We start from the raw sequence: 72,089 nt of genomic DNA, 5'->3' as shown, positions 1-72,089 counted from the left end.
TAGGTTACGATTTACTTGAGTTAGACTTTAGTTAGTTGATTGTATATGTAATAAAGTTGACCGGAGAAAGTATAATTTGGTTGGTATGAATTCTGATTATGTGGGCTTGTTGCCATTTCTTCATATACCGAAACTTGAGATGGAAATGTTGTATTTTAAGAAGGTAGGAGTCAATATGTACTCTTTCGTTGATTGAGATGGTTACAAATTCATGTTGTGTTGAGTGAATTTATCTGAGTCTTCTAATGACTTGTGGCATGGTGCCTCATATTTAGTGACATTGATGTTATTGACTAATCATGTTTCATATTGACTGTTGGACTGGAAATGCATTGAGATTCAAGTTGTGATTAGATAAAGCAATATATATATATATATATATATATATATATATATATATATATATATATATATATATATATATATAAAGGCACATTGTGAGGAGGTGAGGATGTGGCCTAGTCATGGGCTCGTGATCCGAGGTTAGTTTCGGAGCAAGTGATACATGAACACCATGGGGTCCCCTGCAGGTCATGACTATTTGGGAAAAACAATGGCATTTAGCATGTGTGTACACGGTCGAGATACTTTCATTATTTTATTACATTGCATCGGACTCATGTTATTTCTGTTATTGGTTGATGACTGAACTTATATCAACTCGGTGATTGATTGATAGTTGGACTTATCTTATTCCTGTGTTGGTTGATTTCTGTTGATGTCATTATTTGGTTATGTGTTGTTGTGCCTATCTGCCTATCTTATTGATTTTTTGATGTATGCATACTAATCTTAGTCGTCTTATGATATCTACGGATACATAGTGTTTGTACTAATACTACCTTTCTGCACTTTTTATTTGACTGTAGATTGTGTTCCGGAGACATCTTCCAGACTTCATATCTAGTGTGAGGCCAGTTCCCTATTAGATCCAAGGGTGAGCTCCTATCCATGCCACGCCGCCTGGAGATCTTTCCTTATTTGGATGTCTACTTTCATTCTAGGCATTTATGGTTGTTTCATTCATTAGACAGCTTTATATTTTAGATTCCTTGTACGATGACTTTCAGCTATAGTGTTATAGTTAGGACTTCCGTTGTTATTTTATTCAAGGTAATGATTTAGACTTATTCATGAATTATTTCTGATTATTGATTTATAATTATTTAAATTTTTATGAAAAGGGTTAAGGGGATGGTTCGCCCACTAAGAGAATTAGTGTGGGTGCCACTCACGGCTACTTGGATCATGACAAAGTTGGTATAAGTGCCTTAGGTTTGTCCATCTTGTTGTACAAGGATATGTCTTGTAGAGTCTTGCGAATCAGTACTGAAACGTCTGTACTTTTCTTCGAGAGGTTATGAGAAACTAGGAAAATTCAAATTCTTTCTTTCTTTCGTGATACTTGATTCCAATTTGTATCTGGATGATTCAAATTGGTATCTGAATTTTCTTTATATCCTCTCAAAGATGGTGAGGACTCGTGCGGCAGCAGCAGTAAATGAGGCACCCGTGCGGGCCGCTGGGGCTGCATCTCGCGGTAGAAAGCAGGCCGCCGGGGCCGCAGTTCGTGGTGGAAGCTAGGCCAGGGGCTGTGGCCGTGGCCGTGGCAGAGGCAGGGGAGCAAGAGCACCAGTTAGGTGTGGGGCTCCTGCGGCTGGTCAAGCTCGCGCTGAGTCCCCTGAGCCTCAGGTAGTTCCAGAGTTCTTTGGCATTGAGGTTGAGGATGCTTATGAGTTCATTACGGACTGTTATGAGAGGCTCCATAAGATGGGGAAAGCGGAGAAGTATGGTGTTGAGTTTGTGACCTTCCAGCTCTTGGATGATGCCAAGTTATGGTGGAGGGCTTTTGTGGAGTGCAGGCCAGCGGGATCGGCCCATTGACATGGACTCAGTTTTATCAGGTGTTCTTAAACAAGTATGTTCCTCGTGCCTTGAGGGATCGGAGGCGTGATGAGTTCAGTAATATTAAGTAGGGTAATCTGTTCGTGGCTTCTTATGAGGCTCAGTTGCATTCGTTGTCTCGCTATGCCCTCCAGCTTATGCCTACTGAGGAGGAGAGAGTTAGGAGATTTATGAAAGGGTTGAAAGCTGCTCTTCAGTTGTCAGCTCTTCAGCTTGCGGCCTCAGCTGCTTCCTTTCAGAAAGTGGTGGATCATGTTAGGACCGTCGAGGGTGTTAGGCAGGATGATTATAATAAGTACGAGGAGAAGAAGGCCCGAAAAAGTGGCAGTTTCAGTGACTTTTTTCTCTAAGGCTGGATTTCCGGAGTCTATTCAGATGCTCGTTCGAGTCGGCCATATGCGAAGGCTTTAGTTGGAGGCCCGTCGGGGGCCGGTTATTACTACTTTAGTCGGCCCGGTGGTTTTGCGGTCGAGCTCGTGATTACGATGGTATTCGACCCCCGTCGGCTCGTTCAACGTCCGACGCTAGACCGCAGATGCTTTGAGTGTGGTGAGATGGGCATTTCAAAAGAAATTATCCCAGACTTAAGTAAGGTGGCCAGGATGCTTAATTTCAGGCTCCCAGAGCTCCAACATTAGGTAGAAGGGGAGGATCTTATGGTGGAAACCGTGCTCAGATTGGGCGTGGTAGTCACACGCCCTGGAAGAGGTGGCACCCAGCTTAACAGAGGCGGATTTTAGTCAGGTAATGGTGGACATCAGCCCAGCTGGGGCGGAGCTCAGGCAAGGCAGGTTGATCGTAGTGGTTCGCAGGCTACTAGTGGACGAGTCCACTGTTATGCTTTTCTTGGCAGGTCGGAGGCAGAGGGCTCCGATGCCGTCATCATAGGTAGCATCCCAGTCTATCACCGGATGGCTTTTGTATTGTTTAACCCGGTTTCTACATTTTCTTATGTGTCTACATATTTTTCTATGGGTCTTGATATGGTCTGTGATTTGCTTGACTCCCCTATATATGTATCTACTCCAGTTGGAGACTCTGTGGTTGTAGATATAGTTTTTCGATCTTATACTGTCACACTTATGGCCTATGGCACCTGGGTTGATTTAGTGATTCTAGACATGGTAGATTTTGATGTTACCCTAGGTATGAGCTGGTTGGCTCCTTATTATGCAATTTTGGACTGTCATGCCAAGACTGTCACCTTAGCTATGCCCGGTGTGCCTAGATTTGAGTAGAAGGGTAACCTTAGTCCTTTTCCAAAGAAAATTATTTCCTTCATTCGTGCCAAAAAAGCTGTTTGATAGGGGATGATTGGCTTATTTGGCACATTTATTCATGATACTAGTGTTGACGGCCCATCTCTTGAGTTAGTTCCTGTGGTACGTGAGTTTGCGGAGGTGTTTCCCGCAGACTTTGCAGGCATGCCACCGGATCATGATATTGATTTCTGCATTGATTTAGAGCTAGCGACCCACCCTATTTCTATTCCACCATATTGGATGGCGCCCGCTGTGTTGAGAAAATTAAAAGAGCAGTTTCAGGATCTTCTTAGTAAGGGTTTTATTCTTCCGAGTGTCTCCCCATAGGGCACTCCTGTGCATTTCGTGAAAAAGAGAGATGGGACTATGTGGATATGCATTGATTACCTCCAGTTGAATAAAGTCACTATCCGAAATAAACACCCCATCCCTCGTATTGATGATTTGTTTGATCAGCTTCAAGGGGCTTCTGTATTTTCGAAAATCGATTTGAGATCAGGTTATCATCAGTTGAAAATTCGGGCAGAGGATATTCCTAAGATATCTTACTGGACTAGATATGGGCATTATGAATTCCTTGTTATGTCTTTCGGGCATACTAATGCCCCAGCTATTTTTATGGATTTGATGAATAGCATTTTTAAGCCATACTTAGACTCTTTTGTGATGGTGTTTATTGATGATATTCTGGTTTATTTGAAGAGTAAAGAAGATCATAAAAAACACTTGAGGGTTGTTCTTGGGTTGCGGAGAGACAAGGAGTTGTATGCCAAGTTCTCTAAGTGTGAGTTTTGGCTTGAGTATGTGTCCTTCCTGGGGCATGTGGTTTCCAAGGAAGGGATTATGTTTGATCCTAAGAATATTGAGGTAGTGAGATATTGGTTTAGGCTTACATTAGTGATAAAGATTCGCAGCTTTGTGCGGTTGGCCAGTTACTACCGTCAGTTCATGAAAGGGTTTGCTTCTATTACTTTGCATTTGACCCGTTTAACTCAGAAAGAGGTACCTTTTTAGTGGTCCGACGAGTGTGAGAAGAGCTTCCAAAAGCTCAAGACTTTATTAACTACAACTCTTATTATATCTTTGCCCGTGGAGGGCAAGGACTTTGTGGTTTATTCTGATGCTTCTCGTTCTGGTTTGTGTGCTGTTTTGATGTAGGAAAAGAAGGTGATTGCTTATGCTTCCAGAAAGCTGAAGATTCATGAGAAGAACTATCCTACTCATGACTTACAGTTGGCAGCTGTGTTTTTGCATTGAAGATTTGGAGGCACTATCTCTATGGTATCCGTTATGAGGTATTTACCAATCATCGCAGTCTTCAGCATGTGTTTACTCAGAGGGATCTTAATTCTAGGTAGCAGAGATGGATGGAGTTGCTTAAGGATTATGATATTACTATTTTGTATTATCCTGGCAAGGCAAATGTGGTAGTAGATGCCTTGAGCAGGAGATCAGCTAGTATGGGTAGCTTGGCTCGTTTGATTGCGCCAGAGCGTCTATTGGCCAGGGAGGTTCAGACTCTTGCTAACAATTTCATGAGGCTTGATATGTCTGATTCGGGTAGAGTGTTGGCTTGTCTTTGAGGCGAGATCATCGTTTTTGGAACAGATTAAGGCAAGGAAGTTCGAGACGTGAGCTTATGCAAGATTCGTGACAAGGTTTTGAGTGGTGAGGCCAAGGAGGCCATGATTAATGATGAGCGCGTTCTAAGGATCAAAGGGCGTGTCTGTGTCCCTCGCGTTGATGACTTGATTAGGACGGTTTTAGAGGAGGCTCACAGTTCTAGATATTCTATTTATCCTGGTGCTACCAAGATGTATCGGGAATTGAGGCAACATTAATAGTGGGCTAGGATAAAGCGGGATATTTTTGAGTTTGTTTCACAGTGCTTAAATTGTCAGCAGGTTAAATACGAGCACCAGAGACCAGGGGGTACGCTTCAGAGGATGCCCATTCTAGAGTAGAAGTGGGAGAAGACATCAATGGATTTTGTTGTTGGTCTTCCAAAGACCTTGGGTAAGTTTGATTCGATTTGGGTTATTGTTGATAGATTGACCAAGTCTGCCCATTTCATACCGGTTCAGATCACACATACTACTCAGAAGTTGGCCCAGATTTATATCGGTGAGATTGTTCACCTATATGGGGTTCCTATTTCCATCATATCCGATAGAGTCACAACATTTACATCCCGATTTTGGAAGACTTTGCAGTCCGAATTGGGCATTAGATTAGACCTTAGTAACGCTTTCCACCCTCAGACAGATGGTTAATCTGAGCGGATGATTCAGGTTCTCGAGGATATGCTCCAAGCTAGTGTGATTGACTTCGCTGGCCATTAGGATTAGTTTTTACCATTGGTAGAGTTTGTGTATAATAATATTTACCACTCGAGCATTTATATGGCCCCGTTTGAGGCTCTTTATAGGAGGAGATATAGGTCTCCTATCAAGTGGTTTGATGCAATTAAGGTAAGGTCACGGGGTACTGCTCTTTTGAGAGAGTCATTAGATAAGGTTGAGGTGATTTAGGAAAAGCTCTTGGCGGCTCAGAGTAGATAGAAGGAATATGCGAATCGAAAGGTCCGAGATCTCGAGTTCATGGTTAGAGAACAAGTTTTGTTGAAAGGCTTACCTATGAAGGGTGTGATGAGGTTTGGGAAGAAAGGTAAGCTTAATCCTAGATTCATTGTCCGTTTGAGATTCTTAGTCGTGTGGGGGACATAGCCTATGAGTTGGATTTGCCTCCAGGTTTGTCAGGCATTCACCCGGTACTTTATGTCTTTATGTTGAAGAGATATCATGGTGATGGTTCATTTATCATTCGTTGGGATTCGGTCTTGTTGGATGAGAAATTTTCTTATGAGGAAGAGCCTATTGCTAATTTAGATAGAGAGGTTCGTAATTTGAGAACCAAGGAGATTGCGTCAGTGAAGGTTCAGTAGAAGAACAACCCTATTGAGGAAGCTGCTGGGGAGACTGTATCAGATATGTGTAATAATTATCCCCAGTTTTTTGCTGAGTCAAGTACCTATTCCCTTGCTTTCCTTCCTTGTTCGTTCGGGAACGAACAATTGTTTAATTGGTATCTGATGTAATGACCCGCTAGGTCGTTATGGGGGCTTTGACCATTTTACACTTGCTAGTAGCTTCCCGAGAATAGAAATGAGCTTAATGGGATCTCAAAGAGTTAGAAGTCTAAAAATTGAAACTTGTGTTGGTTGTTGTTGTGCATCGTCTGAAACTTTTCTTCATTTTCGTTGGGGGTGACTTGGTAAATTAGACCTCTGTTGGGAATTCCAAGGCTACAAGTGAGTACGTAGCATGTTTTTACGTATATGTGCATGTTTGGTTTGCGTATCTAGGGCCTCGGATTGGTGTTGGGATTTTGGGTGAAAAATTGGTGAAAAATCATAGCTCACTGGTCAATATGGACCGCTGCAGCAGTGGTATTACCGCTGTAGCGAGTCCGCCACCGTGGGGGTTCGAGAATTAATGAGGTCCGCCATAGCGGGACCATTCCCGCTATATCGTGACCTCCGTAGCGAACGTTAGGCAGAAATAGTGTTTTATATTCCATATATTGAACCCATTCCCCACATAACACAAAAAACAGTTCCAAAGAACACTAAGACGATTTTTCTAAGGCTGGGGCACCACTTTTCGTCAAGGCAAGTCTCCACCTTAACTTCATTTATTCCATAACCATCTTAAGTCCCTACATCATCTAAGGTTCATTAATGGTTAATTGAAAGGCTAGAGCCCTAGAATTTATGAAAACCCTTGAACAATGAATGGGTATTGATTTTATTGTTGTTTAATCATCTAGGAGTATAGATTATCACTTCCTAGGATGAGAATTTGATTATTAATGGCGGGAAAACTCAGGGTTCCAATAAAAATGGAATCTTTAGCCTAAAGAAGTGATTGAAAGGGGTTGAATTGATTAGAAAACCCATGAAGTGATATAGCATGATTGCTCGGATTGATTTTAGTATAAATTCATACCTAATGATAGTTCACCCATTAAAAAAGGGTAGAAGTAGTGGGGGTTTTCTTCCCCAAATTGTTGTTGTTGAGTAGATGATTCCTTACTCACTTAGCGTTATGATTTCTAGACTTTGAACGTTCTGAAGTATTGCGAAAGGGGAAAGCTGTTGCAAAATAATTGCATTGTTCTAGTTCGGCTTTGAGGTAGGTTACGGTTTACTTGAGTTAGACTTTGGGTAGTTGATTCTATATGTAATAAAGTTGATAGGAGAACGTATGATTTTGTTGGTATGAATTCTAATTATGTGGGCTTATTGCCATTTCTTCATATACCGAAACTTGAGATGGAAATGTTGTGTTTTGAGAAGGAAGGAGTCAATATATACTCTTCTTATTGATTGAGATGGTTACAAATGCATCTTTGTGTTGAGTGAGTTTATCTGAGTCTTGTTATGACTTGTGGTATGGTGCCTTCTATTTGTTGACATTGATATTATTTATTTCCATATTGACTGTTGGACTGGAAATGCATTGTGATTCATATATATATATATATATAAAGGCACATTTGACAGGGGGTGAGGATGTGGCCTAGTTATGGGCTTGTGATCTGAGGTCAGTTCCAGAATGAATGGTACATGGACACCATGGGTCCCTTGCAGGTCATGACTATTTGTGGAAAACAATTTAGCATGTGTGTACACGGTTGGGATACTTTCATTATTTTATTGCATTGCATCGGGCTCATGTTATTTTTGTTGTTGGTTGATGACTGAACTTATATCAACTCGGTGATTAATTGATAGCTGGACTTATCTTATTCCTGTGTTGGTTGATTTCTGTTGATGACATTATTTGGTTATGTGTTGTTGTGCCTATCTGCATATCTTATTGATTTTATGATGTACGCATGATAAGAATCTTAGTCGGCCTATGATATCTATCGGCACATAGTGTTTGTACTGGTACTACCTTGCTGCGCTTTTTATTTGAGTGCAGATTGTGTTCTGGAGACATCTTCCAGGCCTTATATCTAGTGTGAGGCCAGTTCCCGATCAGATCCAAGGGTGAGCTCCTATCCATGCCACGCCGCCTGAAGATCTTTCCTTATTTGGATGTCTACTTTCATTCTAGACTTTTATGATTATTTCATTCATTAGACAACTTTATGTTTTAGAATCCTTGTACGGTGACTTTCGGATCTTTGGGGTTGTAATAGTTAGGACTTCCATAGTTATTTATTCATGGCAATGCTTTAGAATTATTCATGAATTATTTCTGATTACTGATTTATAATTGTTTAAATGTTTAAGAAAAAGGGTTAAGGGGATGGTTCGCCCACTAGGAGAATTAGTGTGGGTGTCACTCACGGCCAGAGGTGGATCCAGGATTTGAAGCTTGTGGGTTCCCAGCTAGCAGTGTCTGTTGTTACTGGGTTCTCAGCTCAAACTTCTTACATATTTGAAGGGTTTCACATTATAAATACAAAGTTCGGATAAAAGTTGTGGGTTCCCGTGAACCCATACCCAATGGTGTGGATCCGCCCGTGCTCACGGCTACTTGGGTCATGCTAGTTTTGCGTTAGTTTTGTTGTTTTTTGGTACTTTTTCTTAGTTTGCGTCAACCTTAAATTAAATTCTTCGCAGCCAACAAAGTATTTTATGTACTTGGGCATCCACCTTCAATGGAACCTGTCAAGATCGGTGGAGTATCTCAATTTCCATAAGTTTTGGATAGGAACTCTATTCGGGAATCTGGGTGCTGCTAAATGTAATTGGTATTGAAGATTCGACTTGTCAGCCACATTCATATGGAGTCATTGTGTCATGTGTTACAACTTGCAAGGGAGACGAGTTCTATGTGATCTGAGGACAAAATTTGTTGGGAAACAATTTTTTTAATACTCCCTCTATCCATAATAAGTGTCAGTTTAGCCAAAAAACTTTGTCGAATAATAAGTGTCACCTTAGGAAATCAAGATATAAATTGGCTAATTTTTCCAACTCTGCCTTTAGACAAAAACTACAAGTTAAAGTAACATCTAAATGATGATTGGAAAAGCTACATAGTAACTCGGTATTGTTGGATTTCCAATGTCAAAAGGTTTACTACTTATGCATGCTCTAATCAAGAAGAAAAAATAGTTTATTTTTATTACGGAAAAGGCTCAAATATGCCATTGAACTATTGGAAATGACTCATTTATGTCACTCGTCAATAGTTTGGCTCATTTATGCCATCGTCGTTACCAAAATAGCTCATTCATGCCATTTTCATTAACACCTGTTTTACAATTCCAGATATGACACGTGGACTCCAATTAGAAGTCCACGTTGTTTAATTAAACCAGCCCAATTTTAAATCTCAAATTAATAAAAAACACGACCCAAATTAATGAAAAATGACATGAATGAGCCATTTTGGTAACGGCAACGACATAAATGAGCCAATCTATTGATGAGTGGCATAAATGAGCCATTTCCAATAGTTCGATGGAATATTTAAGCCTTTTATGTTTTTATTATATAGGGGTAATTTAGTAAATTTCACATTACATTATTGATTTTTTAATATGCGTTTTTTTAGCTAAGGTGATACCTACTATGAGATGGAGGGATTAGTTACTAACATTTATCGAGTTAAGTTAGGTTGGAACATAATTTTGCCTACTAGTAATAATTTCCTCAATTACTCACATGTTAACACACCTAGTGATGCTATGCGTCAGTGTTTTAAAAGGCATTTTCAGGACTCGTTCCAAGGCGGGACATTGGCAAAACCCCTCGGGACTCACGTGCGGGACTTAGTTCCTATGAGGCTTACGTCCTAAGTGCCCGGCTGTACGCCCTAAACATGCCTAACGCCCAACGCTCAGGGCTCGCCTAATAGTTCTTACACAAATTATATGTTAAATTCCTTAAATAAAATAGTTGACCCTCATAATTCTTTAACAAATGAATGATACTTAATAGTTTTTCATATATAGAAATAATAAGATTGGGTGTAAGTCAAATAACAAGTCGTAGTATTGCATATTTACTATTTGAGAACATAGTGAGGTGAATATCACTTAATATTTCTTTTTAAAATACATAGCTGAATTGTACATTTTCACTTGTCATTGGTCTTTCGTCATATGTATCAAAATTATCATATTTTATTATTTTGCTATTTGAAAGTAATTTTATTTTTATTCATGAAGGAGTCACGTTTTAATTATAATACTGATATTACTTATTTACTTATAGTGAGATAAAATGAATAGTATGATAGTAATATTATTTAAGAAATTGTGATTTTTTCATTGTTTGAATGTTTAGACAATAACGTTGATTTGCATTTCATAATAATTTTTATTTCATTGTATTTTTTATAGTTGTAGTTATGTGATATATAATTACAAGTTGTATGTGGCTTATATGTATGTATGCATGTGTGTGTGAAAATATTTCATTTATATACAGTTTTTATTTTATTTTATGTAATTTTACTTATTTAAAAATATTTATTGTAATTATATTATTTTATAAAATACGAAAAATTAAACACCCATGGGACTTATGCTTCGCCGAGGCATATGTAAACCCCCTTACCCCGGCCTTCTAAAACTCTACTAGTCAGTATTTGGTAATTTGTTGATAGTTATGAACTTTTACTATAGTTTAATGAAAGCTTTTGGTGTAATAAGTTACAAAATCCCCAAAAAAGAAAGTTTTTTTTTTCATGACAAGGGTACTCAACTTTTAATGGAGGGTAAATTTGATTCAGATAATTCATCGTCAAATATGTATATTTTCCCTTTAATATATATGAATTTCTCAGTTCTTAAATGATAATTCTTCCATTATATAAAGGGTTTAAGTTAGGTATTTGATTTTAAAAATAAAGATAACATCATTTTATATATGAGTAGAACTTTCATTCATAATAATGGACTAGTAAGCATTTGATTACAAAAATGCTAAGGGATATGTGCATTTGAGTCAAATTAAAAGAGGAAACTCTTAACGGGTGATATCTGATTGATGCGGGTCGGATGATCGGTTCTTGTAATTGGCCAAAACAATTAGGGCTATTTATGTCAATCAGCGCCGTTCGAACATTTGTCCAAGTCATCTCTGTCTTCCAGGTACAATCGCCCACTGCCCTGTATTGCTATGGCCTTGATTTTGTATCATAATAATTTTTCTTGCCAATTTTTGTATTGTATATTGAATTCCTTGATAATCAAACTTTGTGTGGGAGGAAATAGATTTTATGATTTAGAGCTCGTTTGGATTGGCTTATAAGTTGCTGAAAATAGGTTATAAGTTGTTTTCAGCTTTTGTGAGTGTTTGGCTGGCCAGCTTATAAGCCATTTTGTGCTTAAAATACGCCCAAAAAAATAATTAGGCCCGTTTGGCTTAGCTTATCCAAAGCTGCTTTTTTTAAGCCCAAACAGGCTCTTAGCACTATAACCAATTACCAGGTGGCTTTCCCCTTAATCGAACCCAAAATTGAATTACTGGACGATCCTTAATCTGTAATTTCTCCAAGTCTAGGGAGTCTTTAATGGCTTCTAGCTCTCATAGAGGCGGTGATTTCTACGGTGCTGCTGCTTCCTACAGATCTAGGTATGAGAATTAAAGCCATCAATCGCTTCGAATTAAAGCTCCATTTGAATCTTTAATTGTGTGTTTTGATTGATCAGAGATGGATTGAGAACGAGGCAAGTAGGTGGTTCAGATGAAATACAGCTGCGGATTGGTCCGATGCATGGAGACCTAGATGACGACATCACAGGTCTTCGCAACCAAGTAAAACAGCTCAGAAATGTATGTTTCCCTACTTTGTTTTCGAAATAGCTTTTGCGCAACCGGTGTCTATCTTTAAGATTTATGTAAATGTCAAGTTTGGTGATATGTGTTATGTGATGGATCCATTTTAGACAAGGTGATTATTATGTGTTGGAACACTGATAATATTATTTGTTTAGAAAACCAATATGAAACTTGCTAGACTTAGAGGCACGTGTTTAAGAGGAGTGGTTGAAGTCTCTCCTACGAGTACTCGGAAATATAGTGGCAACACTATATCCGGGATTCAACCATCCGACTTCCGACTTTCAAAAATGGTGCTCTTCTATTCTGGAATCTAGGATTTCATAGTTTGATCAATGTCTCGCTTCTATGCTTTTCATTTATTAAAAAAAATTTGTTTAGGATTTCCAAAGAAACCAGCCCTATTTACATGCTAAGAATTCCTGAAAATCCTAAAACATCATTAGGTAAAGTTCATGAATATGAGATATCAAAATGAATTTAGGATACCAAAATGAATCTAGGACATCAAGAATGAATCCTCTATGGCTTTCCATGGCCTACGCTTATTCAACGTATCGCAGCAAGAGAATGTGGCCCCCACAAAGCTTTGCATTACATTTACTTCGATTAATATTCTGGCATATGGAATCCTGGTATTTTGGTGGTGCATTCATCCACGAAGAGAGGACAACCTATGTCACTTGCCATCCTGCTCAGTCAATCAAAACCCCAGCAATTCATGGGCAACTTTGGGAGTTTGACCCACCAAGGTATTTCAGTCAGAAATTCAGCTGTGAGATCAAAATATGTTGTCCGTTGTTTCAATATCATTGGTCTTGTATACGGTAAAAATCGGATTAATGCTTGGCCGGTGGGACCGGGGACCAAGAAAAGGAAGAAAACAAACACGAGCGCTCAGACCGAGGATATTGTATCGATGATTGATCAGAAGAAGTCGGAGGGGAACCGTAAGGTCCGATTTATCCGGGGCATACTACTTATCAGTTAGTCCGGTTTCTACATGGCCGAGTTGATCGTGGCTGTTAGTCCGGTTTCTTCATGGCCGAGTTGATCGTGGCCTTTAGTCAGGTTTCTTCATGGTCGAGTTGATCGTGGCCGTTAGTCCGGTCAATCAGTTATTCAATTGCCACGTGTGAAGATCGTTTTGCCACCTATTACTATCAGTCGTACGAGTGTCAGACCGTACGACCCAACCTTATCCATATTAGGGTTTCCTTTATTCTAAAAGGGCTTTATGATGTATGAAAGGCCCACAGAGAAAAATTATAAATAGGGGGCACTTTCCTACTTTTAGGGGTTATCTTTTCAGATCAAAAACATTTGTAATAGAATTTATATTGAAGTTTTTTTTCTCTCTCTCTCACTCTCTCTTTCTAATTTTGGTCCGGGTTGTAGTGTTAACTTCATTTAACCATATTATTCGATATAGCACTGATATATACATATATATATATCCAGCTCAAATCCATAATATTAACGTGTTCATCCAAGTTATTAGCACGTAGATTTATAAGTCATTATAAACGAATCTGCTAATACATTCCTCATTAATCCAAATAGATTAAAGTATCCACATATCCTACACCTCATTTACAAATTCATCTTATTACCTAATTTCGGGGTAAACAGATTGGCGCCCAACGTGGGGCTAGGATAATAGTGGTCTTTGATCTCGATTTCTATTGCTCACCCATTAAGATTTTTCAATTTTTTGTTCGTCTCTGTGAAAACGGACCAAATGGTGAGCAGTGGACAATCTGGTCACGTCAATAACAACGAGATTGTGGCCAAAAATGAGAACAGTGGGCTACGGGGATTACCAGCGGACCCCGTCGACCCAAATACCATCGATTCGAGGGAGGGCCTCAACCGACAAAATACCGTGAACCAGGACAATGCCGCTCAGCCGGTTACCGATCCCTTAAATACTCTCAATTCAGTTACTTTGTCCCCGGTACAAGGCCAGAAAGTGCCAAATACCCCGGATGATATTAACTTACGTCTTATCTTTGAAATATTGTAGGAATAGAGAGCAGCTATTGCCGAACAAGGAGTCGCAATAGCCCAGTTGCAAAGCAAAAATGATGAAACGGCTCCGGAGAAGACTAAGGGTGTTGCCGAACCCAAAATGGATGAAGCGCGGATGGTCGAGAGCAATAGGTCCGGAGCTGGTTCGTCCATCGAAGTGCTGAGAATGCTCGAAACATTGGCGAAGCGGGTAGACTTAACCGAGAAGAGGGTGGAAACATATAACTCTCGGGTGGACCAGATCCCGGGGGCTCCTCCCATTCTGAAAGGACCCAGATTCGAAGAGTACATTGAGGCCTTTTCCTCCGAGTGCGGCTCCGAAGTTGATCCCGAAGAGGTTCAAAATGTCGAATATCCAAAAATATGACGGTACAACGGATCCTCAGGAACACGTGACTTCATACACCTGTGCCATAAAAGGCAACGATGTCGAAGAAGATGAAATTGAATCCGTATTGTTGAAAAAATTCGGGGAAACTCTGTCAAAAGGGGCATTGACTTGGTATGAACATCTGCCCGAGCATTCAATCACTTCTTTCAAAATGCTCGCGGATGCATTCATAAAAGCTCATGCCGGTGCCAAAAAGGTGCAGGCTCGTAAGGCGGATATTTTTCGGATAGCCCAAAGGGATGATGAGTTATTGCGTGAATTTGTCAACCGTTTCCAAAGGGAACGGATGGAACTCCCTCCGGTGCCGGAGGAATGGGCTGCACAAGCTTTTACTAAAGGACTCAATCCTCGAAGTTCGACGGCCTCGTTCAAACTAAAGGAAAATTTGCTGGAATACGAGGTCATGTGACTCGGCGGACGTCCGCAACGGTATACGAATCAAAGATTCGGGTAGAGGATGACCAGCTGGAACTTCCCCCGGGTCCGGTAAACATGAACAAAAGCTCTGAGAGATCGAGGAAGAATTACGATCCGGAGTCTAGGCCCTCGAGGGAGAGATACCGGCCATACTCTCATTCAGAAAAACCAAGCTTCAGGTCAGAAAAATCGAGGATTGGTCCCGGTCAATTTTCTAGTCGGGGAGATAAACAAACTGAGCAGCCATCGAGTAGCCGAGGGTTGTCATTTAGGAGTGACGCCAGAAGCTCGGCTACCAACAGAGACCCGCCAAGGATATCGGAATACAACTTTAATGTCAATACCTCGGGTCTCGTCTCGGCCATAAGTCGCATCGCAGAAGCAAGGTGGCCGAGACCATTGAGATTAGATCCCGGTCAGCGAGATCCGAGCATGATATGAGAATACCATGGAACCCATGGTCACAGAACTGAAGACTGTCGCCAATTGAGAGAAGAGGTGGCCCGTTTGCTGAAAAAGGGTCACCTTCGTGAATTCCTGAGTGAGCGGGCTAAGGGCCACTACAAGGAGAGGGAGTCAAACAAACGGGTTGAACTGGTAGAGCCTCAGCATATAATCAACATGATAACCGGGGGTACAGATGCTCCTAGAGGTCCGGTGATGAAACAGACAAAGGTTTCCATTGTTCGTGAAAAGCGTAGCCGGGATTATGTACCCGAGGGTTCCATCACCTTCAGCAACGAGGATGCGGAAGGCATCATTCAACCGCACAATGATGCGTTGGTAATTTCTATTCTTATTTTTAAATCACAAGTTAAACGTATTTTGATTGACCCAGGTAGCTCGGCCAACATCATCCGGTGGAGAGTGGTTGAACGACTAAGGCTACTCGACGGATAGTACCGGTAGCACGAGTGCTCAGCGGGTTCAATATGGCGAGTGAAACCACGAAGGGTGAGATTTCTTTACCGATCAACATTGATGGCACTATCCAGCAAACGGTGTTCTATGTATTTGAAGGGGACATAAAGTATAATGCATTGCTGGGTAGACCATGGATACATAGCATGAGAGCCGTGCCATCAACATTACATCAGCTGCTAAAATTTTCGACCCCGGAGGGGTAAAAACCATCCGGGGAGAACAACCTGCCGCAAGAGAGATGTTCGCGGTTGAGGAAGCATCACCTATTCCCAAAAAACCGGATCAAAAGGAAGAGTCAACCGGGGGTAAGAACTCCAAATAGCAACTACCGTGCACGGGTTCGACCACAGAGCAGAAGGGGTTGGACCCGGGCGTGAAGAAGATGCTTTCGGTGTACCCAGATCATTCGTCTTACCGGATGACTCGGATGCAACCAAGTCTACAGTAGAGGAGTTAGAGCAAATCATCTTATTTGAGCATCAACCGGATAGAAAGGTATACCTGGGCACGGGGTTAACCTCGGAGCTCAGGAACAAATTAATTAAATTCCTTCAAGCTAATGCCGATTGTTTCGCATGGTCGCATATAGATATGACAGGTGTGCCGCCGGAAGTAACAACTCACAAGCTCAGCCTCGATGGGAGATTTCCCCTGGTGAAGCAGAAACGGAGGCCTATGGCAGAATCGAAGCACGCCTTCGTAAAGGACGAGGTAACAAAGCTTTTGAAAATAGGCTTTATTCGGGAAGTAAGATACTCGGATTGGCTGGCTAAAGTAGTGGTGGTGCCGAAAAAAGGTAATAAATTTTGAATGTGCGTTGATTATAAGGACCTAAACAAAGCATGCCCGAAGGATTCATTTCTGATGCCTCACATCGATAGAATGATCGATGTGACGGCATGGCATGAGGTGCTAAGTTTTCTCGATGCTTACTCCGGGTACAACCAAATCCGGATGCACCCGGAGGATCAAGAGAAAACATCCTTTATTACCCGGTATGGGACTTATTGCTACAATGTCATGCCCTTCGGATTAAAAAATGCCGGTGCAACTTACCAACGCCTAGTTAATGGAATGTTCGAAGAACAGATAGGAAAAACAATGGAAATTTATATTGATGACATAGTTGTCAAGTCCCTGGAAACAGAGGACCATTTAAAACATTTGCAGGAAACCTTCGATGTGCTCCGAAACTACAACATGAAGCTTAACCCAGAGAAATGTGCCTTCGGTGTCCGGTCGGGAAAGTTCTTGGGTGTCATGGTGTCTAACCGGGGGATTGAAATCAACCCGAACAAGATCAAAGCGATCGAGGATATCGAGGTAGTAAATAACGTCAAAGGAGTGCAGAGGCTTACCGGAAGGATAGCGGCACTGAGTCGGTTCATATCGAGATCTTCGGACAAGAGTCACCGTTTCTTCTCCTTATTAAGGAAGAAGAATGACTTCACTTGGACACCGGAGTGCCAAAAAGCCTTACAAGGATTAAAAGAGTACCTGTCCAGCCCGCCTCTAGTGCACACACCGAAAGCGGACGAGTAGCTTTTTCTCTACCTTGCCATGTCCGAGGTAGCAGTAAGTGGAGTTTTAGTCCGAGAAGAGTCAGGTACGCAATTCCCCATATATTATGTAAGTATAACTTTGGGGGATGCGGAGACCCGTTATCCTCATCTTGAAAAGTTGGCATTGGCACTGGTAAGTGCTTCTAGAAAGCTCAAGCCTTACTTTCAATGCCACCCAATATGTGTAGTGACTACTTATCCTTTAAAGAACGTCTTGCATAAACCAGAATTATCGGGTAGACTAACTAAATGGGCTGTAGAGATTAGCGGATATGATATTGAATACAAGCCTCGGACGGCCATCAAGTCCCAGATCTTAGCCGACTTTGTGGCAAACATCACCCGGCCATGGTCCTCGAGGTTGAGAAAGAACTTTTGCTAACCTCGGGGAAAGCCTCGGGTATTTGGTCACTGCACACGGACGGGGCCTGGAACCTTAAGGGTTCCGGGCTAGGAATCGTTCTTAGAACCCCCGCCGAGATGCGATTCGGCAATCCATTAGTCCGGCCCGGTAAATTGACTAACAATAAAGCCGAGTACGAGGCTATGATTGCAGGTTTGGAGTTAGCTCAGAGTATGGGGGCCAAAATAATTGAAGTAAAATGCGACTCCCTCTTGGTCGTTAATCAGGTGAATGGCGTCTTCGAGGTTAAAGATGAACGGATGCAGAGGTATCTTGAAAAAATCCAAGTGATACTTCACGGTTTAAAGAATGGACTATGCGCATGTACCTGGGAGCAAAACAGCCGAAGCCGATGCATTGGCTAATTTGGGATCCTCGCCGAAGGGGAAGAAATCAACCCCGAGACTCTGCAAGGTGCACTGATGAATTCGGCGATAGAAAACGGCATGCAGAAATAAACACAATGGGTTTAACTTGGGATTGGCGCAACAAATACATCGACTACTTGCAAGATGGAAAGCTCCCGAGTGACCCAAAGGAATCACGGTCGCTGAGGACAAAAGCAGCACGGTTCTGCTTGGTAGACGGTCAATTGTATCGACGGTCTTTCTTCGGTCCCCTGGCCAAGTGTTTGGGTCCCGGAGAAACCGAGTACGTGATGAGAGAAGTACATGAGGGGACTTGCAACAATCACTTCGGTGCTGAAGCTTTAGTCCGTAAAATCATCAGAGCCGGTTACTACTAGAACCGGATGGAGGAAGATTCGAAGAATTTTGTCCCAGTGCTACGGTGTCAATGATATGCCCCAATGATTCATCACCGGGGAGTTGTTCTTTTCGGTGATATTGCTCATTCCTTCATGGCTGGGGAATGGACATTGTTGGTCCGTTACACGGGCACCATGGTGTAAGGCCCGTTTTATTTTGTTCATGACCGACTATTTTTCCAAATGGGTTGAAGTTACAGGGCCTTCGAAAAGATAAGAGAAAAGGAAGTCATTGACTTCATATGGGACTACATTATTTGCTGGTTCGGTATTCCAGCCGAGATAACTTATGACAACGGCCCTCAGTTCGTTGGTGGCAAAGTCAATAATTTCCTCGAAAGGTTGAAGATCAAGAAAATTGTATCAACTCCGTATCACCCGTGTGCTAACGGACAAGCGAAATCTACGAACAAAACAATAATTCAAAATCTGAGGAAAAGACTTGAAACATCACACCATCACTGGAGGGAAATACTACCGGAGGTACCGTGGGCTTACGAACCACATCAAAAATCGAGCACGGAGAAACACCCTTCTCGTTGGTCTCTGGTCGAAGCCCTCATTTCCGTAAAAAACGATGAACCGAGTCTCCGATTCAGTTACACCACCGAGGGATCAAATGAGGAGGCCATAGCCGTAAGACTCGATCTCACGGATGAGCTTCGTGAAAACGCGTTGGTCCGTATTGCAGCCCAGAAACAAAGGATGGAAAGGTACTATAACCGGAGGGCCAATTTTCAACATTTCCAAATTGGGGACTTGGTACTTCGAAACCAAGAATCCCAACGAGGGAAAACTGGGCCCGAACTGGGAAGGGCCGTACAAGATAACCGAGATAACGGGCAAAGGGTCATATCAGCTGGAATCCATGGAGGGGCAACGGTTGCGCAATAACTGGAATGTGGCTCATTTGAAGAGATACTACTGCTAAGGTATGGACACTTTTTGTTTATTTACTAACCTTTTCTTGTTTGCAGGAAGTCGGGCACCGAATATAGTTAGGTGCTAGATCTGAAAACACGTGTTGCACTCTTTTCCTTAGTACGGTTTTGTCCCAAAATGGGTTTTCCGATAAGGTTTTTAATGAGGAAACAAGTACAACGTGTTACTAGAATGAGACGAGGACGAATACCCGAAAACTCGGGGCCACACCCTATGAGTGGGGACTTAATAGTGCTTACCTGACTTTGCAGCTCGAATAAGCACTGGGGGGCTACTACACCCACATCGAGGTTTACCCTGGTTAGTTAGAAACGGAGAAGCTCAACAAAGAGCACCGTTGGGTCCTCGTAAATCAGACCTTCGGTATTAGGTTTCGATGTAAGGACCAAACGATCAAGAACGAATCGTGTCCATTTAATACTTGCTACGGAAAAACCAAAGCCGAACCTTCTGTATTAGGTTTTGATGTAAAGACCAAACGATCAGAATGAATCGTGTCCACTTAGAATTTGCTACGGCAAAAAACAGAAGGAAACGGATAAAGCCCTCATATCATGTACAAATACTTAAAGATTATTGAAAAATCGAATTATTACATTTTGGATATGTCTTCTTGTTAAAGCACACTACCCCGAAAACCGGGTACTACAGTTGAAATTAGACAAAGGCAACAAGGTCACATTGAACCGAGCCAAAATCTTAAACCCCCGACCCGGGGACCGCTACATCGTAAATTGGTAAGCGCAGAGATTCGTGTCCGAACCTAATCTAAGATAAGTGAATAGCCAAAGAATATCGCCCTAAAAATGCCTAACGTGATTCGCAGACGTCCGAATTCACAAAGCATAAATAAGTCCGCGGGGCAAACCACTCGATCCAACTCTCGACAAAACATACCGATGAAGTTAAAAGCCAAATGTATAAGGCACGATCCGAAAAAGTGACTCGATGTCTCTCGCTTGTCCTCGTAACGGACCAGCAGTTTGGACAAAAGTTATAACAAACATTCAAGCAAAAGAATAGTCAACAAGAAAGATGCGCTTTTCAAAACAAAGGCTAAATACAGGCCCCGGCCTATTTCGTGTGGGGAACTGAATGTAACCCGGACACCGTCCGCTCGCAGTCTTCGAGTCCGACCAAGGGCCTCTTCTCGTCTTCTTGGGTCCTTCTAGCCTCGAGTATAAGGGCCGGGAGATCGATAAAGCCACGCTCGGGCCCTCGAGGGTGATCCTCTGAGACTTCCACCGTTCATGCTCTACCGCAATCGTGGAGTAAGTCTCGGCAGATTCCACACTCCTCAGGGCTTCTGCCAAATCGGCCTCAGCCCGAGCCCGCTTCGCCACTAACTTATCCCTCTCTTCATCGAGGGTTCTATGGTATTGAGTGGCCGACTCAAGCTCGGCTTTGAGAAGATCATTAGCCCCGACCATCTCCTCAAGTGTGGTTTTCAGCTCATCACATATTCGGCCCTGTCCTCGCCTTTTGCTCGAATACCCTCATCTCTCTTCATACTTGGCACTCTCGTATCAAGCCGTCGATACCTCTCGGCCATGTTCACGCATCGTACTTGACCGAGTCAAGCCCCTCGGAGTTGAGAAATGATGGTTTCGAGCTCGCTAAGCTTGGAAGAAAACGAGCGTTGTCTCGACCGAGACCGACTTTCTCCTCTTCCGTGCTCCGGTTCCTCTCCACAATCCCGCCGATCATCCTTTAATCGAAGGTTCTCGGCCTTCGTTGTATCAAGCTCGGGCCGAAGGTTGGTGAGGGCCACCTCTGCTCGCCGGTTCATCCTCCTTACCTCGCAGTGTGGCCGGAACTTCTCCGTTTCTCGACCTTGGGCATCCAGCTGGCTTCTAAGGTCATCTACCTCTTGCTGAGCACGGATGAAGGCTTCATTAACAAGCACCACACTCTGTAAAAGAAACGGAGAAGTTAAACGAGAAACTAAATTTCACATCGAATTATGCAAGGATAGGCTGATAAGCTTACCCGATTGCCCGCATGCATGCCTTCGTTAATTAGGCTCTGCCACGGAACTCCGGACATCTTCCTTTTGTTTGAGTCCGAGACGAGGGGCCTTAAATAGCTTGCTACTCCCATCGGACGAGACAGAAAGCTGCAATCCTCGGGAATGGTAACCACAGCCGATCTGGTCCTCCTAGGTTCCACACTCGGGAGCCGAAGTGTGCGCACCAGATCTCCCTTGCACCGCTTTTAGGGACCGATTAGTCGCCCTCGTGGCTCGAGGGATAGAAAGATGTTCGAAACCCGCAGCTTCCCCGGTTGCAAGAGGTGTATCCAAAGACATGTCATCGAGGTTGTCCGACCTCGGAGTAGTAGGAAAGGCCAGAACAGCACCAGCAGCCTCGGTAGGAGCAGGTGCTTCGAATGCGGTAGCTGGGTCCCCGGCGGGGCGGAGCCGCATCCGTTGGGACCTCGCACGGTGTCGCTCGCCTCTTGGTCCCGCCTCAATCGTCGAGTCGTGCCCGATCTTCTCGACCTTTGCGGGGGAATCTTCTCAAGAGGCATCACCCGAAATATCAATGAATTCAATGGACCTTAGAGGTGTCGGGTAAAAGATTTCTTCCCACTGCTACGTAGCCGGAGCGGAATGTCTCTCCTCGGGCGAAGGAGGTGGAATGGTAGCTTCTTCCTCCAGACAGACTCGAAGGACGGGGCCACGCCGACCCGTCGATAATCAAATCGGGATCTTCTTCATCTCTTAGAGTCCTGGACGACGCTCCTAGCCCTTTTCCCTCGGTTTCTCCCTTGTCCGAGGGCTTCCTTCGTCTTTTGTTGCGTTGCGGCCGATGATGTGGGATGATCCGGAATCGAACTCTAGTGCCGCATGCCTGTCACCGTCGCCCCCCCGGGACCCACCGAGCCCTTGGGTAAACCTAAAATATCGAAGAGGTTATGGAAAGAAGAAAAAGCAGAAGATACGTTTTATTCTAATTCAAAAGTAGTGTTACCATGATTTTGGGCAACCCATCGGCCACGCGACAGGAATCCCCATGTCAATTCTTCGTGGGTGTGTTGGTCGAGAAGCGCTTCAACCCACTCGTTCATGTGTGGAACGGCCGGAGGTATCCATGCCACGGCTGATGAAAAGAAAAGGGGAAGTGTAAATACAAAGGGTTAGATGAAAGAATCCAAGAATAAATTAATGAAGGGGGAACCGAGAAACTTACGATTATCGTTCCATTTTTCCGGGAAGGGCATATGCTCAACCGGAATAATGTTCGCGGTCCTCACCCGGACGAAGCGCTCTAGCCAGCCCCGATCTTTGTCTTCATCCATCTTTGAAAAGATCGGATTCCGGCCTCGCTTGGGCGAGCTTTATTACACCACCCCGAAATCGCCTCGGGGAATATAAGCAGATCAAATGGATCATCATGAGTTCCTTTTTGGCATTATTGGCCAAGAGCCGGAGGCAGCGGGTCCTCCAGATTATCGGACCAATTTGGGCAAGGGTTACATTATAAGTCCGGCACATCTCCAATATAACCGGATCAATTGGGGGATCGAGCTTGAAAGGCGGAAGGATAGGTGTAAACGTACAAGAAGCCTTCCCTATGGTCGGTGATTGATTCATCACGGTCGGGCGAACACCGCACCGCACGGTTATCCCATCCACGATCCCGGCCGGACTCGATCAAGTTTGTCCTCGGTAACGGACGAGGGATATCGCCTTACATCGTACCCTCTGTCCGCAACCAAGAAAGGCTTCTCAACTTCGAATTCTTTGTTGTAGTTGGGCTTGGACGGTACTATGTCTAAAGCCGTAGGCTCGGCTACGGTCTTTCCCTTCGGTTGAGATACCGGCGCGGCTCCTTGAGAAGAAACCGAGGGAACGTCCTGGGAAGTGGTTTTGGTGTTGGCAGACATTCGAAAGAAATAGTAAAGAGATTGAAAATTTTGTAAGGGAAAGGTTCCAAGTTAAGGAAAGAGAAACAGCAATTGAAAGGGAATTGAAAATGACAGTGCCAAGAAGCGTAGTAGCGCTCTCAATCGAAAAAAAAAAGGAGTTGAAGGGTTAAACAAGGTTCTTGCAAACAGATATAAGCAACGAATATGGGTATTAGAGCGGTTGAATCAACGAGGAAAATGAAGATGATGAATTGAGGGTAAAAACAGAAGTGAAGAAGTAAAAGTGAAGAAGTGAAGGGGTAAAACGTTTTATATAGGCATGGGGTCTGAGGCGGTTACAAATCCCGACCAACCGGGGGATGCCACGTGTCCCATAATTAATGAGACGTGATTTGAAAAGACGTACGTAACGGCGGTTACAGAAATTGGCCGTTCGGGGTGTGACACGTGGTAGATGGCAGAAGGATGTGACGTTACTGATCCCGCCAAAATGAAAAGATAAGAACGAACCTATGGAACCACCAATTTCATGACTCATCCACTTCCCGTTACTCCGGCAAAGCTTCGGTCCGGAAAGTGTGGGGACTACCTGTATACGGTAAAAACTGGATTAATGCTTGGCCAGTGGGATCGAGGACCAAGAAAAGGAAGAAAACAAACATGAGAGCTCAGACCGACGATATTGCATCAGTAGCAGTTGATCGTAAGTCGGAGGGGAACCGTAAAGTTCAATTTATCCGGGGCAAATTACTTATCAGTTAGTCCGGTTTCTACATGGCCGAGTTGATCGTGGCCGTTAGTCCGGTTTCTTCATGGCCGAGTTGATCGTGGCCGTTAGTCCGGTTTCTTCATGGTCGAGTTGATCGTGGTCGTTGGTCCGGTCAATCAGTTATTCAATTGCCACGTGTGAAGACCGTTTTGCCACCTATTATCGTCGGCCGTACGGTGTCGACCGTACGACCCAACCTTATCCATATTAGGCTTCCCTTTTATTCTAAAAGGGCTTTATGATATATGAAAGGCTCACAGAGAAAAACTATAAATAGGAGGCACTTCCCTACTTTTAGGGGTTAGCTTTTCAGATCAAAAACATTTGTAATAGAATTTATATTGAAGCTTTTTTTCTCTCTCTCTCTCACTCTCTCTTTCTAATTTTGGTCCGGGTTGTAGTGTTAACTTCATTTAACCATATATATCCAGCTCAAATCCATAATATTAACGTGTTCATCCAAGTTATTAGCACGTAGATTTATAAGTCATTATAAACGAATCTGCTAATACATTCCTTATTAATCCAAATAGATTAAAGTATCCACATATCCTACACCTCATTTACAAATTCATCTTATTACCTAATTTTGGGGTAAACAGGTCTGCTGTTGATACTATAAGGACCTCCATACAGAATCTCTTGCAAATCACTGATGCTTTGAAATTTAACTATGTAGTATCCTTCCTCATGTGAGAATAATTCTGATTCAGTCACATTACTCCAATTATTAGCCACAAATCTTCTCATATGGTTATACCCAGGCATCTCACCAATGATATAGACAATAAGTGCTTATCTCCATTTCGCAGTTTCAATTTCTACTTCTGTTTCATTTCACCAGGATCTGCCCATCAACCAAATCTGGTGTGATATAGGAGAGGGGCATACCATTTTCTGTAGATCTATTTCCCGCAAATAAGTTTGCTCATGGTGACTCTGGTAGTGCTTCTTCTTCCATTACAGGCATTGGCCTCCTTCAGCTTGGTGTCTTCCCTGGAGTAGCTACAATTTGTTTCTCACCATTAATCGATGAGCTTGCACTATCATACAGCTGGATAGCACTCAAGTTCAGTCGCTTAGCTACACCACTCCTAGTTAATTGCGAGCTTCCCTTGAGTGAGTTAGGTTGAAATTGATTTCCGATTGGAGTCGTAACTTGTTGTGTGTTCCATGTTCAAGCGTTTCTGCTATTATCCTTGCACTTACTGAGCTCCCGACTGTTAGTAATGGTTGTTTCCGTGGTCTTTCCCGTCCTCTCGTCATGTTTTCCTCCGTCAGTGTAGGTTAGCATAACATGCGCTGAGTGCGCTAGCTCGATTGTTCAGTTTTGTCTCAATTCTATTTTTCTCTCTTTGCTTTTTGTTCACATCATTTTTAACTTTATTATGGTGTATCTTCTCAAAGTTCTAGCAATAACAACTTTGACACCTTACCATATAGTTTTCTTTATTAGGAAATGCTATAAAAAGAAACATAAAGGAAATCAACAGAATCTCAAGCAGAAGAACAGTCTTTTGCAAGTATTTCTCAATCAATTTAATCATCTCAAAGAACTACTTGGTGAACGCCATTTTTTTTTTGAAACAATTAACATTCTATTATAGACCTACACTAAAGGTGTACTTCATAATACTTACAAATAGTGGTTACAAAGGCAAAACCTACCACCTAGGACCTTCACAGACAATCTAAAACAGTGACAATGTCCCCAGCCTCTTGAGGAAGGTCATAAATACACCAAAAATAGAAAAACACTATTCATTTTCAATTTCTGAAAGGAGATACTCTTGTCTTCAAAACATCTCTGGTTTCCCTCCTTCCAAAGTGTCCACCAAATGCAAGCTGGGACAATCTTCCATCTCTCCCTGTGTCCTGACATATTCCTATCTCTATTCCAGCAAGCTAGAACATCCAATGTACTCCTTGGCATAGTCCACCTAATTCCCCTCAAATTGATGAATATCTGCCAAATTTGTTGTGTCACTTTACAGTATAAGAATAGATGGTTTATTGTCTCCGCTTCGCCTTTGAGAAAAAAAGCATCTGGAACAAAGCTGAAGGCCTGTTTTCATCACTTTGTCCTGAGTTATGACAGCTTGTCTAGCAACTAACCAAGAAAAACATGCCACTTTGTGTGGAATCTTCACTTTCCATATCCTCTTCCAACGCCAAAACCCAGGCTGAGGCCTTATATATTGTAAGCACTTATAAGCAGATTTGAAAGAAAAAGTCCTTTTCCTCTCTTTCAGCCAGACTAGACTATCGTCATTACTAGAAAAATCCTTGAAAAGTTCAAGGGTGCTATAGAAATCTGTCAACTTCTCCACTTCCCAATCATTGAGTAGTCTTCTGAAACTGAGATTCCACCCTAGGTTGTCCCTAGCTTCCAAAATTGTTGCCCTCTTCTGTTGGTTTAAGTTATATATACCAGGAAACATGTGTTTTAAGGAATGTTGCCCAATCCAGACATCATTCCAAAAGGATGTTTTCCCTTCATTGCCTACTTTGATCCTGGTATTTTTCCCACTGATTCCTGATGGTTCTTCACAAGCCAACACCATAATTATTCTTCACTTCTTTTGTGACCCATTGATCTTCCATTCCTTATCTTGACAGGACAACCTGTTTCCACAAAGATTGTTCATTTGAAACAAATCTCCATAGCCATTTCAACAGAAGGCTTTTTTTTTTTTTTTTCAACAGAAGGCTTTGGTTTTGTGTCCTCAGGTTCTTAATACCCATTCCTCCTGTTTGCTTACTGGTTATGACTGTCAACCACTTCACCAAATGAATCTTTTTTGTCTCATTGTTTCCTTGCCATAGGAAATTTCTTCTGATGGTATCTAGCTTTTTAATTACATTCACTGGCATGGGAAATACATACATCATATAGGTTGGCATGGCATCAAGAACACTGTTAATGCGAGTCAGTCTACCTTCCAGAGATAGGTATTGGCTCTTCCAATTAACTAGTTGCTTTACACATTTCTCCAACACTGTATTCCAGATATTCTTAGATTTACTATTAGCACCCAGTGGCATGCCAAGGTATGTAGTAGGAAGTTCTCCAAATTCTACCTCTCAAGATGTTGGCTATAGCATTAATATTTGGCACCTCATTAATCGGATGCACAAAGCTCTTCCCGTGATGTGAAGTCCGTATATAGCTTCAAAGAGAATAAAAATAACTCTCAGGTATTTCAATTGGTAACTTTCTGCATCACAAAAGATTAGATTGTCATTAGCATATTGAAGGTGAGATATTGTCACTCCTTGATTCACCCCAGCATTGGTCTTGAAACCCCCTGATTCTGTTGTTAATCTGAGTTGTACTCAACATGTCACTAAGTCCTCCCATTGCTAGAATAGATAGAAAAGGGGATAAAAGGTCCCTTGTCTCAAGCCTCTTTCAGAGGAGAAGAAACTAGAGGGTGATCCATTGATCAAGACTGAAAACTTGACAATACTGGTACAAAATTTTATCCAGTTGATCCATCTCTAGCCAAACCCCATTTTCTCCAAAGTCTTCCATAGGAATTCCCAGTTTAAATGGTCATATGCTTTTTCTATGTCAAGCTTACACAAAATTTCAGGAACTGTAGAAATCTTCCTCAAATCGACACATTCATTTGCTATCAAGATGGCATCCATTATCTGTCTTCCTTTGATAAAAGCCATTTGTTGTGCATCCACCAATTTAGACATCACTTTCTTCAGCCTGTCAATTAGCAGTTTAGAAATGATTTTGTAACAACTACCTATCAAGCTAATTGGTCTAAAATCTTTCAGTTCTTTCGCACCCACCTTGTTGGGATCAATGCTATGAAGGTGGCATTGAAACTTTTTTCAAAATAGCCTTGCTCATGGAAATTCTGAACCGCAGCTACCACATACCCTCCTACCACATCCCAACAATGAGAAAAAAAGGCCATGGAGAGACCATCTGGACCGGGGGCTTATCCCCTGCACATGACAAGACACAATCTTTAATTACCTGTTCTCCAAACTGTCTCTGTAGCAAGATATTATCTTCATCATTGATCATAGATTGTACTCTGGGATTGAATTGTGGTCTCCATGTTTCTGTTTCAGATTATAAATTTTGATAGAAACTAGCAATCTCCTCACTAATCTCTGCTGGTTCATCTACCATAGCCCCATTTATCAGCAGGCTATCAATGTTGTTATACCTCTTGTGATAGTTAGTAGTTTTATGGAAATACTTGGTATTCCTGTCACCTTCTTTGAGCCATAAAGCCCTGGATCTTTTCTCCAGGCCACTTCCTCCCTTTTGATATTCTCCTCGAACTCCACAGTTAGGATCGCTCGGATAGGCCTCATCATCAGCCGAAGTCTTTGGTCTTGTATCACATCCAATTCGGACAATTGATTGAGGATGTCTCGTTTTTGTAACCCCAAATTACCTTGTACAGTTGTACTCCATTCTTTTAACTTCACCTTCAAGGCTCTCAGTTTGCAGGATAGGATATAATCTGGCCTACCTACATACACCCCAGGTTCCCACCAAGCTTTCACACTGTCCTTGAAATTTTCTTTCTGTAGCCACCAATTCTCAACTTTGAACTAAGAGTTTGTCCTCTCCCAGTTGCCACATTCCAGTGTCAAAGGACTGTGATCTGATGTGACTCTTTCTAGAACTGATTGCTTGATTTTTCTGAAAGACACTTCCCATTCTTCTGAAATCAAGAATCTATCCAGCCTTGCTGCAATGTCATGCCCTTCCCCCTTTTTCCATGAAAACTTGCTACCTACCACTGGTAGGTCCTCCAATTCCAGGTCCTCTATAAATTCAGGGAGATCCTCCATTGCTTTATTGAATCTTGTACAATTCTTCTTCTTAGATGGAAATCTCACTGTGTTGAAATCTCCAGAGATCACCCAAGGTCCATTAAAGAGGCTCCTAACTGCCCCTAGTTCCCACCACACCTCTTCCCTTTCCACTCTACCATTAGGAGCATAAATACTCGACAAATGCCATCGTAAATCCCCGTGATTTGCCAAGAATTACAGTGATACAAGTAAGAACCCACCTCACATATTTCTCCTCCCAAATGCTATTGTCCCAAAGTATAATAATACCCCTCTAGTACCACTAGCCTCTAGTTATGAACACCAAATTTAGAATCTCAAGTCGCCACAGACATGTGATTTTGTCCAATATTACAGTCAAACTACCGAAGCATATGAACACCATTTAATATCATCTATAAGTAGTACACACACTTTAGACTTAAGTTGTGGTCAACTCAATTAGAACAAACATAAAAATCCAATCTTTTATTCCTTTTTTTTTTTTTTTTTTTTTTGATAAGACATAAAAAATTCAATTTTTAGCTTCAAGACATAAACCAGATTTAAAGTGGAGGAGACACAACAACCCTTTGTCAATCCAAAAGCCAAAATCACAGAACTTCATCAGCACTAAATTGAAGGTACACAGCATTAAAGACTACACTTTGGAACGATATTTCCACTGAAGCTAAAATCTTTCTTCTAAGCCTATCAAGGCGGATGATGCACAAGCTATTCCTGGTTCTGGTCTAGATCCAAGTTTCTTCTCGTTTTATATATGTTTAGGCAATGGAAACAGAAAGATTATCCCCGCTCAGCCTGGTTGTGATGTTTCCAGTCTTCTTGGTTCTCCTTTTGCGCTTATGTCTCATGTAATACTAAAACATTTGTCAACCACTATAAGTACACTCCAGCTCGCCAGCAAAAGATTACTTTTCTTGTCATCAAAATGCCAAACATATCATGTGATTTTGAGCTATATTAACTGCCAAAAATTACATATTACCTCTTAAAGGTTTTTCATCCCTATATTTCATATAAAACAGACGGAACAAAGGGAGAAATGCACAGGCTTTCCCTGAATAAACAGAGAAAGAAACTTATAAAGGTAATATCCCTGATTATAAGATTTCGTCTCTGCATAAATGAACCTGTGTAGTCTATACATACAACTGTTACCTTCTCCCAAAATAAAAAATAAAAAATGAACCTGTGTAATTTTATCCCCAAAATTGAGCGAAATACAGAATAAACACTGTGCTAACTTTCTCGATTAGTGCATTAGGGCAAGTATATTGTAATATTGTGAAATTAGAGTAAAACAACCCCACACATATTCCATGAAGCACTCATGACAATGACAATCAAGAGGCAAGTAATCTAAAAATGAAGAATACTCTAAAAGAATCTTTCCTCTCTATATATAGCTCATATTCAATAAAAATAATTGTTAGTTGTTCCCAGAGATTCAACCTTTATAGAGCAGCTACTACCCGGAAAAGATCCACCACTGTTGTCGGGGAAGAACTCCAAGTTCTGCCCTAAACTCCTTTCTCCCTCACACTTACTCTCCAACACCAAAATAGTCAAGCAAATCAGAAAACAAGGTCCTTGTACAGATTGTTAACAGAAAAAGCAAAATTTGGACGAAACTTCAAAGTGTATTCTCCGAGAAGGGCTGAGAACTCGAACAGGTCCCGGGAGAAAAAAGAAACATAAATTGATCTTTGAAGTTCTAGAGAACAAAGAGAAGAAGTGTTTGTGGCGTCTGCTAACACTCTGTTTGGAACATTGTTACCCATTGTATTGTATTGTATTGTTACCACAAAAACAATGTTTGTTTTGATTGTTATTTAAAATGTATTGTATCGTATTGTTAAATTCCGTCGTTACGTAACAATGAAAAGCCCCATTTTATGTAACAACCGATTTGGTGTTATCCCATTGTTACCTAATTTCTTTTTCCAATTATGTCCTTACTTAATATTTCATAATCCTATTTTACCCTTTACCTTATATTATTTAACTCCACCCAAAATCCTATACCCTACGTCTTCTACGTAACTCGTCTCCTTCTAGGTTTGGCTCCCTACGTCTTCTTCCTTCGTTTATCTCGCTCCCTATACGTCTTCTTCCTTCTTTTATCTCCTTCTACGTTTTTTTCTTTATTGTCCCGTCTCCCCGTTTCTTCTTCCTTCTTTTAATTTTATATGTTTGCTTTTTGCTCAGACTCGTGCCATAGTTTCAAAGTTACGGTGTAAGCTAATTCCATTCTACTTATTCCATTCTGCCATATGCTTGCTTTTTGCTCAGTACTTTGCCATAATTTCATTAATTTGCTTGCTTTCTTGTTTTATTTTTTTTGCATAGAATATTTTGCTTATTTGCCGTGCTTTCCCATGCTTCGTTAAACCATGACTCTAGAATTGTGTAATACACCTATATGTGAATGTGGTTTACTTTGTGGGAAATTTCTCGTATTGTTCATGTTGAGTTAAATGCCAATCAAATTTTACTTGTTGATCTTTGTTTGTTCATTGTTCATCTATGTGAACAATGTGTTTCTTTTTAAAAACCGAAAAAAATCGAAAAACCCAAATAACTGAAAAAACTGATAAAAACCAAAACGATAAGCTAGAGTACATGATTTTTGTGAACATGTTGTTGCCTCCTCGAATAAAGGTATTTTCTGTAACACATGTTTATATTCATATTTATTTTAGCATCTTACGTAGTTTAATTAGTTGATGCATCTCACTTAATTTTATTATAGATGGTCGATCGTAATAATCAAGATAATAGGCAAATATTGGGACAAGTGAGCTTCTTTAGCATCATATGTCATCTCTTAGCATTTGTTTGGTTTTGGAATTATGCACGTGAAATTGAAAATGATTGACGTACGATCACACACGCCATACGCCTTGAAAGAGAGCAAGTTAGAGATGAATTATTGAGTCATCTATTTTCTTCAGAACTTTGTCGTAATATTTTAAGAATGACCCCTTCGGCTTTTACCGGTCTCTGTGAGATGTTAGTTAGAGATGGAGGTCTTAGACCAACACTTCGAGCTACAGTTGAAGAACAGGTTGCGAAAACACTTTACCTGTTAGCACATAATGTGACAAATCGCGAACTATCTTTCATCTTTCGACGATCGGGGGAGTCGGTCAGTCGTCATTTTCATGTTGTCCTACGAGCTATATTGGGGCTATATGAAATATTTATTAAACAACCTGATGGATCCCAAGTTCCTTCTGAAATTGCCAGCAACCAAAGATTCTACCCATATTTTAAGGTGAACAGAGTTATAATTTTACTCAAACTTTAGCAATGTCAAGATTGTTTGCATGTTCATTGATTATTATAATATCGAGATTGTATTGGTGCAATTGATGGAACACACGTACGTGTTAAAGTTTCACAAAGTGAAGCACCAAAATACCGTGGGAGGAAAGATTATCCAACACGAATGTATTAGCTGCATGCTCATTTGATTTAAAATTCACATATGTGTTAGCTGGGTGGGAAGGTACAGCATCTGATTCAAGAATTATGAAAGAAGCACTAAATAGACAAGACCCATTAAAAATTCCAGAAGGTAAACGTTATATAAATTTGTCTAGACATAGATATACGTGATGAACAAATAATTGAATCTTTTATTTATTTATGTTTAGGAAAATACTACCTTGTTGATGCTGGACTCATGTTAAGAAGTGGGCTTATTACACCTTATCTGGGAGCGATATCACTTGAAAGAGTATTCAAGAAATCCGCCTCGAAATGCTCGTGAATTATTTAATTTGCGACACGCTTCTTTGCGTAATGCTATCGAACGAGCATTTGGAGTTCTTAAAAAGAGATTTCCTATAATTTCTAGTTCAACGGAGTCCTCATATGGTATTGACACCCAAAAGCTTATTATCTTTGCATGTTGTATTTTGCACAACTACTTAAGAGGTGTAGATCCAAATGATGAGTTACTTGCTCAAGTTGATGCAGAGCTTATGAATGATAATGATGTGCATGAAGAACTTCCAAATCATCCTAGGGAGAGCACTGAGGAATATAGAAGAGGGGAATTGATTCGAGATAACATAGCAGCTGCTATGTGGATTAATTACCAAGATTAATTTTATTAGATAAAAATTCAAATGAACTTTTGTGTCACTATTATTAATTTGATATCATTTGAATGTAATTTTGTGATGCTATTATTTGATTTATAAACATTTTGTGTCGTGCATTTTACTTTATCTTATAACACTTATCAATAACTATGTGTGATGATGTTTTCTTTAATTATGTCTTATGAAAATTTATCTTAATTCTGTAGTTGTCAACATGTCGAAAAAGTCAAAGGCATCCACCTCAAGCGATACAAATGTTTCAGATAACTCTTTATGTGTTTGGTCAAATGCTATGGATGACACATTAATTGATGCATTCATCGTAACGAGCAAACACGTGGGAATAGAATTGGTGGAACTTTCACTACACGCACTAGACAACATATTGAAGGAGCTACGATTAAAATTTCCTGATAAATTTATTAACAAGGAGAAAATTCACAACCGAATGAGAGTAATTAAAACTAAATTTGCCAAATGCTATGACACATTTCAAATGGGGATGAGCGGGTTTTCATGGGATCCCATAACAAATATGTGGGATGCTGAACCTGAAGTATGGGACCAGTTAATTCAGGTAAATTCATGCATTACTAGTTTATTAGTTTTGTTCTTATTTTCATATGATAATGTTCATATCATTTTCTTCAGTTGTATTCTATTTTTTATATATAGGCTAAGCCTGTAATTTGGAGAGTGAGGACCATGTCAATTAGAAATTATGATAAGCTAATAATACTGTATGGAAAGGATCGAGCTACTGGAAAGCATGCTGAGACTGGACCAGATATGTTAAAAAGAGGTGCTCGTAAAAATTTGAAAAGATCAAGTACTAGTTCGTTGACTATTGATGAGGTAGATGAGATGATTTCAGTGAATGCTGCCTCGTTGGAAAACACGAGGAACATGGACGGGATAAAGCGAATCAACCAACTAATGGTGAACCTACATCGAATAGCTATCTAGAGACACGAGCTCCTACCAGAAATGAAAAGTCTAAACATGATCATCTTGACGGAATGGCTGACATGTTGAGAGGTGGGATGGACAATTTGGCTCATGCAATTAACCGACTTTCAACTATGCCTCCTATTCCTGCGAACGAGATATGGCAAATGGTAAAGGAGATGAATTTGGAACGTCACATGAGCAATAAGGCTTATATAGTTCTTTGTAAAAACGCAGATATGTGTCGCACAACGATGGGATGTCCACAGGAAGACCGCAAGATTCTTTTATTGACCATGATGTCACCCGAAGATTAAGTTTAGAATAATTTTATTTAAATTTTAAGAATTTATGATTTTGTGGACCGCATGAATACTTCGTTATTGACAATTATTTCGTTATGCATTTTAAGCTATGGATTATATGAAAAATATAGGCATCGTGAGAAAATCGTTCGTGGGTGTCTTCAAACTTTCTATACCAGTGAAATTTTAAAGATTTTGAGTGGTTAATGACGTTTCTTAACTATTTAGGATTGAATTTGAAATCTGAATTTGTTTGTGTCTAAGATTCATGCTTTTAATCATTAATGGTGTTTGGTAATCTTCTCCATTGGATCCCCCTGCTGCTTTTGTTGCCTCACCAACAATATTTAAGATCTACCAGTTTGGATATGTCCTAATACCCTGAATTATTAAACTTTGGAAAATGGAATTGAGGTTCTGTTGGTTCAACAATTATAATGGTGAGTTCGTGTCTTCTTCAATTTTAAGTGTTTGTTAATGGTTTGATATTATCCTATTGCACAATTTACATGCACTTAACTTATAGTTTAGGGTATTTTAGTAAACTTACCAATTAAAATACAGTACGATACATTCAATCCAAACAAAAAATATGTTATTACACAGCAGCAAACGATACAGTCTATCCAAACATTGTATCTACAAAACAGCACAGTACAATACAATACAGTACAATACAGTACATTATGAAACAATGGGTAACAACGTTCCAAACAGAGCTATGTGGGTTGAGTAAGCTCTGAATCAGCTAATATGACCAATATACAATCAGATATGAATTTATTTTCCAGAAGCAGATATTTCGATCCCACAACTAAACTCACGCTTCTATAACAGTAGAAATTCTAATTGAACATTGCTTTGGGTTTAAGTCTTGTAGGAGATCCTGAAGATCTTTATACATTATGTCCTTATTAGATTCATCTTTTCCCGTCTCTCGTTTGTTGGCTATACTTGTCATGTCATATTTGTCTCAGTTTCAGATTTCTACCCGTATTTACTCTTTTGCTAGTACTTATAAATATTTCATGTTGCAGGTAGCACAAGAAATTGAGTCAGAAGCAAAGTATCAGAATGATTTTATTAACCAACTGGTATGCCGTGAACTTGTTCTCCCTTTTTCTGAGTACGTTTAACATTCCTTAAGACATTTTAGTCACTTCTCCATATATATATGTCCTATGCGTTAACACTTACATTTTTGTATATTAGAGCTTTTCTGGTATTTATTTTCCTATTACTGTATACAATCTAAAAAAAGTTATATATTGAGAATCCGAACGTAAATTAATTAAAATGATTAGAACGCCTCATAAAGTATAGAAAAGATAGCGGAGGTGGTAGTCTTTGTTAATATCTCTGTATACTATCGAAGGTAATGCTATCAATTGTTCGTTGATATAATTACCTTCTCGAGGTTGGTAGCCCTCTTTTAAAGTATTTGAGATTTCGTTTTGTGTCGATTTAGTTTAGAGCCTTCAACTACATAGTACTTGTCTCACGAACTTTTATCAATTGAAATGAATGTTTGGATTGCACACATATCGTTCTTAAAAGTATTCACAAAATATTTAATCGATTAAGCTAAAAGATGTTCTAACTAATGAATTATAAATTAATAATCTTGGTACCTTGATGTACCATTTGGTAAAACTAGACGATATCATATATATATATCACAACAACAAAATGATGTTCTCACAAATTAACATTCAATTGAACAAAATGATACTCAAATGAGCATATAATGACCGAAAGTTCATTTAGTTGTTATTTCTTCATTAGAGTTGACAAAAAAATTCAGAAGATGTAACACGCATTCATGACACCACAAACAGGTGAAGCAACTTATCTCTAAAATAGTGCATTTCTTGATTACGTAAGATGTCGTTAAAAAATGAACGAAATCGGAAAAAAAGAGAGGAAAAAGCAAAAATTAATAGGCAAAACATGTAATCAGAAGATGAATAGATTGCAACTGGTGATGCCTTTTTCCAACATCTTTTCAAAAGTTCAATACTCCAAAATGTTTAACACATTGTAAAGAATCATCAATGAGCCATTAATTTTCATTCAGCGTGATGAAGAACGACAAAAAGGGAAACAAAAATTTCAGGAAAAACATGTTTCCATATCAAACACTTCATATAATAACAAAGAGCATATCACATATTGCAAATACAATATGTTACCCTTAAGCTCTTATATTGTCAGCACATTCAAGGATATGTTAAGAGGATGGAGTTTAAGTTTGGTGCACCGTCAGTGTATAAAACTTTGTACGCCATCAGGTAATTTCAATGGTAAACATGATTACTTCTTCTTTTTTTTTTTTTTAACTGGTAATTGTGTGGTAAACATAATAACGTTATCAAGTAATTAGTACTACCTTTTTACTAATGAATCAACCATTAGCCGTTTTAACTCTAAGTTGCCTTCCCAAGTCTTTAATTTAGAGACATGACTTTTGAGAATTTTTTAACCCAACACATAAATTTTTAAAATAAGAGAAAAATCAAAAAAGGAGAAAAACATAGATGAGGTTACGGAGAAGGATCGCACTCCAAGGGACATATAAGTCACACGGAGATAACTTGATTGTTGCACCAAAGCTATCCTTTTAACCTTGCTAACCAATGCCCACAGAAGAAATTCAGGTTAGCTTGTGATCATGTGTCTGTAAATAAAATGACGCCGGAGACCCATCCTGAGGCTTTGATCTATCATGTTAACTTAATTGCAAAAGAGAATTAAGCCTTTCACCCTTGCTACGTAGAAGGAAAGAACCGGTTGAGATTGAATGTTAATGTAACGTGTATCACCTCTGAAAGTTCTGAAGTTCACCCGAAGTATAGGTCTTTCTTTGCTTTCTCCAAATCCAGTGTGTGTCAAGAAACGCAGCAACTATTACCCCCACCATTGGAGAAAACTGGTCACTGGTTCCATAGTTATGAAATTCAATGTCAAATTTCACTATAACAATTAGCAAGGGAATAAGTTGAAAATATATACAATAAAAAAATATGCCGTGATAGAGTGTGATCATGTACTTACCTACCTAGCATAGAAAAGAATATCATGAACCAGCAAAATTCGAAAAACTCTTCGACTTCCAACTCGAGTAAATCCAAGAAGGAATTGCCATGGTCACACAAAAGAAGAAGAAGAAGAAGAAGATGGAACCAAAAGAAGCAACAAATGTTTAATGTAAACTGCGCTTTTGATTCGATTTGTGGACTCCTCTAATGGTTGTGCCTTTTGACAGTGATTAGTGATAGTTGGACTCTCCTGTAAGCGTTATTTTGCATTTAATCGGAATAATGTTTTTTGGGCTTTTTAAAAGCTAAAATATATGTAAATAATGAGTAAAAAATCCAAAAAAATGAGAAAAAAGATAAATGGAAATGCTGGCCGTAGAGAGGTGCCACATCACCTTGTCTATGCCTAGCTTTATATTATATATAGATATGACCTTGCTAGATCTCCATCAACTGACTATGCTAAGCCCAAACTTGATTATATATTTCTTTTTTTCCCTTTGTTCTCGAGGGTAATGTGTGCGGGGATTTTGGTCAAAACTGTTTTTTTCAACTGATTCTAAATCTGAATGATGTATTTCTAGGAGCTATCCGTTCTAGCAAACTAAATTGCTGCAAGATTAGATTGTTTCAAGCCGTTAGAAGAATAGAAGTACTAAACTTCCTAGAGTTGGCTTGGCATTGTTTTAAAAACATGTTGATTGGTCAGTCTGTCTGGGATTCTCATGATGTATGCTTATCTTATTGATTATGGAATCTTTCTTACTTGTAAGTTACAGTACATAATTTCTCATTTCCTTAAAAACTTAACACTTCCCTTTTATCAGAGCAAATGACATTGATCAAAGCTCAAGCAGGAGTAAAGAACAACATGAGACGGTTGAACAGGAGTATCATCTCGGAAGGATCAAAGCATGTGATGCATGTGGTTCTTTTTGCACTATTTTGCTTCTTTGTGATATATTGGTTGGCGAAGATTTCCCGGAAATAAGGGCAACCTTATCTTTCTATGCTGGTTTACCGTTTCTGGCTGAGGTTCTGATGAAGACACAGAATCTATTCAAGCCATCAAACAAATGCTAAGCAGTGGAAGATTTTTGGTGGTTGGGGGAGCAAGGGTGCAACTGTAGAAACTCTGAAACATTAGTCTTATGTAAAGTTTCCTAATCTGTAGAAGCACTGCAGGTTGCTATTAGTTTATCCTTTTTCTTTTCATTTTATTTTTCTTTGTAATACTTGCTATATGACAAGGGCCATTGTGTGCTTATCTAAGAAACATGTGATTATGGTACAATGGAGTTTGTTGTATAATTCTGTTGTTAAAACAGCAGAGCCTGTTTTGCAGATGATCTCTGGCAAAACAGTGTATGCATAAGATTATAACTCTTATAAAGTCTAACCTTTAATTGTGCTATTTAATGCGTTAACAGTAAACTAGCAGGCACATGCTTTGGAATCATGTTGTTGCTTTGCTTGATCTACAGAGGCTCGTTCCTCCTTGCTTAGCCTAATTTGATCAATGACTCTTCTTGCCCATTCTGCAAAATAGGTTTCGGTATGTCCAACCGTGCCATCTTTATGAAAATGAAAGCATTGCCCCCGATCTTGCGGGGATGGACACTCCTAGCCAATTGGATCCCATCATGCACCCTGATGTTTCATCCCTGATAGGTTCATCATCCAGTGGTGAGCATATTGGCCTACGCCAGCATTCTCTTTCCATCCTTTCGGGAAGAATTCCATTATGCTGCTCTCGCGGTCCATGCAGAGCATATTTGTTAATTTAGCTCCATGTGGAGACGCAACAATGTCAGTGTTGGTCACCACTTTCACCTCATAAAGGACATTGGTGTTAAGTGAATCTTGCTGGTGAAAGTGTCTTGGTAAGCTTTAGTTGTGTATTTCATGTATATTTCATTCTGTTAAATACTATTTTTTGATTGAAATTTTCTGCGGTAATTACTGAATGCTGATAGAAAGAAGGAAAAAATATGTACCTCGTCGCAGAAAGATATATCTTCTAACTGAACTACGTGCAGAATGCAGCCTTCAACTCGGGAACATTCCTTTGCAAATAGGTCGGACACCGCAGTTGCATTCTTGAACGAGCGAGAACCTCTTCTCATAAGCAGTGTAAGTCTTATAATTGGAAGTCCTCTTTCATTCATCTCTCTACCTTTGCCTGCAGGATTAAGGCCACAGTAACTCCTAGCCTTGCAACGCAGCTGGTTGGACACCTTTAACTTATTCTCCTGCTTCATTTGGCCTAGTCGTGCCTCATGACAATGGCTTTCTCAAAAAAGTAAGGTACATCTTCTTTATCAAACCCTTCCACCTTAACTTCCACCTTCTGGAGTAATTACTGAATACTGATAGAAGAAAGGGAAAAAATGTGTACCTGGTCGCAGAAAGATAGATCTTCTGACGTGCAGAATGCAGCCTTCGACTCGGGCACGTTCCTTTGCAAATATATCAGTCACAACAGTTGCATTCTTGAACGAGCGGGAACCTCTCCTCATCAGCAGTGTAAGTCTTATAATTGGAAATCCTCTTTCATTTGTCTCTCTACCTTTGCCTGCAGGATTAGCACCACAGTAACTCCTAGCCTTGCAGCGCAACAGTTCGAACATCTTCAGCTTATTCTCCTGCCCCATTTGACTTATCTCATGCCTCATGACAACAGCTTTCTCAAAACAGTAAGGTACATCACCTCTATCAAATCCTTCCACCTTAACTTCACCAAAATTAGCTTGCAGAAGTTGTTGAACCCAAGATCCCATTCTTAATCTCAGTTCTCCCCAGTGGAATAGCACCCATCTTGCTGGCTTCAAACGCTCATTTTTCATTGACCATCTTACAAAAGGAGCCACTGCACATAATCCATGCCACAGATTTTTGTGGTCGTAATACGTGTAGGATACAAATGTTAGGCCTTCCAATAATGGAATAGCAAAGTCTGGAAGACTTTCTCGCCATGCCAAAGCATATGAATTCTTTGTGCCATCCTTAGTATCCCGTCCCTTAAAGCAAAGAAGCCGTCCTTTGGATGCCTTAGAAGGGAAATACAAGTGTTGTGCTTCATTTTCCTCGTGTATGCCATTCAAAGAGCTCATAAACCATGTGTTGCCTTTCGTGGCTGTTTCTCTGAATCTAAGGTCCTGGAGGGGGTGGAAAGTAACTGAGTCTTTGAGTTTTGTGGTCATGGTTTCCATGACATTGGAGTAATTCTTTTGGGAAAGAAAAGCCCGTCTTTGGGACCTTGCTGATAAGGAGAAATCTAAAGGTGATGAATACTGGATTTGGAGTAGGATGACAAATAGAAACAAGGAGAAAAAGAAGATGCTGATGAATTTTATGGTTAACCATTTGTTCTTAGCTCGAGTGCACAACTTCAGATGATGTTCCATTTTCATTGAGTTTTGCTCGATAGGAATCTTCTTAACCGGCAAAGAGAAGCATCAAAAGACTATTCCTCTGGTTTTTAGGTGCAAATCATGTGTCAAGATTGGAAGTTAGTCTATATTAAAACCAGCTGACATATAACATAGGTAGTAATTAGCAATTCCTAATCAAGTTACAAGCACAGTATGCAAGAACTAAAAAAAACAATTTCCAAGTTACAGATGTATGCTCAATGAATATTTTAGTTGAAGGGAGAGCACATTAATGGTCTAAGGTCAGAGATGGAGCAAAATTGTTGTATGTGGGGGCAAAATTGTTGCGGTTTACATGGCTCACTAACCTGATGTGTGAGTACCTATCATGCCACTAGATCTTGCATGATGTACTGGCAGTACGTTCTTGGCTGTTTTTCTTTTCCCATTATTCTTTCTGAGAAACTGAACCTGAAAATTGAGCATTGATAACGAATTATGGTATACTTTAAAAGCAGTATTAGCTCTTTGCATATATTGCCATATTGGTGGCTGGCATTCAGTAGCTTATTATCCATTGTCAAAAACTTGTTATAGAAAGTGAGATGCTTCTTTCACTTATATTTTAGAACTATGATTTGGGCATATGATTCCCACTTGTGGGATTACATTGAGTATGTTGTTGATCTGGGCATATGATTATATGATTCTTCTTTGGTAGAATTATTTCTTTGGATCTTGTCATGGTGGTTTATCTTGTTGTTTCTCGACATTCATCATTTGTGTGCTGCTACTGCAATTGACTTGAAAACACTTTTTGCAGGGAGACGCAGATAGTGCTCTTGATGGGCTATGGCAGAAGAAGAAAGCTGAAGTTGGACAACAATGAGAGTTTTCTGTTCGCTGTTACCATTCTTAAAAAAAAAAAAAAAAAAAAGAGAGTTTCTATATTATTTTTGTATTACCAGCAGTTCTTTATTGTTGTTAAATTGTTTAAGATTTGTGTTTAAGATTCATTATCAGGCAAATGGAACTTGCTTTTTAGTATTTTAGTGCAGTACTTGATTTTCTGCTGTTAAAGAAATATTTTGGAGATTGGGAACAATATGAGCTGTTTTAATCAGTTAGCTTTGCTTCATGAGCCATTTCTTTTAGTTGCTAAATACTTGGCAACAAACTTGTGTTCTCTGGAACTGGCCCTATGCTTTCTTTTTTGTGTTTTTATTGTATGCCCTCTTTTATTTTTAATGATGACTCTGTCTGAGACAGCTTTTGTGCATCTCTACTATTTCGTTGGGTATTTGCTACTTCCCATCAGCATAGGTACTTGGTAACTCTTAGGCAGATGGGAAGAAATGCTGTGTGCCCTCTTATTTTTCCTCATAGATGAAAAGATTTTGTTCTCCAGTATGTTCTCAGCATCCGTCAATGTTTACGTCCCACCAACACATATGTACCGGGTTATTCTTGGGCATGCTAAATTCGTATGTTTTCTGCTCTTGTTTATGCACCGTGTAACTCTTAATGTGCGATGCAGGTAGGACAGAAGATGAGTACGTCTTGGTCCCTCGTCGTGTAAAGAAAAAGATCTTCCCGTATGTCCTAATCCTTGTCCTAGAATCTTGTATAATATCCTTCATATGAGAGAAAGAGCTATCTGGTAGATTTTTATGAAGACCAGCCATAATTCAAGGGATTTGTATTTGGGTGTTTAATATGTGACAAGATCGGTTCAGATTGTCAATAAACTATGTGAAATGGTTCAAATTTACTTTCGAACTATGCTTTAATATACTTTAATAGTTGACATTAGTTTTGATAGATGACTGTCAGTCGCCAATTCCAAATTTGTCCCATTCTTCTAACGGCAAAAGTTGCGTTGACCTTAGCTTGTAACATAATCTGGATTATTTCACATAATTTTAAGATAAAATTGGATATTTGCCTTTTAATATAGGTATTCTAGTTTGGTTTCTTAGTGTGCCGATTTAAATATTTTATTTACTTGTTCAGATAAATGTGAGATTTTCATTGTATAAGGGGTTTAAAATACGTGCTTTGTTTAAAAAGTAGAAATAATACCTTTGTATATTTTAAATAACAGTATATAAGACTTGCATAGTGTAGAAAATGCAAGCTGCATTAAAAACATTGAAAGTGTATATGATCTCCATTTGAGTCATATTATAGGAGCGTCACTGTAATATTTTCTTTTGGCACTGGTGTTACAATTGTCCGAATACTTCTGTATTACAATCTATTGTGACCGTAAGTGGTGAAAAAGAGAGGGACATCCCACTTCTAAGTCTATTCGTGTAAAGCTATTGTCAAGATGCAGCACGATGAGGGATAAAACATGTGGAATATATTTCCTACTTCCCAGCACTTTGGATTAGATTCAGTTGCCCCTCTTCATCTATTTAATTAAAAAGTATATTAGCTTGTCCTAGGTATTTAACGTGCTATTTGGATGCAGTTCTGCCACTAACAGGCTGATCACTTCCAAGGATCATGCATCTGTCCAGCTCAACGTTGGTCATTTGGATGAGTTTGGCCGATACACTGGCCAGTTCACCACTTACGCTCTCTGTGGGTTTATTCGTGCGCAGGTAATATTCTTTATTACTTTTGAATATCATGTTGAAGTAATTTTACCTTTGGATTGTTCCGAGGTCCTACAGTTTGTTTTCTGTGGCTTCCGAATTACTTAGGTTTTCTAAGATTGAACTATTGATTGTGCCTCGTGGACTATAAAATTGTATGTCGTATCTTTCTTTGTGTGGATGCAATGGTTGCCGTTTACATCTAGCTAGAGGTGTGAGTATCTATCATCCCAACGCATCTTTTGCTGATTTTGTCGTCCCATTTTTCCTTCGGCGAGACCAAATCCGAAACTTGAGCATTGCTAACAATTTTTCGTATGCCTTAATAGCAATAATCGCTCTTTGCCTATTTTGGTGGCTGGCATTCAGCTAGTTTTATTATCCTTGTCAATAGCTTGTTACAGAAAGAGAGATGCTTCATTCACTTATATTTGGGCACGTGATTATATGAATCTTCTTTGCTGGAATTGTCATCTTAGGATCTTCTGTTGTGGTGGTTTATCTTGTTTGCTCTTGATATTCATCATTTGTGTGCTACTGCAATTGACTTGAAAAACATTTTTTTTGCAGGGACCGGTAGTGCTCTTGATAGGCTCTGGCAAAAGAAAAAAGCTGAAGTAGGACAACAATGAGAATTCTCTATTTGCTTTTATTAATGGTTAAAGTGAAGTATACTACCGTGTTACTTCTCTCTTTGATCTTCTTTCCTGTTTCTCCCCCTTCAACCTCCATCTTTTCATTTCCTGGAACAGAGCATAATGTGAGTTCTTTGATTCTAAGCGATTGTGAGGTGAACTTTTGATTGGAGCCTTAAAATTTTTACTTTTCCTCACTGAACAGTTTAAGTTCTTTTCTGCTTTCTAAAAACTGCAGTTCCAAGTTCAATCAGATCTTGTGCTGTGCTTCTGTGGCACATCCTTGATGGTTTTCAAGACCAAAGAAAAAAAGTTGCAAATTTCTGTTCTCCAGGAGAATGTACTCTAGGTTAAAAGTACATCTTTGTAATTTCGCAGTAATCTGATAACCGGGGCTGCGTTGTCCAATTGAGACCATCCCCTTGTTCCCCTTTCTTGTCTGTTCGGGGACGAACGGTTGTTTAATTGGTCTATGGTGTAACGACCCGCTAGGTCATTATGGGCATTTTGACCATTTTATCCCTGCTAGTTCTTTTCTGAGACTAGGAGCGAATCTAGTGATAGCTTAAGGAGCTAGAATTCTGAAATAAAGGCATTTGATTGTACTTGTGCACCTGTTTGAAAACTTGACTTATTTCCGTTGGGGGTGACTTAGTATATTTGACTTCCGTCAGGAATTTCGAGGTCACGGGTGAGTTCGTAGGATGTTTTTACATTGACGTGCATGTTGGTTTGCGTCTGTAGGACCTCAGATTGATGTTGGTATTTTGGGTGGAAATCTGGTGAAAAATCAGAGCTCACTGGTCGGATGTGACCGCTGCAACGATTCCGCCGCCGCGGGATTTCAAAGTTATGAGGTCTGCCGTATGGATGGGGTTTCCCTCTATAGCGAGACCGCTGCAGCGAAGACAGGACAGTTGCAGCGGTCGACGGGAGGCAGAAACTGACTTTTATACCACAAATTTCGCAGTCATTCCCACATAACACCAAAACAGTTCCCAAGAATCCTTTACCCGGTGGTCTAACTGGATACCTTGAAAAGCTCTCATCTTTTTGTCTAGAACAACAGATTCAAGAGGAGCAGAGCGAACAAAATCCGCTTTGGGGTGAATTCCCTCCCCTGAAGTTGGCGCTAATTGAACCCTAGATTATGAGCTTACTGATTCAACAGTAAGAGGCGGTTTTCTAAGGCTAGGGCATTACTCCTCATTGAAGGTAAGTCCTAATCTCTACGTAGTTCATTCCCTATTCTTCTTTAAGTTTCATGACTAGCTTAAGGTCTTCTAATGGTGAATGAAAGATTAGAATCCTAGAAATAGTAAACCCTTGGATAATGAATGGGTTGTTGATTTTATTATTGTTTATTCATCTAGGAGTGTAGAGTATCACTTTCTAGGATGAGAATTTTACTTATGGTGCAAATTGCATATTGAGACTTAGAGTTTTAATAAAAATGAGAGCTTTAGCATAAAAACTGCTTGAAAGGGGTTGAATCAATCGGAAACCTGCGATTTGAATAGTATGATTGTTGGGATTGAAATTATGATAAGTTCATCACTAAATTGATGGTTTCACCATTTGAAAATAGTAGAAGTAATTAGGTTTTCTTCCCCAGTTGTTGTTTTTGTTGAGTAGATGACTCAATACTCACTTAGCGTTATCTTTGCTAGACTTTGAACATTCCGAAGCTTTGCGAAAGGGAAAAGCTGTTGCGGAGTAGCCTGTCTTGTTCCAGTTCTGCATTTGAGGTAGGTTACGGTTTAGTTGAGTTAGACTTTAATTAGTTAAATGTATATGTAATAGAATTGATGGGAGAAAGCACGTATAGGTCTTCGGACATGAAGTCTGGCTGGAAATTCCTAGGTTGGTACTGATTGATTGATTATGTGGGCTCGTCGCCATTACTTTATGTACTGAAACCTGAGGTGTAATTGTTGTATTATAAGAAGGAAGAAGTTCATATATACTTTTTTTGTTGATTGAGATGATTACACATTCTCTATGTTGATGAGTTAATTTACTTGAGTCTTGATATGACTTGTGGCTTGATGCCTTGTAATTCTTGACATGATATTGTTAGTTGATCATATTCCCTATTGACTGTTGGACGGGAAATGCGTTGAGATTCATATTATGATGAGATACAGAAATAATGCATATAAAAAGGCACATTTGATAGGGGTGAGGATGCGGCCTAGTTTTGGGCTCGTGATCCGAGATCAGTTCCAGAGCGAGTGGTACATGGACATCATGGGTAACCTGCAGGTCATGGCTAATTGGGCAAATATTACCAGTTGGCATGTGTGTACAGGGTTGAGATACTATTATTATTGCATTGCATCAGACTTGTATTATTCCCATTGATGGTTGTGGCTGGACTTAACTTATTCCTGAGTTGGCTGATTTCTGTTGATGATATTTGGTTATGTGTTGTTGTGCTTATCTGCCTATCTTGTTAATTTTATGATTGTATGCATGATACTAATCTTCGTCGGCCTATGATATCTACCTATACATAGTGTTGTACTGATACTACCTTGCTGCACTTTTTATTTGAGTGCAGATTGTGTGCCAGAGACATCTTCCAGACCTCATATTTAGCTTGAGGCCAGTTCCTGATCAGATCGGAGGGGGAGCTCCTATCCATGCCATGCCGCCTAAAGATCTTTCTTATTTTTGATGTCTACTTTCATTTCGAACATTATTTACATTTAAAGACAGTTGTTCATTCTTTAGACAGTTATGTTTTAGAGTCCTTATACGATGACTTTCGAATTTTTGGGGTTATAATATTTAGGATTTCCACACCCTTATTTATTTATGGCATGACTAGACAGTTGGGTTATTATTATTATTATTATTATATCCTTGAATGTTTAAAAATTGATTAATTAAATGATGATTGGTTAAGGGGATTGGTTCGCCCACTAGGAGAATTAGTGTGGGTGCCACTCACGGCTATTTGGGTCGTGACAGCAATGCTGCTGAGTACACGTTGATTTCTCATACTCACCCTGCACTTGCTGCACCCTTTTATGTGCAAATTCAGTTCCTAGCACTAATGTAGCTCGAGGTTTCACCGATCGTTGAGAAGCCTGTCTTGGAGGATTCGAAGTGAGCTACTAGCTAATTCATGGCACCTGATTCTCTCTCTCTCTCTCTCTCTCACACACACACACACACACACACACACACACACATACACACATTATTCTATTCAACAGTGTATTCGGATGACATTCTAGACTTATATTTGTTATCCTAGTAGTTCTTGTACTTGCGACACCAAGTTTTGGGTGGTTGTTACTTATTCTGCATAATAATGAATATGAGACTTAGTTTAAGACTCTTAAATGGAATTATTTATTTCTTTCCGCAAAATATACTTGTTAAAATTGGCTTAATCAGTTGTGGATGGTTCACCTACCAGGTGGGAGCAGATGCCTTCACGGCTTTGGAAATTGGGACATGACAAATTGGTATCAGAGTCTTAGGTTCACCGGAGACTATTTCACTCTTCAACTATTTATCCGACCCCCTTTCCTTAGCGGTTCCAAATTCCTTATCTTTCTCATTCACTCTATTATTTTAGAAATGGATTTGAGCGTAAATGGCTTTTTCTTATCACAAGTCTTGTGATATATATGATACACATAGAAATGAACATCTTTGAGCAAGGAATCCCCTTTCATATGATGGAAGTTGCCGGTGTCTTAGGTTCACCGATCTCATAAGTATAAGAGCAATGTCTAGTAGATTGTTACGAATCGGTACAGAGATGTCTGTACTTATCTTCGAGAGGCTATGGGACACTTAGGAAAATTCTATTCTTTCTTTCCTTATCGTGTGTATGTGATTTGATTAAGATCCAAACTTCATTGTTCCAGTCTCTCCCTAATGGTCAGGACACATTTTCGGATTCACGCACAAATGATTGGATTTGACATCGCATCGTACGGTAAGATATGTTTCATCGTGATGAGGACGCATGACGAGATTCAGATTACATCAATGACTTGAAACTTAGTTGAGTGGAGTTATGATTTAGACTCTCTAGTTTAGTGACATCCCTAGGAAATGAGGGTGACGGTGCAAATGACCACATAGTAGCTATGATCCAAGGATTAGTTGCTCAGAAGCCGAGGAAGTGCATTATGGTATAACAAGTGACAGGAAGAGATTTGATGGTTTTAAATGGTACAGTTAGCGGAATAACCAGGTGATAAGTGTTGTGGCTTTGAAGACTACGCTTGAAAGGTTTAGGCATAACATAAAGATTTCTTGATAGTAATGAGATGGGATATGTACTGATATTCTGAAGACAAAGGAAAACTTGAACGAATTAGTTGATCGGATAAGAGGAATAGCTGATGATGCTAGGAAGAGAAGCTTGGAGAGCATATAAACATGAAAGATGACTTTTGTGATACGGTGTGAGGAGGTAAGACTTCATATTGGAGTGCATATGAAGAGTCATCAGCTACTCGATGGAACAGGGATGTAACGAAAGGAATTTAAATGGATCATTCTCAGTTCAAGGATGAGCAAAAGTGGTGGATGTTCTCGTGTGACAAAAGTTATTATGGATGATTAAACCTTGTGGGGATAATCGAGTGTAATCTTTTAGTAAAGATGGTGTTTGCAAATTAGCTTGATATCTCGGAGGTATAGTGATAAAACTGAGTCATTTTGAACTATGAGCTTGTTGATCTTGTGAGACTACCTATTTATAAAGTGAATGCTAAAGGAACATGATTTGATCGGTAAGTTTGACTATGCGGTAGGCTTTTGGGGAAACAGTAACCGACTAATAGAAATGACCCTAGCGATGGACGAGTGTAATGATTTAATTACTGGAAGTATTATTGGTAGTTGCACCTAATTCAGAGAAAAAATGCGGATATTGTATATGTTGCATGTTGCTTAGGCTCGAAAAGCTTCTACGATTAATGGTGACTAATTCAAGCTACGAAGTATATTTGAGGGGATTATTTGAGGATCAGTGAAATCAGTTTGGACAAAGAGCAGTGAATTCACCTAAGAACTTTCGGTATCTATATTGGGTCAATAAACTCATGAACCAAGATGGAAGAATGAATCGTCTGCTAAGGAGTTTTGACAAGGAAACTGGTATGAGTTACATGAGGACGTTGGTAGAAATTTATGTGTAGTAGCCAACGATCACCCTACAGATTGTGGACGAGTTCAATGGTGGTTTGAGATATAACATCGAAAATAATTAAATTTGTTGGAATAACCATGTGTTGGCATAAAGCCATATGTGAAGTTTTGATGATTGACAAAGCAAAGACATGGAACTGAACTAAAGCAGATGCTGACCTGAAAGTAATGTTCTAAGAAGGAAAGCACAGTGAATAAACTAGGCCTAGATACATGTTATAATTGAACAAAGCTAGACAACTGGTTGAGATGAAACAAAGGTTCATATAATGTAAAATGTCACGACCCAACCGGAGGGCCATGACGGGCACCCAGAGCTAACCTACCGAGCATCACAAAACATACATACATCTCATATTCATACCTGAGTGGGCCATTGTGCTAGCTAATATATCTCATCGTCTGTAGGGACACAAGCCCGAAAGAGCTATACCCATATATACGTCATCAAACTGGACCCGTGTATACAAGCCGACAAGGTTGTCAAAATGATATAAGAAAATATGGACTGAGGAGGTCAAAAGACATCTAACTGTGCACATCTGTCTACAAGCCTCTATATGGAATACATAACGTAATAAGGATGAGATAGGACCACGCTATACCCATCTGTACATAAAAGAACCGTACCAACTGGACTGCGACTCCGGAACAAATGGAGTGCTCCTGTACCAACGCTAAGATGGCAGCCTATGAGTTTGAACCGTCTCCCTGTCTACCTGCGGGCATGAACGCAGCGTCCCCAAACAAAAGGACGTCAGTACGAATAATGTACTGAGTATTAAGGCATGAATAACAATATAATGAAAATATAAGGATAACATAAGATAAGAAAGATCAACCTATACCTTTGAATGCCTCTTAAGGTGGATGTCATGTATGCTTAGCTTTTTAAAAAAACATTTTCGTACATACATATATATAGTATCCTGCCCGGCCATGTAGGCTCAGTGTTATCATCATATCATCATCATCCCGCATTCGGGGTAACATCATAAACTGCCCACTGCAGTGGCGTGCACATCTACGTGCCTGTCTGGCCGACTATAGCGCGACGTGGTGTGAGAAAATACATACATATATATAAAGCATGCATGAGAGCCCAACTAAAAGCTATAACTCTATCGGAGTGATGTAAGGTCGGTAAACCTCTGATTATCATTATGGAACTATCATCATGAACATATTTCACCTTGAAAGAACAAAATCATAAGATGAGATCAACATCAATGAATAAAATCAATAATCATATGATAAAGATCAATAATTATGAGACAATTATCAACAATCTCGTAAGAACTTCGAAAATCATAAGCTTTTAGCATTTTTAGGAATAGAGACATTATGGATATCATGTGTAAATTCTCATCAATGGGATCATGCCTTAAGAAAGAAAGGAACAGCCTTAACATACCTCGTCGTCTCCTTACAACTCCTCGCCTATCCTCCTGAGTTTGCAAAGCTACATTCAAGATGATTCACACTAAGTTTAGGTCGTTGAAACGCTTATAAGATCAAACTAGACTATTAGGTGCAGCATCTCCCCTATATCACTTACTTCCACCAAATTCCAAAATAGCTCCCAAACTTCCTTAACAACATCAACAATACCATAATCAAAAGGTTGCATTCAATTTATGCTCAATTCAATACCAAAACTTGTTTTCATAATCAATCAATAATAACAACTTCAACATAATCCCTTATACACTTGTATACAACACTTCCTCATCATCATTATTATCCCTCATAGCAAGAGTATACCCATAACATACTAATAATTACAGCTCAAGTTAATTTACAACTCAATATCATCAAATTCATATTTGAACTTTTCCTCCAATTTCTTCTCCTTAAATCTTAACATAATTACCAAATAAACTCATAAGCATGGAACTAAGATCAAATCTTACCTCAAAATTCAAGAACACTTCAATTCCAAGGTTACTCCACCTTAAGGAATACTCACCCAAGCATCTTCAAGAAGAGAAGAGACTTCACTTGGAAACTCTAACCACTTAAATCTTCACTTTGATCTTTGCTTTAGGCTTGGAGGTGTGTTGGAATATGTTTGGAGAGGTTTCTAGGACTTGGGGCTATGTTAAAATGAAATAAAATGAAGAGAGGATCATAATTATATCATTCTGGAAACTCACCGCCTCAATTTTTACGGCCACAAATTACTGGCAGTAATTCAAATGATGGTCAAATTACTGGCCGTAATTCAAATTACGGTTCGTAATTGAAATAGTAAAATTTTAGACAGACCGTAACTTTCACTGCATTTATAAGATTTGCAATCTGTAAATTGCATTGGAAAGATAACTTCCTGAACTTCAATTTACATAGGTTATGGATTCCACAACTCCTCATATTCTAGCAGATATGCCTCTTTCAAGTTGGACCAAAAATCCTGTCCAAAATTCTTCCAAGTTTTTCCTAATTTTTGACAGACTTAATTTCTTCGATTCACTTGATCCCGAAACCTTTAGACACTTGTTAAAATTCTTCCTTAACCTTATAGGGGTATCATAGTCTCTCTGTACTTATGTTAGTTTGCTTACGATGCAATCGACGCCGAAATTTATGGGGTGTAACATCTCTCAATTATACGGTCCATATTCTATATTTTCCGAAAACAACTTTTAACGAACCCTTCTGCTTCGATTCATTTATTCTATAATCCTTCTGTAACTTACCAAACATGAACGTAACCACTTTTAAGAACAAGCTAGGCATGTCCAATCTTATAAAATCTCTAAAGACAAATCCAGACATCCAAAGTAAAATAACTTACGTACGATGATTCTAAATGTATTAAACCACAAGGTATAACATTCTTCCCCCCTTAGAAACATTCGTCCTTGAATGTTAGCTTTCAGGAATTCTATAAAAATTTTGACAGAGTTTCCCCTGTAACTACATCACTACCAACCTTCCACACAGCAACCCAAACCATGCAATGCCACATAGGGCCACATCAATCAACAATCAATAACAAAAATGGCCTCACACGACCAGTAGTCATAAGAAATGGAACAATACGTACTTGAAGGCTGTGATGTTTCGGCCTGGGTCCCCTCTTGGCAAAACAAGCGCGGATATCAGAACTCAGCTTCTCAAGTCATTTTCTCTATATTCACATTTCTTCATAATACTTTTAGTGAGGCTACATCTCTAGTTCTCAATACCTGAATCTGGAACTTGGGGATCTGATAGGGTAGTAGAAACTTTCTCGAGCAATAACCTTCTGAAATCTGAAAATCATCAACTAGCGTAACTCTGGAAGAATTTCCAACACATTTACGAGGCATGGACATATGAAAGACTGGATGTACAAATTCCTAATCTAAATTTGGCTCATCCTGCATATAATCTCATGAAGTCTAAAGTATCAGGGGTAAACTTGTTTTCCTTATCAAATTTCATAAATCTGTTCAGAATGAAATTCAAAATCTCAAACCATTTGATACTCTTCCGTTCTTATAGGGCTTCATACAAGCCATTTGAATATTGGAATGGTGAGTAGAACACACTAACTGGTCATCCCAACTTCCTTAAAGGTCTAACATAGCTATTCATGATATATATCCTGAGACGTCAAAAAAACACTCTACCTATCCACTTATCTCAAGGTGGAAAACAATACTGGGGCAATCTATGTTTTTCCAGGTTTCTCTGAATATAATGATCCTCAGGCGCTAGTAGAGAACTGGACATTTTAACTGGATAACCAAAGATACTAGGTAACCAAATAATTTCACATATAGATCCCATAATTCCTTATAGTTATACAATCCATACTGATCATTCCTTCATTTCTCAACAACATATCCATATATTTCCTCGGTCTTTCAGGCTTCTGTTTATTTATTAGCGGACTATGAACTCTGTAATATTTCCATTTTAATGATCCACCAAGGTCATGATACATCTTTGTTGCCTTTGAATAGATCATCTTCTTTTGCTACATTTAATATTGAGTCGGTTTTGATATCTTAGGAATCCACCTTACTGAGATACTCTTTCCTGAACACCCCTTCAAGCTTTGGTTTAAGAGATATACCATATCTAGGATACTATATCTTTACTAAAGTTTTCCAACTTATATCATTTTTTCTTCCATTACTATCCTCGACTACGCTACGCTACACTTCACTAGTTGAAATTCTATAGTGATCTTAGTAAACTTCTCATATACTTACATCATCTCTGTGGTATATATTTCTATACCCTTCTGCTACGTTCCAAAGTTAACGTATCCACTTAGGTGCTAGATCCATTCTTATTCTTCTTAATGCAATTAAATTATCTTACACGAACTTACTTCCCATTATCCTCTTCACTACCACCAATAGCCTTTTGTTCCTCATTTAAGCCCATCTTATTTCATTTACTTACAACGTGACTTTAATTCTTTTATGTCCTGAATCTTCTGTACCTGAATTTCTCGTACCATCTATAAGTTTTTGCTTCCATGTTAACATACCCAATCCTTCTCTGTTTCTTCATTATTGGACCTTTCATCACATCGTTATCTAGTAACTTCGAGTAAAACCTTCCTTGAAATCCTATCTCCCAACCTTATCCTTTTGAGATGGTTCTCGATTCCTTTTTGTTGCTATCCTTCCACCTTCTAACAAAGCATACTCCTGATCCAATACTTGTTGTCTCGTATTCCCCCCTTTAAGGCATTAGCCCACTATTCTATATTTAATATCCCATTTAACTCTCCTTTTTTCTTGCAAGTACTTACTTCTAGTAATTTCTGCGACTAATATTAGTTGTAATTGTCCATCGTCTGAGTCTATCTAGTCAGTTGCACATGCTTGTAACGGATCACATATTATCATAGACGTACTAGCCCTGGATGGGCCTAATCTTCCATCAAAAAGATCTTCATAATTTCCTTACCATTCTTCCAAAATCACCTTTCTCCTATTTCTCGCTTTCCCATTTCATCACCGTAATGGTATCTAGCTCAAATTCTATTCTCAAAATCTGCCCTAATTGTTAATATTTCGCCCTTCCTTCACTACATAAACACTCGATCTTTAGACAAGCCTCTTTTAGGCTAAAAATTCATCTCATTAATGAAAGGAACATCTTATATCAACTCGCGACTTCAAACTCATTCATCTCCCATCATACAATTAATTCCTTCAAAGCATCATTCACATCCTTAATTAGCTATTCAGCCTTATATTACTAACTCAATAATCCGAAAAAAGAGAACTTCTGAAGGAAATTTTTTCGTACCTTGGTCCTACCTTTGTCTTGTATTCATATATCCTTATACTCGTACCTCTGTACAACATCCTTGCCAATATATTTTATATGATAAAAAGGCCCTTGTTGATATCTAACTCTTTTAGTAACGTACATCGTTCTTTTACCTCTTCTACCCAATCATATCTTTTCTTTAATATTCAAAACAATAACTATCCTTAACGAATCTTGCATTTCGTATTCTAGCCCCTTTAGACATTAAGCATCATCATTCTTATAACGGATACTCTTTTACCTTTTTTTGTAATTCATGTTTTACCTCTTTCTGCTCGTAAATCATTTGCATATTTAAAGTCAAGGGCCATATTTAAACACATACATATCCTTCCCACACCTTATGTTACACCCCTCATTTTCGTAGTGGTAGAACTTATGATTTTCTAGTTGGGTAGGCCTTGGGAATTGAGACCCGAGCTCGAGTTTTGGAGATAGAAAGTATCCTACCCCGTGTGCAATGGTACCAGTAGGTATTCCTGGTGATTTACGACAGATTAGAAGTTTAACGAATCGAATTGACGCGATCTGAACTGAATTGGAAAAGTCTACAGACACCAGTCATGATCGACAAGTCGTCGAACCTATCGACGGGCCGTCGTTGTGCGGTGTCGATAGGGTTCCGCAGCCCTGCATTCTGCAGGCACAGGTCGACGAGCACGTCGACGGGCCGTCAACCCGCTCGTCGAACCGGATTAATCGGCGTTTAATTCTCCAAGTATAAATATGTGGGTCACGACTTTATTTTATATTTTCCTCCTTCCAAAAATCAGAAAAACCCTAATACGTTCTCTCCCAATATATTCCATCATATTAGTGAAGATTTGACAAGACCCGGACCCTGTAAGCCCGAGATGGTGAAGAAGAAAGGTTACTTCTAGGGTTTCCTCAAGTGTGGAGTTTAGAGAGTCGGAGTTGAAGTGATCCTTGAGATTCTTGACCCCTCAAGGTATGTAAATGATTTCTACCTTTGTGTTTAGGTTGAGTATCAAGAGTTTTAGTAATTCTAAGTAAAGAGGGGGTAGTTGTGAAAGTGGTAAGTTGATGAAAGACAAAGTAGTAACTTAAGGTTATTTTAAGAGATGATTAGGAATGGATTGGAATATATTTTGATATATAAGCGTGGTTATTGTTGTTATGGTTGGTATTAAAATGAATGAGAAGTTGAAGAGTTGTTAAGCTTATGAGAGAAATATTGTCCATGATTCGTTAAGCTCTCTATACATCCAAAGGAGGTTAGCAAGTGAAGTACATAGTCTAATGAAGGTCTATGTTATCTTAATTGTAGATTTACAAGTCGAGAAGTAGGAGTTGGACGATTTGATATACGTCAAGGAATGTTAAGGCTACTCTTTCCTTCTTTTGGCATGATCCTATGAGATGATCCAATAAGCGAGTAAGCGAGTCCATATTACTCTACTCTTAGAAGCGTTAGAAGTATTTCGCTTTTTGACATTCATGTACCCCCTTTACGATTATTCCTTCTGTTCATGGGTCCAATTTTATGTATACAGTTATTCATGCATTACATTCATTCATATATATATGTATGTTGACCCGTGACCAGAAGGTGTTATATACGCAAGTATTATATGTATATGGGGTATGGAAAGGAGCAGGCGTTATATACGCATTACCACCGGTCGGTCCACTATTATGATGATATGAGAATCAGCCGCAAGTATCGCAGAATGTATATGATGATGGCTGCAGAGAGGCCGATATGATATGAGAAAAGAGACAGGCGTTATATACGCGCATATATCAAGCGTTATATACGCACCTATATACAGATGTATGACCTTCATCGATAGGCATGAGCATGCATATTATGCACCCATAGAGGCATTGTTAGATATACAGATTTATGCAGATACTAATTCATACAAGTACATGCAGATACTAGTTCATACAAGTACATGCAACAAATATTTGAGCTTATGAGTTCGCATCTTATCCATGATTCTCGCGTGTATATATATATGATGTTGCTCTTATGCTTTACATGCTCAAGACATTATCCGTACCGACTCTCCGTTCTTTCGGGGGCCGCGTTCATGCCGCGGTATAGGGAGACGCATAGGTGGTCCGGCCCGCAGACCTCAGATTTAGCGAGTCGGTACGCTCCGTTCGATCCGAGCTGCGATCGATTTTGGTATGCCCTTTTGAGACGTGTATGCATATGGGTATGACGGGGCCATGCCCCGTCCTTTCTGCGCTTTTTATTCCGAGAGAGGTACGTAGACGCTTGTATGTATTAGCGTACGATGTAGCCTTGTCGGCTTCTATTCTTTTGTGTACAAGTATATGTAGCACTACCTAGTCGACTTGCAGACCGGTTTCTTCGCATGATTGTATATATATGTATGCAGATTGTACAGAGTTCTGATGTTTCCTTTTTATGAGATTAGTTGTGCCATTCATGGGCCTTGATGTTCAGTATATTTCGGATATGAGTATAGGGGTGTTTGGTCGCTAGAGGTTAGACTCCCGTCAAGGCTCATCGGTTGGGTCATGACACCCTACCTTGAGGGCAAGTTACAACTCCCATCAAATCATATCGATATCTCATTAATAAAACACTTCTAAGGTTGCTAACCACTCCCAATATAGCCACAGTCGTTTGCTATCGCCCAACTGAAAATCCCACCAAACTTCTCTTTATTTAAGTCCCATCAATAATACTCTAAAATTTTATCTTAACAGAATTGCATATAATATATCAACATCACCCGCAAAGGTGTATAAACATTAATACAACAGTAATTGTACCTGGCGTCATCACTCATCCCCTCATTTTGTACTATCCCCTATTGCTTACAAGTCATTCATATCTTACGAATTACTCTTGATACCTATCATTCGTAATTCTGTAGATATAATCTCTCCATCGAACTATGTTCCCCGCACATACCGTTCCTAATTAATCATACTATTTTCTTATTACCAAAACATATCTTCTTCCACCTTTTTATCAATATATTCACAATTTTAGCCCATCGTCTAACCACAACTTCACTTTAGGTTCCTCTTTAACATTATTCTTTTCCTTTTCCTAACATAATCATTGGAGTTTTACAATGTACCGTCGTTGCATAACATAAAACTTCTCAAAATCATACTTTATCAAAGTGACAAATATACCTTCCATCTGTAGTTGCTCTAGTCCTGAAACTCTGACGGATGTGAGCCTCTCCATAGCCCTACTCTAGAACCCTGATCTGGCATGAATTACTTTAACATCGACTGGAAAAATTCTCCTTCTTGCTGTCCCTCTATCGGTCGTTCACCGCCACTCAGAACTTCTAAAAATGCACCAATTATACTAACCTGTCCGTTCTGACCACCACCTTCATTTGAACCTTGCTCCAAAGATACCATCAAGTCTTAGTTAATAGGGTCCGTAGGCTGCAAACTGCTCAGTTTCTCAGAAAGCCCTGCACTCTCCACTGATCTACCATAATCCAAAGCTTGGGGATTAACTCCCAGCATTGGCCTCTTATTTCATTGCCCAGCTATGGCCAAAGGAGGGATTGGCAGCATCGGAGCTTTCCTGGCTCCTCTACTCTTATCAAAGTCGATGATACCTATAGCACTGATTCATCCTAAACCTCTGACGGGTTTGTTTCCATAGAAGACATGATCTCAGATGAGTCCGTCTCAATAGAGGATACATCATCACTTGGGTCCTCCTCTAACGAGTAACTTAATTCTCCCACTGTCATCATTACAATCCATGAATTGCCCGTAATCCTTTCTGAAGGAATCGTCGTCAACTGTAGTACAACGAAGGTCAGGTTGAAGATTCATACCCTATGACTCAGCTCTATAGCACGATCTAGGATACAAAAAAGGGTAACCATCCTAAATGCCCTGCAGCCTCCTGTTTATAAGTGGCGCGCTTCACACCCATAAACAAGACTCTACTGGACACGGCTTGTAGACAACCCTAGGATAGAATTGCTCTGATACTACTTTTGTCACTACCCAACCAGAGGGCCATGACGGGCACTAGGAGCTTACCTACCGACCACCACAAAACATACATACATCTTATATCCATACCTGAGTGGGCCATTGTGCTAGCTAATATATCTCATCATTTGTAGGGACACATGCATGAAAGAGCTATACCCATATATACGCCATCAAACTGGGCCCATGTATACCAGCCGACAAGGCTGTCAAAATGATATAAAAAAATATGGACTGAGGAGGTCAAAAGACATCTAACCTCTATATGGAATACATAACGCAATAAAGATGGGATAGGATCCCGCCATACCTATCTGTACATAAAAGAACCATATCGATTGGATTGCCACTCCGGAACAAGTGGAGTGCTCATGTACCAACACTGAGATGTCTCCCTATGAGTCTGAACTGTCTCCCTGTCCACCTGTGAGAATGAATGCAGCATCCCCAAACAAAAGAACGTCAGTACGAACAATGTACTGAGTATGTAAGACATGAATAACAACATAATGAAAGTATAAGGATAACATAAAATAAGAAAGATCAACCTGTTCCTCTGAATGCCTCTTAAGGCGGATGCCATGCATGCTTAGCTTTTAAAAAAAACATTTTCATACATACATATATAGTATCCTGCCCGACCATTTAGGCTCGGTGTTATCATCATATCATCACCATTCAGCGTCCAGGGCATCCTGTGTCCGTTGTAACATCATAATCTGCCCACTGCAGTGTTGTGCACATCTACGTGCCTGCCCGGCCAACTATAGCGCGGCGCGGTGTGAGAAAATACATACGTATATATAAAGAATGCATGAGAGCCCAAATAAAAGCTATAACTCTATCGGAGTAACGTAAGGTCGGTAAACCTCCGATGATCATTATGGAGCTATCATCATGAATATATCTCACCTTGAAAGAACAAAATCATAAGATGAGATCAACATCAATGAATAAAATCAATAATCATATGATAAAGATCAATAATTATGAGACAATTATCAACAATCTCATAAAAACTTCGAAAATCATTAGCTTCTCGCATTTTTAAGAATAGAGACATTATGGATATCATGTGTAAATTCTCAACGATGGGCTCATGCCTTAAGAAAGAAAGGAACAGCCTTAACATACCTCGTCGTCTCCTTACTACTCCTCGCCTATCCTCCTGAGTTTGCAAATCTACATTCAAGATGATTCATACTAAGTTTAAGTCGTTGAAACGCTTATAAGATCAAACTAGACTATTAGGTGAACTAATAAATTTTGGCAGCATCTCCCCCATATCACTTACTTCCACCAAATTCCAAAACAGCTCCCAAACTTCCTTAACAACATCAACAATACCATAATCAAAAGGTTACATTCAATTTATGCTCAACTCAATACCAAAACTTCTTTTCATAATCAATCCATAATTACAACTTCAACACAATCCCTTATACACTTGTATACAACACTTCCTCATCATTATTATTATCCCTCATAGAAAGAGTAGAATCATAACATACTAATAATTATAAGTCAAGTTAATTTACAACTCAAAATATCATCAAATTCATATTTGAACTTTTCCTCCAATTTCTTCTCCTCAAATCTTAACATAATTATTGAATAAACTTTTAAGCATGGAATTAAGATGAACTCCTACCTCAAAATTCAAGAACACTTAAATTCGAAGGTTAATACACCTTAAGGAATACTCACCCAAGCATCTTCAAGAAGAGGAGACAAGTATAGACCTCACTTGGAAACTCTAACCACTTAAATCTTCACTTTGATCTTTGATTTAGGCTTGGAAGTGTGTTGGAATATGTTTAGAGAGGTTTCTAGGGCTTTCTAGGAGTTAGGGTTATGTTAAAATGAAATAAAATGAAGAGGGGATCATAATTATATCATTCTGGAAACTCACTGCCTCAACTTTTACGGCCACAAATTACGATCAAATTACTGGCCGTAATTCAAATTACGGTCCGTAATTGAAATCGTAAAATTTTATACAGATCGTAACTTTCACTGTATTTCTCAGATTTGCAATCTGTAAATTGCATTGGAAAGATAACTTTCTGAACTTCAATTTACATAGCTTATGGATTCCATAACTCCTCATATTCTAGCAGATATACCTCTCTCAAGTTGAGCCAAAAATCCTGTCTAAAATTCTGCCAAGTTTTCCCTAATTTTTGACAGACTTAATTTCTTCAATTCACTTGATCCCAAAACCTTCTAACGCTTGTTAAAAGTCTTCCTTAACCTTATAGGGGTATCATATAATTATACGGTCCATATTCTATATTTTCTGAAAACAACTTTTAACGAACCCTTCTGCTTTGATTCACTTATTCTCTAATCCTTCTGTAACTTACTAAACATGAACTTAAACACTTTTAAGAACAAGCTAGGCATGTCCAATCTCATAAAATCTCTTAAGACAAATCCAGACGTCCAAACTAAAATAACTTATGAACGATAATTCTAAATGTATAAAACTACAAGTTATAACATAAAAGGTCTGAAAAGGCCGACTAGAATAGGGTGGTGAGAACCGGTCCACAGACATGTTCTGTTGCCCAAGAGTATAAACTTGTACCCAGAGTGCTAACATGTGGGCTAATACAGAAGACAAGTGAAATGAAGCAAATCACGTAAAAGAATGAATGGTCCTCATACATGATCTATATCATAAAGACAGTTGTGTAGCAAAGTATGTGGAATGATGAGTGCACAGGGTGCATGGAACTGGTTCAAATACATGGTCCATCAAAGAGACAGATGCAAATGACTCAGTGAAAGAAGTAGTTCATTGAAGAAATAGAAAAAGTATGCAAAACAAGTTCTGTACAAAAGAGTCATCATATGCTGGAGAAGGAATGATCGCAGGTCATCAAGTGCAGTGGATGAATGACCTAGAAGCAAAGACATTGTATGAGGAACAACTTAAAGTGATCAGATATGAGTTGACCAGTTGCAGACACAGAGCTTACAGTTATATAAAACAAGTCTGTCAATATGTTCCAGCCAAGATCTCAGAGGCAGTTAGTGGAAGAAGTACAAGAACATTTTCTATCTCAACTAGTGCAGAGATTCAGAGCCAGACAAACCAAGTGAATGAAACAGGTTCGTGAACATGTTCCACGATAGGTCATACAACAACTAGGATTTGTAGAATTATGGAAAAAACTTGGCGGTCAATTATAAAAGATTCCTTTCCATATTTGTAAGGATTAATAAGCCTTCACAAGGAAAAGAAGCCTACTCAACAAGGCACGAATCCAAGTACAACACAAACCCTACGTGCATGTCATTGACTGCCTAGGAAAGGGCTTTATGTTCAACCAACCTGCGAAGCATAATGTTATAAATACCCAGGTCTTTCCAAAAAGAAGTTTGTGCACCCACAAAGAGAGAATTTAGAATATTGAGCGAAGAAGTTATATCCATCATATTCGAGAATCCAGGGTTGTATCCCTAGTGCAAGAAGGCGGATTGAAAGAGCTGTTCTACTGAATAATGTTTTCCAGTTCTTAAGTCTAGAATTTTGTATTAGGTTTATTTTATCGAGTTGCATTGTTATCAGCTTATTAAGAAGCACAAAAGTAGATACAAATAATTGTAACTTCAAGTAGGAGTTTACTACTTGAAGATAGCTTGCTAGTCAGAGTTTGGGCAGCAAGGCTGTTGTAGGAATTAGACTGTAGAGTTTGTAACTTAATTTGCTATTAGCTTAGTTTTAGTGGAGTTTGAGGTAAATCCTACTGGTCTATAGGTTGTAGTTTTTATCTCCTTTTGAATCGAGTGATTTGCTCGTAAAAATACTGTGTCCTTTACCTTTCTATTTGTTTTTATTCCGTAAACACATTTATGGAAAAGGTTAGTTAACGTGTTCTGTCTGCAGGCGAGAAGTTGGTATACCTCGGGACAGACATTCAGGTCGTGCAAAGCTAACAAGTGGTATCAAAACAGGTTCTTCTCGTAAAGGTTAACACCTTGGGAGAAGATTATGATAAATGATGCACCAACTACTGGACACAGTAAGGGACAATCAAGTTGAAGGTCTCCATTGTTAAGTGGACAATATTAATGGTGGAAAGCTCTTGTGAAGAACCACCTACATGCAGAAGATCACAAGTTATGAAGCAGGATCAGTAAGAGACCCAAAATATCTCACATGGAAGGAAGAAGATGGACCAGAGGTAGGGGAAGAAAGAGGATGGAATAATGATAGGGGAAATATAGTTGATGATCAAGAATAAAGAAAGAAGCCACAAGAAAAGTCAATGTCCGGAAATCCAAAGATTGCACCAGCATCTCCAGATGACAATAATAGTGAGAATGTGAATGCCTCATCATAAGACAGGCATGTACTTTTATCTATCTATTTTAAATACAGTCCCAAGTTTCTAAGATAGACTAGGAAACGTGTCACGCCTATTCGGCTTAGAATGACCAACTCAACTCCGTGTGATATCCAAATAATAAGTAGAGAAGTGTCAAGATAGTCAGATACTAAAACAAGTGTAGATGGACATCATACCTAGTCTTGAAAATATACATCTCTCATGACAATACCTTCCCAAGATACATAGATGGACTAGGTCTCCTTGGAACAAGCAACTCAACCATATCCACATACATGATTCTCCCTCTCCCTCCTTTATCAAATTCATAAAAAAATGGCTCATATCTCCCTTCATTGTAACACCTCATACCTTTAACTTAAGCTATGACCATGATCCTAGACTTAGAAAATCAGATGGAGAATGTTGGAATAGAAATTTTGCTGCAGTTCAGGAGAACAAGTTTTATGCCCAAAGTTACGGGCCGTAAAACAGATTACTGGCCGTATCCCGATCCATAAAAAGGCATCAAATTCATTTTGGATTCTAAAAATTAGACATGAAAAATTATGACCAGAATTGCGGACCGTAAAATGAATTATGGCCCGCACCAGTGACCGTAATTAAGGAGGTGTTTTACTGGACATTTTGGAAATTGGCATTGTTAATTACAGTCCGATTTTACAAACTGTAATATGAATTACGGACCGTAATTTGGTCCGTAAAAATCAATCCGCACCAGAACCTATAAATACCTGATTTTAGTTCTAATTTTTTTATTTTTACAAGCCCCTAAACCGTAGAACGGCCTGTTCTTCTCCTCCATCACCAAGAACACTAAGGTAAGTCTATTCTAATCATCCCAAGTAAATTCTAACATATGTTAATGATTATTAAGCATGAATTCAATGTTCTTATCCTAGAGTTTTCAAGAAAACCTACCTCAAGGTTCAAGACTCAAGATTTTGGGAATTCTTCTTTAAAGATTCAAAGTTTTTCAACTCTTTGGAGCAAACAAGGTATGTAGAGTTTCTATCAATGTGAGGGAACATCATTGTTCTTCCCCACGCCACACTCTTCCATGATTATATGAAGCTACCAAAACTAGGGTTTTACACATGTCCATGATAACCCTAAGTCATAAGTATCATGTTATACCATGTTTGTAATTATTATTCGTCATTATTTTCTTGATATTCCATTATGGTTATTGAGAGTCAGTCTGTAATCCATGAGAATCCATACTTTGTATTTCATGAGTACTTAAATGAAAGATATGAACTTTTATGTTTATTTTCATGAACTTCTACATGTTTTCATACAAGTTATATTATATATCTATATTCATGTTGTAATTCAAGGAAAAATCATATTTACAAGCAAGTTATATAATCCATAGTCTACTAAGCCAACTATATCATGTTCATGTTCTTAGGAGTTGCATAGATTACCGAGAAGGTTTTACACCTGAAACTACATATGCCAACGTAGGATAAGGATCACTCCGCCCAGTAGAAAGACTCCTTCATGTTTTCCCCATTGAGGGATTTTGGATCCATTCATGTTCATGTTCATGTCTTGTATCCCGGCAAGGTACAAGATGGCTTAGATGGTCGGGCAGAGATCAGACGTCACATACTAACGTGATGGTTATATGTTGATTTTACTAATGCCATCCCACAGTTATTCTATTCATGTTAGTTATATATGGATTCATGTTCATGCTCAAAACCGGGTTTCAGTTTCAGTTTCAGCTTTTATCATTGTTATTTCATGTGCCATGCTTATTCTTTCAGTTGCTTTACATACCAGTACATTCAATATGCTAATGTACCCTTTTTTCTTTGTCCAGGGGCTTGTGTTTCACGATGCAGGTACGAACTTACAGGACGACGCATCTGCTCAGTAGGATTACTCGTATCAGCATGTTGGTAAGCCCCATCTTATTTGAGGTGTTATCCTTATTTAGTTCATGTCATGTTTAGCAAGTTAGGGTATGTTGGGGGCCTTGTCCCAGCAAGTATGTTTTTCAGATCAGATTCATAATAGATGTTTCATAGACTATTCAGTCATGTTACATCAGATATTCAGAGTTGTATAGCCATCTTTGGCTCATTATTTATGACAATCCGTGTTTATGTTTTAGACAAATACTTCATTTGTTATTTATGATATTTAATGTTTAGGCTCATCATGTTTACATTATACTCCGCTCATGTCATGCTTCATGATGATTTAACAAGCCATGTGGTCGGTGCCGTGTTACGCCCAAGCCATTGTTCGGGGCGTGACAAAGCTTGGCATCAGAGCCTAGGTTCAAGTGTCTTAGGGAGTCTATGAAACCGTATCCAGTGGGGTCACTTTTATATGTGTGAGGGTCACACACATATAAACAGTTGACCACCAGGACATTCAAGATTGTCTCACTTCTTTCATACTCTAGATCGTGCAGTTAGAGCAGTTCTTTCAGGAATTCTTCTAACCCGTGCAAATTAATTATTTCAAAAAATGGCTCCAAAAAAAAAGTACACAAAGAGAAACTCAGCTACCAGCCAAAAGGTTACCGCTGATGCAGCTCAGAAAGAAACCATTTAGACTCGAATATTGCTACAGCCCACGGCGGCCCCGCCACGCGGCTACTCCTCCTAATGTTTCGGACATAGATGTTATAGGAGCTATTCAGTTGCTCACTCAAATCGTTGCTAACCAGGTGTAGCGACAGGAAATGGCCCCTAGCTCAGGTGCTAGTAGTGGGTCAACCAGTTCTAGAACCCAAGGTTTCTTCACATGAAGTCCCCAGTGTTCACAGGGTTTAAAAAGGATGGGAACCCACAAAATTTCATTGATGGGATGCAGAAGGTACTTCGTGTGATATATGCTATTGATACAGAGTCAGTGGAATTAGGAGCTTTCCAGATATAAGATGTGGCCCATATTTTGAATGAGACACGGGAACAGTCCCGAGGGGAGGATGCACTTTCGGTTACTTGGGATGAATTTTCAGATGCTTTTATTGAGCACTACATGCCAATTGAGGTCAGGGAAGCCACGGCTACTGAGTTTGAGAACCTAAGGCAGAATGACATGACGGTCCAGGATTACTATCTCAAGTTCGTGTCATTGTCTAGACATGCTCCTCATATGGCCCCTATTACGAGGGACGTGGTTAGAAGGTTTGTACTTGGTCTTAAACTCGAATTGCACAGGGATGCCAATACAGCTGCTCAGAATGACAAGATGACTATTTTCAAGATACTGGCATTTATGCAAGGTAAAAAGGCTAGGTTAAAGGAAGAAGAAGCCCTGCAGAAGCAGAAGGATAGGGAATTTAGCAAGAGGGACAAGTCTACAGGTAATTTTAATCAGGGTGGAGGTAGACAGTTCTTTAAGACCAGGTCATCAAGGCCCACTCCATCCGCAGCCAAGTGCCCCAGCCCCAAAATTCTGAAATGATCAGAAGAAATAGAATTTTAGACCAGCAGGTTCCCACTCTCAGGCTAGTGTGGGACAGCAGGCCTATACTAATCCGATTTGCTGTAAGCGCGATAAGAGACAGCCAGGTGAGCGTCGTATGAGTATGGATGTATGCTATGACTGTGGCCAGAGAGGTCATTTTCAGAGAGATTTTCAGTCAGCCAAGCAAGGAACCAGAGGTAATATCACTCAGTCCACAAGCTCAGCAACTCCTAGTAATAGTCAGGCCCAACAAGGGCATGAAGCAGCAAAGTCCGGTAATACGGGCGGTGGGTCGAGCCATACGTACGCGCCGGTGTGTCGTCAGGATATAGAGGCACGTGGAGATGTGGTCACAGGTATACTAACCGTCTTCACTTATGATGTTTATGCTCTCATGGATCCCGGATCTACCCTATCATATGTAACCCTTTTTATTGCTAAGAAATTTGGGTAGAACCAGAAAAGTTGCATGAACCTTTTGACATATTTATAGGGTTTGTCCAGTTATGGTCTATCACCACCGCATTATAACAGACTTAGTAGAATTAGAGATGGTAGAATTTGATGTAATCATGTGTATGAATTGATTAGAATCCTGTTATGCCTCAGTGGGTTGTAGAACTAAAACAGTAACCTTCGATTTTCCAGACGGACTTATAGAATGGAAGGGTAATTCAGTAGCACCCAGGGGTAGGTTTATTTCCCATCTTAGCGCTAGAAAGATGATTACCAAGGGATGCATTTATCTCCTAGTTCGAGTCAGCGATGCAGATGCCTAGACTCCAGCTCTTCAGTCAGCCTCAGTTGTCATTAAGTCTCCAGAAGTCTTCCCAGAGAATCTACCTGCAGTCCCTTTCGATAGGGAGATTTACTTTGGTATTGATCTACTTCTCGAAACTAAGCCGATATCGATTCCGCCATATAGAATGGCTCCAGCAGAGTTGAAAGAAGTAAAAGTTCAGTCGATAGACCTTCTTGACAAGGGATTTATTAGACCAAGTGTGTCACCTTGGGGCGCACCGGTCTTGTTTGTCCAGAAGAAAGATGGATCCTTGCATATGTGTATAGACTACCATCTGTTGAATAAGGTCACCATTAAGAAAAAGTATCCCTTTCCCAGAATCGATGACTTATTTGATCAACATCAGGGTGCTTAGTGTTATTCCAAGATTGACCTCAGATTAGGCTACCATCAGTTAAAGGTTAAAGAAGTTGATATTCCTAAGACTGCTTTCAGGACCCGCTATCGTCATTTCAAATTTCTTGTCATGTCGTTTGGGTTGATGAATGCACCAGTAGCTTTCATGGATTTTATGAACAGGTCTTCAAGCCTTATCTCGATTTATTTATCATTGTGTTTATTGATGACATATTTGTGTATTTTCGTAGTGAGACTGATCATGCAGAACCTCTCAGAATCATGTTGCAAACAATCAAGGATCGTGAGCTTTATGCAAAATTCTCAAAGTGTGAGTTTTGGCTTAAGTCAATGGCGTTCTTAGGCCATGTGATTTCAGGTGAAGGAGTTAAAGTTGAATTTCAGAAAATTGACATTGTTAAGAATTTGCCAGGACCCACCTCAAAGCATCGATATCGAAGCTTTAGGTCCGGCAAAGCACATGGTGCATTTTGTCGAGGGGTTTTCCTCTATCTCGGCTCCGTTGACTAAGTTGACTCAGTAGAAAGTCAAATTTGAATGTTCAGATGCATGTGAACAGAGTTTCAAAGAGTTAAAGAACAGATTGACTTCTGCTCCACTTTTAACACTACCAGAAGGAATCGAAGGGTTCGTGGTTTATTGTGATGCTTTAGGAGTTAGTCTCAGATGTGTTTTAATGCAGCATGTTAGGGTTTTTACTTATGCGTCTAGACAGCTTAAGACTCATGAGAAGAATTATCCGACTTATGACTTAGAGTTGGCAGCCGTGATTTTTGCACTTAAGATATAGCGTCATTATTTGTATGGAGTGCATGCTGATATTTTCACCGATTATAAAAACCTGCAGTATATCTTCAAGCAAAGGGAACTGAATCTTAGGCAGAGAAGATGGCTCAAATTGCTTAAGGACTATGATGTATGTCCACTTTATCATCCAGGGAAAGCGAATGTAGTAGTCGATACTCTCAGTCGGCGTTCCATGGGAAGTTTAGCTTATGTTGATGCAGATAAGAGGATTATAACCAAAGAAGTTCACTGTTTGTCCAGTCTTCCAGTTCGACTTTTGGACTCCGAGGATGGCGGTATTGTTTAGAATATATCTCATTCCTCTTTAGTTGTTGAAGTTAAAGAAATGAAGTATAATGATCCATACTTGTTGCAGCTGAAAAGAGGATATTCACAAGCATAAACCAACGGCTTTTGAACAAGAGGGAGATGACGGTACTTTGAGATACCGCGGCAGATTATGTGTTCCAGATGTGGATGGACCTAGAGAGCGAATCATATCAGAAGCTCACCATTCCAGGTATTCTGTTCACCCAGGTTCCATGAAAATGTATCATGATCTGAAGGAAATCTATTGGTGGAATGATATGAAAAATAATGTAGCAGATTTTGTGGCTACATGCCCGAATTGTTAGCAAGTGAAAGCCGAACACCAGAGGCCTGGTGGGTTGGCTCAGAATATTGATATTCCTATTTGGAAATTGGAGATGATCAATATGGACTTTATAACAGGTCTACCTCATTCAGCTAGGAGGCAAGACTAGATTTGGGTGATTATAAATCGACTTACTAAGTCAGCACATTTTTTGCCAGTCAAGATGATAGATTCAGCAAAGGATTATGCCAAGTTGTATATCAAGGAAATTGCTATATTGCATTGGACTTCAATGTCTATTATTTCAGATCATGGTGCCCAGTTCACGGCCCATTTTTAGAAATCCTTTCAGAAGGGATTGGCTACTAAGGTAAACCTCAGCACAGCTTTTCATCCGCGAACAGATGGTTAGGCAGAGCGTACTATTCAGACCTTTGAGGACATTTTGAGAGCATGTGTCTTGGATTTTAAGGGTAATTGTGATGATCACTTACCTCTTATTGAGTTTGCTTATAATAACAGTTATCATGTTAGCATTGGGATGGCATCGTTTGAAGCTCTATATGGGTGAAGGTGTAGATCACCGATTGGTTGGTTCAAAATTGGTGAAGCAGAGTTGTTAGGACGCATTTGGTTTATCAGGCTATGGATAAAGTCAAGCTGATTCAAGAGCGTTTGAAAATGACTCAGAGTCGCCACAAGTCTTACACAAATCTGAGGCGAAGAGACTTAGAGTTTCAAGTTGATGATTGGGTGTTCCTTAAAGTTTCACCCATGAAGGGTGTTACGAGATTTGGCAAGAAAGGAAAACTCAGTCTCAGATATATTGGACCTTAAAGAATTCTGCAAAGGGTCGGTCAAGTAGCTTATGAACTTGAGTTGCCCCAAGAGTTGGTTGTTGTTCATCCAGTGTTCCATGTGTCCATGTTAAGGAAGTGTGTGGGAGACCCGTTATTGGTTGTTCCTGCTGATTCTATAACAGTTAAAAATGACCTCACCTATGAGGAAATCCCTATAGCTATTCTTGTTCGTCAGGTTTGCAAGTTGAGAAAGTTAAAAGTTTTATGGAGGAGTCAGAAAGTTGAAGAAGCTACATGGGAAGCCGAAGAAGATATGAAATCCAAGTATACGTACTTGTTTGACTAACCAGCAGAAAATGCTCAAGGTAAATAGCCCCCATATCCATGTCATGTCCCTTACATATTCATATCCCATGTTTCACGTTCAAGCTCATGTATCCAGTGCTCATGTTCTATGTCTCATATTCCTGTTTCCATGTAACCATGTCATGTCAATTAGTCTTCATGCTCCATGTCATGTTTCCTCCCGTTCATGTACTCAAGCTAAGTCCAGTTCCATTCTTAACCATAAAGCAACATTTAAGGACAAATGATCCCAATGAGGAGATATTGTACCACTTTGTACCTTTAACTTAAGCTATGACCATGATCCTAGACTTAGAAAATCAGATAGAGAATGTTGGAGTAGAAATTTTGCTGCAGATCTAGAGATCAAGTTTTATGCCAAAAGTTACGGGCCGTATCCTGGTCTGTAAAAAGGCATCAAATCCACTTTGAATTCTGGAAATTACGACTAGAATTATGGACCGTAAAATGAATTACGGCCCGCACTAGTGACCATAATTAAGAAGGTGTTTTACTGGACATTTTGGAAATTGACATTGTTAATTACAGTTTGATTTTATGGATCGTAATATGAATTATGGACCGTAATTTGGTCCGTAAAACTCAATCCGCACCAGAACCTACAAATACCTGGTTTCAGTTCTAATTTTTAAATTTTTTTAAAATTTTTACAAGTCCCTAAACCCTAGAACGACCTGTTCTTCTCCTCCATCACCAAGAACACTAAGGTAAGTCCGTTCTAATCATCCCAAGTGAATTCTAACATATGTTAATGATTATTAAGCATGAATTCAATGTTCTTAACCTAGGGTTTTCAAGAAACCCACCTCAAGGTTAAAGACTCAATTTTTGGGAATTCTTCTTCAAAGATTCAAACTTTCTCAAGGCTTCGGAGCAAACAAGGTATGTAGAGTTTCTATCTACGTGAGGGAACATCATTATTCTTCCCCACGCCACGTTCTTCCATGATTATATGAAGTTACCAAAACTAGGGTTCTACATATATCCATGATAACCCTAAGTCATAAGTATCATGTTATACCATGTTTGTAATTATTATTCGTCATTGTTTTCTTGATATTCCATTATGGTTATTGAGAATCAGTCCGTAATCCATGAGAATCCATACTTTGCATTTCATGAGTTCTTAAATGCAAGATATGAACTTTTATATTTATTTCATGAACTTCTACATGTTTTCATGTTTTCATGTTTTCATACAAGTTATATTATATATCTATCTTCATGTTGTAATACAAGCAAGAATCATGTTTACAAGCAAGTTATATAATCCATGGGCTACTAAGCCAACTATATTATGTTCATGTTCTTGGGAGTTGCACAGATTACCGAGAAGGTTTTACAGTTGAAACTACGTATGCCAACGTAGGATAAGGATCTCTCCGCCCAGGACGACTCCTTTATGTTTTTCCCATTGAGGGATTTTGGATCCATTCATGTTCATGTTCATGTCTTGTATCCCAGCAAGGTACAAGATGGCTTAGCTGGTCGGGCAGAGATCAGACGCCACGTACTGACGTGGTGGTTATATGTCGGTTTTACTAATGTCGTCCCACAGATAATCTATTCATATTAGTTATATATGTATTCATGTTCATGCTCATAACAAAGTTTCAGTTTCAGTTTTTATCATTGTTATTTCATGTGCCATGCTTATTCTTTCAGTTTCTTTACATACCAGTACATTCAATGTGCGGATGTCCCATTTTTTCTTTGCCCGGCCTGCATTTCACGATGCACGTACGAACTTACAAGACGACGCATTTGATCAGTAGGATTTGCTCATATCAGCTTGTTGGTGAGCCCCATCTTATTCGGGGTATTATCATTATTTAGTTCATGTCATGTATAGCAAGTTAAGGTATGTTGGAGGCCTTGTCCCAGCAAGTATATTTTACAGATCAAATTCATGATAGAGGTTTCAAAGACTATTCAGTCATGTTATGTTAGATATTTAGAGTCTTATAGCCATCTTTAGCTCATTATTTATGACAATTCGTGTTTATGTTTTAGACAAATACTTCATTTGTTATTCATGATATTTCATGTTTAGGCTCATCATGTTTACGTTATATTCCGCTCATGTCATTCCTCATAATGATTCAGCAAGCCATGTGATTCGCTCAGTCATATATAGTAAGACACCGAGTGCCTTGTTATGCCCAGGCCGTGGTTCGGGGTGTGACATTCATTTTTCTCAAATCTTTCCTAAAATCCACCTCTGTACTCTACCGTGAAATTTCCCAAAG

At 39.5% G+C, this 72,089-nt stretch overlaps 3 protein-coding genes across 3 annotated transcripts; all 3 read left to right on the top strand.

Moving 5' to 3' along the window:
• The first annotated feature begins 11,849 nt into the window (after positions 1-11,849).
• Positions 11,850-38,577, top strand: LOC132037381 (bet1-like protein At4g14600). Its single transcript, XM_059427888.1, has 3 exons — positions 11,850-11,970; positions 35,290-35,346; positions 38,120-38,577. The coding sequence occupies exons 1-3, from the start codon at positions 11,908-11,910 to the stop codon at positions 38,279-38,281; spliced, it is 282 nt and encodes a 93-aa protein (XP_059283871.1). The 5' UTR covers positions 11,850-11,907; the 3' UTR covers positions 38,282-38,577.
• Positions 38,578-39,473: 896 nt separating this feature from the next.
• On the top strand, positions 39,474-42,004 carry LOC132037984 (uncharacterized). The gene is made up of 2 exons (XM_059428695.1): positions 39,474-39,991; positions 41,488-42,004. The coding sequence occupies exons 1-2, from the start codon at positions 39,681-39,683 to the stop codon at positions 41,672-41,674; spliced, it is 498 nt and encodes a 165-aa protein (XP_059284678.1). The 5' UTR covers positions 39,474-39,680; the 3' UTR covers positions 41,675-42,004.
• Positions 42,005-67,060: 25,056 nt separating this feature from the next.
• LOC132038089 (uncharacterized) lies at positions 67,061-69,245 on the top strand. The gene is made up of 5 exons (XM_059428812.1): positions 67,061-67,283; positions 68,232-68,375; positions 68,456-68,514; positions 68,983-69,044; positions 69,197-69,245. The coding sequence occupies exons 1-5, from the start codon at positions 67,061-67,063 to the stop codon at positions 69,243-69,245; spliced, it is 537 nt and encodes a 178-aa protein (XP_059284795.1).
• The last annotated feature ends 2,844 nt before the right edge of the window (positions 69,246-72,089 follow it).

This window comes from Lycium ferocissimum, chromosome 11, assembly GCF_029784015.1.
Source record: "Lycium ferocissimum isolate CSIRO_LF1 chromosome 11, AGI_CSIRO_Lferr_CH_V1, whole genome shotgun sequence".
In the NCBI taxonomy this organism is placed as follows: domain Eukaryota; kingdom Viridiplantae; phylum Streptophyta; class Magnoliopsida; order Solanales; family Solanaceae; genus Lycium; species Lycium ferocissimum.
Note: the sequence above shows the minus strand (reverse complement) of the source record. Positions and strands in the feature narration are given on the sequence as shown.

Bases quoted from the DNA above. Each gene is read 5' to 3' on its own strand.
- LOC132037381 (XM_059427888.1), top strand. From the start codon at position 11,908: ATGCATGGAGACCTAGATGACGACATCACAGGTCTTCGCAACCAAGTA. The intron at 11,971-35,289 runs GTATGTTTCCCT...TTCATGTTGCAG, and splicing joins AAGTAAAACAGCTCAGAAAT to GTAGCACAAGAAATTGAGTC. The intron at 35,347-38,119 runs GTATGCCGTGAA...CTTTTATCAGAG, and splicing joins ATGATTTTATTAACCAACTG to CAAATGACATTGATCAAAGC.
- LOC132037984 (XM_059428695.1), top strand. From the start codon at position 39,681: ATGTGTACCTGGTCGCAGAAAGATAGATCTTCTGACGTGCAGAATGCA. The intron at 39,992-41,487 runs GTACATCACCTC...CACTTTTTGCAG, and splicing joins AGCTTTCTCAAAACAGTAAG to GGAGACGCAGATAGTGCTCT.
- LOC132038089 (XM_059428812.1), top strand. From the start codon at position 67,061: ATGGCTCCAGCAGAGTTGAAAGAAGTAAAAGTTCAGTCGATAGACCTT. The intron at 68,515-68,982 runs GTACTTTGAGAT...CTATTATTTCAG, and splicing joins TGAACAAGAGGGAGATGACG to ATCATGGTGCCCAGTTCACG. The intron at 69,045-69,196 runs GTAAACCTCAGC...TTATAATAACAG, and splicing joins AGAAGGGATTGGCTACTAAG to TTATCATGTTAGCATTGGGA.